This window comes from Oncorhynchus mykiss, unplaced genomic scaffold (assembly GCF_013265735.2).
Source record: "Oncorhynchus mykiss isolate Arlee unplaced genomic scaffold, USDA_OmykA_1.1 un_scaffold_271, whole genome shotgun sequence".
In the NCBI taxonomy this organism is placed as follows: domain Eukaryota; kingdom Metazoa; phylum Chordata; class Actinopteri; order Salmoniformes; family Salmonidae; genus Oncorhynchus; species Oncorhynchus mykiss.
The window spans coordinates 1-60,000 of NW_023493725.1; the positions used below are offsets into that span (position 1 = coordinate 1).

A 60,000-nucleotide genomic window follows, 5' to 3' on the forward strand; every position below is an offset into this window, starting at 1 on the left:
ATACACACTTTACACACACAATACACACACATACACACACAATACACACTATACACACACAATACACACATACACACACACACAATGTACACACACAATACACACTACACATACACACAACAGTACACACACACAATACACACATACTATACACACATACAGTACACACACACAATACACACATACCATACACACACACAATACACACACATACCATACACACATACAGTACACACACAATACACACATACCATACACACATACAGTAACACACAATACACACATACCATACACACATATACACACACACAATACACACATACCATACACACATATACACACACACAATACACACATACCATACACACATATACACACACACAATACACACATACCATACACACATACAGTAAACACACAATACACACATACCATACACACATACAGTAAAAACACAATACACACATACCATACACACATATACAACACACACAATACACACATACCATACACACATATACACACACACAATACACACACACAATACACACATACCATACACACATACAGTAAACACACAATACAACATAGAGTACACACACAATACACACATACCATACACACATACAGTACACACACAATACACACATACAGTACACACACAATACATAGGAGGGGAGTGTGTGTGTGAGTGTGTGGTGTGTTATGTGGTATCTTGACAGCAGGAGGGGAGTGTGTGTGTGTGTGTGTGTGTGTGTGTGTGTGTGTGTGTTACGTGGTATCTTGACAGTAGGAGGGGAGTGTCTTCCATCCACCAGGTCTGACTCTGCATCCTGAGCCTCTCCATGGATCACTGCAATACCCAGACGCAACCGCTCTGCAAACGACTGGGCCCTAAACACACACACACACACACACACACACACACACACACACAAAGTACACACAGAGTAAAGACACACTTTACAATCAGAACTTGTAAAAACACGTGACAACTACCATAAGATAAAAGCCTGACAGCACCACCCTAACCCAGACTGTAGTTAAAGAGGTACCACCCTAACCCAGACTGTAGTTAAAGAGGACCCACCCTAACCCAGACTGTAGTTAAAGAGGAACCACCCTAACCCAGACTGTAGTTAAAGAGGAACCACCCTAACCCAGACTGTAGTTAAAGAGGAACCACCCTAACCCAGACTGTAGTTAAAGAGGAACCACCCTAACCCAGACTGTAGTTAAAGAGGAACCACCCTAACCCAGACTGTAGTTAAAGAGGAACCACCCTAACCCAGACTGTAGTTAAAGAGGAACCACCCTAACCCAGACTGTAGTTAAAGAGGAACCACCCTAACCCAGACTGTAGTTAAAGAGGAACCACCCTAACCCAGACTGTAGTTAAAGAGGTACCACCCTAACCCAGACTGTAGTTAAAGAGGACCCACCCTAACCCAGACTGTAGTTAAAGAGGAACCACCCTAACCCAGACTGTAGTTAAAGAGACCCACCCTAACCCAGACTGTGGTTAAAGAGGACCCACCCTAACCCAGACTGTAGTTAAAGAGGAACCACCCTAACCCAGACTGTAGTTAAAGAGGAACCACCCTAACCCAGACTGTAGTTAAAGAGGAACCACCCTAACCCAGACTGTAGTTAAAGAGGAACCACCCTAACCCAGACTGTAGTTAAAGAGGAACCACCCTAACCCAGACTGTAGTTAAAGAGGAACCACCCTAACCAGACTGTAGTTAAAGAGGACCCACCCTAACCCAGACTGTAGTTAAAGAGGAACCACCCTAACCCAGACTGTAGTGAAAGAGGACCCACCGTAACCCAGACTGTAGTTAAAGAGGACCCACCCTAATCCAGACTGTAGTTAAAGAGGAACCACCCTAACCCAGACTGTAGATAAAGAGGAACCACCCTAACCCAGACTGTAGTTAAAGAGGACCCACCCTAACCCAGACTGTAGTTAAAGAGGAACCAGCTACAGAGTAGAGACAGTAGCAGCCTAACAGCACCACCCTAACCCTGACTGTAGTTAAAGAGGACCCACCCTGACCCAGACTGTAGTTAAAGAGGAACCACCCTGATCCAGACTGTAGTTAAAGAGGAACCACCCTAACCCAGACTGTAGATAAAGAGGACCCACCCTAACCCAGACTGTAGATAAAGAGGAACCACTCTAACCCAGACTGTAGTTAAAGAGGAACCACCCTAACCCAGACTGTAGTTAAAGAGGAACCACCCTAACCCAGACTGTAGTTAAAGGGGAACCACCCTAACCCAGACTGTAGTTAAAGAGGAACCAGCTACAGAGTAGAGACAGTAGCAGCCTAACAGCACCACCCTAACCCAGATTGTAGTTGAAGAGGACCCACCCTAACCCAGACTGTAGTTAAAGAGGAGCCACCCTAATCCAGACCGTAGTTGAATAGGAACCACCCTAACCCAGACTGTAGTGAAAGAGGAACCAGCTACAGAGTAGAGACAGTAGCAGCCTGACAGCACCACCCTAACCCAGACTGTAGTTAAAGAGGAACCACCCTGACCCAGACTGTAGTTAAAGAGGAACCACCCTAACACACTGTAGTTAAAGAGGAACCACCCTAACACTGACTGTAGTTAAAGAGGACCCACCCTAACCCAGACTGTAGTTAAAGAGGAACCACCCTAACCCAGACTGTAGTTAAAGAGGAACCACCCTAACCCAGACTGTAGTTAAAGAGGAACCACCCTAACCCAGACTGTAGTTAAAGAGGAACCTCCCTAACCCAGACTGTAGTTAAAGAGGAACCAGCTACAGAGTAGAGACAGTAGCAGCCTAACAGCACCACCCTAACCCAGACTGTAGTGAAAGAGGAACCTCCCTAACCCAGACTGTAGTTAAAGAGGAACACCAGCTACAGAGTAGAGACAGTAGCAGCCTAACAGCACCACCCTAACCCAGACTGTAGTTAAAGAGGAACCAGCTACAGAGTAGAGACAGTAGCAGCCTAACAGCACCACCCTATCCCAGACTGTAGTTAAAGAGGAACCACCCTAACCCAGACTGTAGTTAAAGAGGCACCAGCTACAGAATAGAGACAGTAGCAGCCTAAAAGCACCACCCTAACACAGACTGTAGTTAAAGAGGAACCACCCTCACCCAGACTGTAGTTAAAGAGGACCCACCCTAACCCAGACTGTAGTTAAAGAGGACCCACCCTTACCCAGACTGTAGTTAAAGAGGAACCTCCCTAACCCAGACTGTAGTTAAAGAGGAACCACCCTAACCCAGACAGTAGTTAAAGAGGAACCACCCTAACCCAGACTGTAGTTAAAGAGGACCCACCCTAACCCAGACTGTAGTTAAAGAGGACCCACCCTAACCCAGACTGTAGTTAAAGAGGAACCACCCGAAACAAGACTGTAGTTAAAGAGGAACCACCCTAACCCAGACTGTAGTTAAAGAGGAACCAGCTACAGAGTAGAGACAGTAGCAGCCTAACAGCACCACCCTAACCCAGACTGTAGTTAAAGAGGAACCACCCTAACCCAGACTGTAGTTAAAGAGGAACCACCCTAACCCAGAATGTAGTTAAAGAGGAGCCACCCTAACCCAGACTGTAGTTAAAGAGGAACCACCCTAACCCAGACTGTAGTTAAAGAGGACCCACCCTAACCCAGACTGTAGTTAAAGAGGAGCCACCCTAATCCAGACTGTAGTTAAAGAGGAACCACCCTAACCCAGACAGTAGTTAAAGAGGAACCAGCTACAGAGTAGAGACAGTAGCAGCCTGACAGCACCACCCTAACCCTGACTGTAGTTAAAGAGGAACCACCCTAACCCAGACTGTAGTTAAAGAGGAACCACCCTAACCAAGACTGTAGTTAAAGAGGAACCACCCTAACCCAGACTGTAGTTAAAGAGGAACCACCCTAACCCAGACTGTAGTTAAAGAGGAACCACCCTAACCCAGACTGTAGTTAAAGAGGAACCACCCTAACCCAGACTGTAGTTAAAGAGGAACCAGCTACAGAGTAGAGACAGTAGCAGCCTGACAGCACCACCCTAACCCAGACTGTAGTTAAAGAGGACCCACCTAACCCAGACTGTAGTTAAAGAGGAACCAGCTACAGAGTAGACACAGTAGCAGCCTAACAGCACCACCCTAACCCAGACTGTAGTTAAAGAGGAACCACCCTAACCCAGACTGTAGTTAAAGAGGAACCACCCTAAACCAGACTGTAGTTAAAGAGGAACCACCCTAAACCAGACTGTAGTTAAAGAGGAACCAGCTACAGAGTAGAGACAGTAGCAGCCTGACAGCACCACCCTAACCCTGACTGTAGTTAAAGAGGAACCACCCTAACCCAGACTGTAGTTAAAGAGGAACCAGCTACAGAGTAGAGACAGTAGCAGCCTAACAGCACCACCCTAACCCAGACTGTAGTTAAAGAGGAACCACCCTAACCCAGACTGTAGTTAAAGAGGAACCACCCTAACCAAGACTGTAGTTAAAGAGGAACCACCCTAACCCAGACTGTAGTTAAAGAGGACCCACCCTAACCCAGACTGTAGTTAAAGAGGAGCCACCCTAATCCAGACTGTAGTTAAAGAGGACCCACCCTAACCCAGACAGTAGTTAAAGAGGAACCAGCTACAGAGAAGAGACAGTAGCAGCCTGACAGCACCACCCTAACCCTGACTGTAGTTAAAGAGGAACCACCCTAACCCAGACTGTAGTTAAAGAGGAACCACCCTAACCAAGACTGTAGTTAAAGAGGAACCACCCTAACCCAGACTGTAGTTAAAGAGGAACCACCCTAACCCAGACTGTAGTTAAGAGGAACCACCCTAACCCAGACTGTAGTTAAAGAGGAACCACCCTAACCCAGACTGTAGTTAAAGAGGAACCAGCTACAGAGTAGAGACAGTAGCAGCCTGACAGCACCACCCTAACCCAGACTGTAGTTAAAGAGGACCCACCCTAACCCAGACTGTAGTTAAAGAGGAACCAGCTACAGAGTAGAGACAGTAGCAGCCTAACAGCACCACCCTAACCCAGACTGTAGTTAAAGAGGAACCACCCTAACCCAGACTGTAGTTAAAGAGGACCCACCCTAACCCACTGTGGATAAAGAGGAACCACCCTAACCCAGACTGAAGTTAAAGAGGAACCAGCTACAGAATAGAGACAGTAGCAGCCTAACAGCACCACCCTAACCCAGACTGTAGTAAAAGAGGAACCACCCTAACCCAGACTGTAGATAAAGAGGAACCAGCTACAGAATAGAGACAGTAGCAGCCTGACAGCACCACCCTAACCCAGACTGTAGTTAAAGAAGAACCACCCTAACCCAGACTGTAGTTAAAGAGGAACCACCCTAACCCAGACTGTAGATAAAGAGGAACCACCCTAACCCAGACTGAAGTTAAAAGGACCCACCCTAACCCAGACTGTGGATAAAGAGGAACCACCCTAACCCAGACTGAAGTTAAAGAGGAACCAGCTACAGAATAGAGACAGTAGCAGCCTAACAGCACCACCCTAACCCAGACTGTAGTAAAAGAGGAACCACCCTAACCCAGACTGTAGATAAAGAGGAACCAGCTACAGAATAGAGACAGTAGCAGCCTGACAGCACCACCCTAACCCAGACTGTAGTAAAAGAGGAACCACCCTAACCCAGACTGTAGTTAAAGAGGAACCAGCTACAGAGTAGAGACAGTAGCAGCCTAACAGCACCACTGTAACCCAGACTGTAGTTAAAGAGTAGGATGTGCACATTCTTGGTACCATTTGAAAGGAAACACTTTGTAGTTTGTGGACATGTGAAATGAATGTGGGAGAATATAACACATCAGATCTGGTACAAGATAATACAAAGACAGAAACAACCGTTCTTTTATATCTTTTTTTTCCGTCATCTTTGAAACACAAGAGAAAGGCCATAATGTATTATTCCAGCGCAGCTGCTATTTAGATTTTGGACACTAGATGGCAGCAGTGTGTGTGCAAAGTGTTAGACTAATCCAATGAACCATTGTATTTCGGTTCAAATTGTTGTATCAAGACTGCCCAAATGTAACTTTCAAAACAGTAACAGCTACATACAGTCAACTATACAATACAGACAGTGGGGGCGGCAGGGTAGCCTAGTGGTTAGAGCGTTGGACTAGTAACCGCAAGGTTGTGAGTTCAAACCCCCGAGCTGACAAGGTACAAATCTGTCGTTCTGCCCCTGAACAGGCAGTTAACCCACTGTTCCCAGGCCGTCATTGAAAATAAGAATTTGTTCTTAACTGACTTGCCTGGTTAAATAAAGGTAAAATAAAAAATAAAAAAAACAGCTACATACAGTCAACTATATAATACAGACAGTAACAGCTACAGTCAACTATATAATACAGACAGTAACAGCTACAGTCAACTATACAATACAGACAGTAACAGCTACAGTCAACTATACAATACAGACAGTAACAGCTACAGTCAACTATACAATACAGACAGTAACAGCTACAGTCAACTATACAATACAGACAGTAACAGCTACAGTCAACTATATAATACAGACAGTAACAGCTACAGTCAACTATACAATACAGACAGTAACAGCTACAGTCAACTATATAATACAGACAGTAACAGCTACAGTCAACTATACAATACAGACAGTAACAGCTACAGTCAACTATACAATACAGACAGTAACAGCTACAGTCAACTATACAATACAGACAGTAACAGCTACAGTCAACTATACAATACAGACAGTAACAGCTACAGTCAACTATATAATACAGACAGTAACAGCTACAGTCAACTATACAATACAGACAGTAACAGCTACAGTCAACTATACAATACAGACAGTAACAGCTACAGTCAACTATATAATACAGACAGTAACAGCTACAGTCAACTATACAATACAGACAGTAACAGCTACAGTCAACTATATAATACAGACAGTAACAGCTACAGTCAACTATACAATACAGACAGTAACAGCTACAGTCAACTATATAATACAGACAGTAACAGCTACAGTCAACTATACAATACAGACAGTAACAGCTACAGTCAACTATACAATACAGACAGTAACAGCTACAGTCAACTATACAATACAGACAGTAACAGCTACAGTCAACTATACAATACAGACAGTAACAGCTACAGTCAACTATACAATACAGACAGTAACAGCTACAGTCAACTATATAATACAGACAGTAACAGCTACAGTCAACTATATAATACAGACAGTAACAGCTACAGTCAACTATACAATACAGACAGTAACAGCTACAGTCAACTATACAATACAGACAGTAACAGCTACAGTCAACTATACTATACAGACAGTAACAGCTACAGTCAACTATACAATACAGACAGTAACAGCTACAGTCAACTATATAATACAGACAGTAACAGCTACAGTCAACTATACAATACAGACAGTAACAGCTACAGTCAACTATATAATACAGACAGTAACAGCTACAGTCAACTATACAATACAGACAGTAACAGCTACAGTCAACTATATAATACAGACAGTAACAGCTACAGTCAACTATACAATACAGACAGTAACAGCTACAGTCAACTATATAATACAGACAGTAACAGCTACAGTCAACTATACAATACAGACAGTAACAGCTACAGTCAACTATACAATACAGACAGTAACAGCTACAGTCAACTATACAATACAGACAGTAACAGCTACAGTCAACTATACAATACAGACAGTAACAGCTACAGTCAACTATATAATACAGACAGTAACAGCTACAGTCAACTATACAATACAGACAGTAACAGCTACAGTCAACTATACAATACAGACAGTAACAGCTACAGTCAACTATATAATACAGACAGTAACAGCTACAGTCAACTATACAATACAGACAGTAACAGCTACAGTCAACTATACAATACAGACAGTAACAGCTACAGTCAACTATACAATACAGACAGTAACAGCTACAGTCAACTATACAATACAGACAGTAACAGCTACAGTCAACTATACAATACAGACAGTAACAGCTACAGTCAACTATACAATACAGACAGTAACAGCTACAGTCAACTATACAATACAGACAGTAACAGCTACAGTCAACTATACAATACAGACAGTAACAGCTACAGTCAACTATACAATACAGACAGTAACAGCTACAGTCAACTATACAATACAGACAGTAACAGCTACAGTCAACTATACAATACAGACAGTAACAGCTACAGTCAACTATATAATACAGACAGTAACAGCTACAGTCAACTATATAATACAGACAGTAACAGCTACAGTCAACTATACAATACAGACAGTAACAGCTACAGTCAACTATACAATACAGACAGTAACAGCTACAGTCAACTATACTATACAGACAGTAACAGCTACAGTCAACTATACAATACAGACAGTAACAGCTACAGTCAACTATATAATACAGACAGTAACAGCTACAGTCAACTATACAATACAGACAGTAACAGCTACAGTCAACTATATAATACAGACAGTAACAGCTACAGTCAACTATACAATACAGACAGTAACAGCTACAGTCAACTATATAATACAGACAGTAACAGCTACAGTCAACTATACAATACAGACAGTAACAGCTACAGTCAACTATATAATACAGACAGTAACAGCTACAGTCAACTATACAATACAGACAGTAACAGCTACAGTCAACTATACAATACAGACAGTAACAGCTACAGTCAACTATACAATACAGACAGTAACAGCTACAGTCAACTATACAATACAGACAGTAACAGCTACAGTCAACTATATAATACAGACAGTAACAGCTACAGTCAACTATACAATACAGACAGTAACAGCTACAGTCAACTATACAATACAGACAGTAACAGCTACAGTCAACTATATAATACAGACAGTAACAGCTACAGTCAACTATACAATACAGACAGTAACAGCTACAGTCAACTATATAATACAGACAGTAACAGCTACAGTCAACTATACAATACAGACAGTAACAGCTACAGTCAACTATATAATACAGACAGTAACAGCTACAGTCAACTATACAATACAGACAGTAACAGCTACAGTCAACTATACAATACAGACAGTAACAGCTACAGTCAACTATACAATACAGACAGTAACAGCTACAGTCAACTATACAATACAGACAGTAACAGCTACAGTCAACTATACAATACAGACAGTAACAGCTACAGTCAACTATATAATACAGACAGTAACAGCTACAGTCAACTATATACAGACAGTAACAGCTACAGTCAACTATACAATACAGACAGTAACAGCTACAGTCAACTATACAATACAGACAGTAACAGCTACAGTCAACTATACTATACAGACAGTAACAGCTACAGTCAACTATACAATACAGACAGTAACAGCTACAGTCAACTATATAATACAGACAGTAACAGCTACAGTCAACTATACAATACAGACAGTAACAGCTACAGTCAACTATATAATACAGACAGTAACCAGCTACAGTCAACTATACAATACAGACAGTAACAGCTACAGTCCAACTATATGAATACAGACAGTAACAGCTACAGTCCAACTATACAATACAGACAGTCACAGCTACGTCAACTATATAATACAGACCGTAACAGCTACAGTCAACTATACAATACAGACAGTAACAGCTACAGTCAACTATACAATACAGACAGTAACAGCTACAGTCAACTATACAATACAGACAGTAACAGCTACAGTCAACTATACAATACAGACGTAACAGCTACAGTCAACTATATAATACAGACAGTAACAGCTACAGTCAACTATACAATACAGACAGTAACAGCTACAGTCAACTATACAATACAGACAGTAACAGCTACAGTCAACTATATAATACAGACAGTAACAGCTACAGTCAACTATACAATACAGACAGTAACAGGCTCAGTCAACTATACACTACGACAGTAACAGCTACAGTCAACTATACAATACAGACAGTAACAGCTACAGTCAACTATACAATACAGACAGTAACAGCTACAGTCAACTATACAATACAGACAGTAACAGCTACAGTCAACTATACAATACAGACAGTACAGCTACAGTCAACTATACAATACAGACAGTAACAGCTACAGTCAACTATACAATACAGACAGTAACAGCTACAGTCAACTATACAATACAGACAGTAACAGCTACAGTCAACTATACAATACAGACAGTAACAGCTACAGTCAACTATACAATACAGACAGTATACAGCTACAGTCAACTATACAATACAGACAGTACAGCTACAGTCAACTATACAATACAGACAGTAACAGCTACAGTCAACTATACAATACAGACAGTAACAGCTACAGTCAACTATACAATACAGACAGTAACAGCTACAGTCAACTATATAATACCGACAGTAACAGCTACAGGTCAACTATACAATACAGGACAGTAACAGCTACAGTCAACTATACAATACAGACAGTAACAGCTACAGTCAACTATACAATACAGACAGTAACAGCTACAGTCAACTATACAATACAGACAGTAACAGCTACAGTCAACTATCACAATACAGACAGTAACAGCTACAGTCAACTATACAATACAGACAGTAACAGCTACAGTCAACTATACAATACAGACAGTAACAGCTACAGTCAACTATACAATACAGACAGTACAGCTACAGTCAACTATACAATACAGACAGTAACAGCTACATTCAACTAGACAATACAGACAGTAACAGCTACAAGGTCAACTATACAACACAGACAGTAACAGCTACAGTCAACTCTTCAACACAGACAGTAGAGTACCTTTTGGCTGAGGCTGGAGATTTGGCCACTATCACTGCGTTTCTATAGTCAGGAATCTGTAGAAGAAAACGACATCTCCTATTACTGTAAATACTGCAGTAGGAGGGGCTTGTGGATAATGTAGTCCTACCCTCCTCCTGTATGTACTGCAGCTTGAGGGGGTTGTGTGGTAGTGTAGTCCTAACCTCCTCCTGTATGTACTGCAGTAGGAAGGGAGAAGCTCTCAGGTTGTCTACTGGGATGTTGAAGAAGCCCTGAATCTCCTTCTGATGAAGATCCATAGTGATGAGATGGGTCAGACCTACACACAGGCAGACAGACAAGAGAGAGAGAGAGAGAGAAAGAGAGAGAGAGACGGTCAGACCTACACACAGACAGACAGAGAGAGAGAGAGAGAGAGACGGTCAGACCTACACACAGACAGACAGACAGAGAGAGAGAGAGAGACGGTCAGACCTACACACAGACAGACAGACAGAGAGAGAGAGAGAGACGGTCAGACCTACAGACAGACAGACAGAGAGAGAGAGACGGTCAGACCTACACACAGACAGACAGACAGAGAGAGAGAGAGACGGTCAGACCTACACACACGCAGACAGACAGAGAGAGAGAGAGACGGTCAGACCTACACAAAGACAGACGGACGGACAGAAAGACGGACGACAGACAGACAGACAGACAGACAGACAGACACAAAGACGGACAGAGAGAAGGACAGACAGAAAGACGGACAGACAGAAGGACAGACAGAAAGACGGACAGACAGACAGACAGAAAGACGGACAGAGAGAAGGACAGACAGAAAGACAGACAGACAGACAGACAGACGGACAGAGAGACAGAGGGACAGACAGACGGACACATTCAGAACAAGGAGAGAGCACTATGTTCAGTATGAGGACCAGACTTTATGTCTCTGTGTCTTTCTGTGTATCTCTGTTTCTTTCTGTGCGTCTATGTGTCTTTCTCTGTGTCTCTGAGTCTTTCTGTGTGTCTCTGTGTCTCTGTGTGTATCTGTGATGTTTGTGTCTCTGTGTGTCTCTGTGTATCTGTGATGTATGTGTCTCTGTGTGTCTGCGGTGTGTGTCTCTCCGAGGTGTGTGTCCTCACCAGCTTTACACATCATGGAGGCCAGCAGCTTGGAGACGATAGACCCTCTCTTCCTCATCTTACACTGTTTACTGTAAGGGAAGTAGGGACCACCCCGGTGATACTCCTGGCACAGGAAGTCCTGCACGCATACACCATGATCAACAACTCCATGATGGTAGTGTTCACATCCCTGGAGACAGAGACAGAGAGAGATACACCATGATGGTAGTGATCACATCCCTCGAGACAGAGAGAGAGAGAGATACACCATGATGGTAGTGATCACATCCCTGGAGACAGAGAGAGATATACACCATGATGGTAGTGATCACATCCCTGGAGACAGAGAGAGAGAGATATACACCATGATGGTAGTGATCACATCCCTGGAGACAGAGAGAGATATACACCATGATGGTAGTGTTCACATCCCTGGAGAGAGAGAGAGAGAGAGACACCATGATGGTAGTAATCACATCCCTGGAGACAGAGAGAGATATACACCATGATGGTAGTGATCACATCCCTGGAGACAGAGAGAGAGAGATATACACCATGATGGTAGTGTTCACATCCCTAGAGACAGAGAGAGAGAGATATACACCATGATGGTAGTGATCACATCCCTGGAGACAGAGAGAGAGAGATATACACCATGATGGTAGTGTTCACATCCCTGGAGAGAGAGAGAGATAAACACCATGATGGTAGTGATCACATCCCTGGAGACAGAGAGAGATAGACACCATGATGGTAGTGATCACATCCCTGGACACAGAGAGAGAGATATACACCATGATGGAAGTGATCACATCCCTGGAGACAGAGAGAGAGAGAGATAGACACCATGATGGTAGTGTTCACATCCCTGGAGACAGAGAGAGATATACATCATGATCAACAACTCCATGATGGTAGTGTTCACATCCCTGGACACAGAGAGAGAGATATACACCATGATGGTAGTGATCACATCCCTGGAGACAGAGAGAGAGAGATAGACACCATGATGGTGGTGTTCACATCCCTGGAGACAGAGAGAGAGAGATATACACCATGATGGTAGTGATCACATCCCTGGAGACAGAGAGAGAGAGATATACACCATGATGGTAGTGATCACATCCCTGGAGACAGAGAGAGAGAGATAGACACCATGATGGTAGTGATCACATCCCTGGAGACAGAGAGAGATATACACCATGATGGTAGTGTCCACATCCCTGGAGACAGAGAGATAGAGAGAGAGAGATATACACCATGATGGTAGTGTTCACATCCCTGGAGACAGAGAGAGATATACACCATGATGGTAGTGATCACATCCCTGAGAGAGAGAGAGATAAACACCATGATGGTAGTGATCACATCCCTGGAGACAGAGAGAGATAGACACCATGATGGTAGTGATCACATCCCTGGACACAGAGAGAGAGATATACACCATGATGGAAGTGATCACATCCCTGGAGACAGAGAGAGAGAGATAGACACCATGATGGTAGTATTCACATCCCTGGAGACAGAGAGAGATATACATCATGATCAACAACTCCATGATGGTAGTCTTCACATCCCTGGGGACAGAGAGAGATATACACCATGATGGTAGTGTTCACATCCCTGGAGACAGAGAGAGAGAGAGATATACACCATGATGGTAGTGTTCATATCCCTGGAGACAGAGAGAGAGAGATATACACCATGATGGTAGTGATCACATCCCTGGAGACAGAGAGAGATATATACACCATGATGGTAGTGATCACATCCCTGGAGACAGAGAGAGATATACCATGATGGTAGTGTTCACATCCCTGGAGACAGAGAGAGAGAGAGATACACCATGATGGTAGTGATCACATCCCTGGAGACAGAGAGAGAGAGATAGACACCATGATGGTAGTGTTCACATCCCTGGAGACAGAGAGAGAGAGATATACACCATGATGGTAGTGATCACATCCCTGGAGACAGAGAGAGAGAGATATACACCATGATGGTAGTGATCACATCCCTGGAGACAGAGAGAGAGAGATAGACACCATGATGGTAGTGATCACATCCCTGGAGACAGAGAGAGATATACACCATGATGGTAGTGTCCACATCCCTGGAGACAGAGAGATAGAGAGAGAGAGATATACACCATGATGGTAGTGTTCACATCCCTGGAGACAGAGAGAGATATACACCATGATGGTAGTGATCACATCCCTGGAGAGAGAGAGAGAGAGACATATACAACATGATGGTAGTGATCACATCCCTGAAGACAGAGAGAGAGATATACCCCATGATGGTAGTGTTCACATCCCTGGAGACAGAGAGAGAGAGAGATACACCATGATGGTAGTGTTCACATCCCTGGAGACAGAGAGAGATATACACCATGATGGTAGTGATCACATCCCTGGAGACAGAGAGAGAGATACACCATGATGGTAGTGATCACATCCCTGGAGACAGAGAGAGAGAGATATACACCATGATGGTAGTGATCACATCCCTGGAGACAGAGAGAGAGAGAGATATACACCATGATGGTAGTGTTCACATCCCTGGAGACAGAGAGAGAGAGATAGACACCATGATGGTAGTGATCACATCCCTGGAGACAGAGAGAGAGAGATATACACCATGATGGTAGTGATCACATCCCTGGAGACAGAGAGAGAGAGATATACACCATGATGGTAGTGTTCACATCCCTGGAGACAGAGAGAGAGAGATATACCATGATGGCAGTGATCACATCACTGGAGACAGAGAGAGAAAGAGAGAGAGATACACCATGATGGTAGTGTTCACATCCCTGGAGACAGAGAGAGATATACACCATGATGGTAGTGATCACATCCCTGGAGACAGAGAGAGAGAGATAGACACCATGATGGTAGTGATCACATCCCTGGAGACAGAGAGAGAGAGATATACACCATGATGGTAGTGATCACATCCCTGGAGACAGAGAGAGATATACCATGATGGTAGTGTTCACATCCCTGGAGAGAGAGAGAGAGAGAGAGAGAGAGACACCATGATGGTAGTAATCACATCCCTGGAGACAGAGAGAGATATACCATGATGGTAGTAATCACATCCCTGGAGACAGAGAGAGATATACACCATGATGGTAGTGATCACATCCCTGGAGACAGAGAGAGATATACACCATGATGGTAGTAATCACATCCCTGGAGACAGAGAGAGATATACACCATGATGGTAGTGATCACATCCCTGGAGACAGAGAGAGAGAGATATACACCATGATGGTAGTAATCACATCCCTGGAGACAGAGAGAGAGAGATAGACACCATGATGGTAGTGTTCACATCCCTGGAGACAGAAAGAGATATACCATGATGGCAGTGATCACATCCCTGGAGACAGAGAGAGAGAGAGAGAGAGATACACCATGATGGTAGTGTTCACATCCCTGGAGAGAGAGAGAGAGAGATAGACACCATGATGGTAGTGATCACATCCCTGGAGACAGAGAGAGAGAGATAGACACCATGATGGTAGTGATCACATCCCTGGAGACAGAGAGAGAGAGATATACACCATGATGGTAGTGATCACATCCCTGGAGACAGAGAGAGAGAGATATACACCATGATGGTAGTGATCACATCCCTGGAGACAGAGAGAGAGAGATAGACACCATGATGGTAGTGATCACATCCCTGGAGACAGAGAGAGAGAGATATACACCATGATGGTAGTGATCACATCCCTGGAGACAGAGAGAGAGAGATATACACCATGATGGTAGTGATCACATCCCTGGAGACAGAGAGAGATATACACCATGATGGTAGTGATCACATCCCTGGAGACAGAGAGAGAGAGAGATAGACACCATGATGGTAGTGATCACATCCCTGGAGACAGAGAGAGAGAGATATACACCATGATGGTAGTGATCACATCCCTGGAGACAGAGAGAGATATACCATGATGGTAGTGTTCACATCCCTGGAGAGAGAGAGAGAGAGAGAGAGAGACACCATGATGGTAGTAATCACATCCCTGGAGACAGAGAGAGATATACCATGATGGTAGTAATCACATCCCTGGAGACAGAGAGAGATATACACCATGATGGTAGTGATCACATCCCTGGAGACAGAGAGAGATATACACCATGATGGTAGTAATCACATCCCTGGAGACAGAGAGAGATATACACCATGATGGTAGTGATCACATCCCTGGAGACAGAGAGAGATATACACCATGATGGTAGTAATCACATCCCTGGAGACAGAGAGAGAGATAGACACCATGATGGTAGTGTTCACATCCCTGGAGACAGAGAGAGATATACCATGATGGCAGTGATCACATCCCTGGAGACAGAGAGAGAGAGAGAGAGAGATACACCATGATGGTAGTGTTCACATCCCTGGAGAGAGAGAGAGAGAGATAGACACCATGATGGTAGTGATCACATCCCTGGAGACAGAGAGAGAGAGATAGACACCATGATGGTAGTGATCACATCCCTGGAGACAGAGAGAGAGAGATATACACCATGATGGTAGTGATCACATCCCTGGAGACAGAGAGAGAGAGATATACACCATGATGGTAGTGATCACATCCCTGGAGACAGAGAGAGAGAGATAGACACCATGATGGTAGTGATCACATCCCTGGAGACAGAGAGAGAGAGATATACACCATGATGGTAGTGATCACATCCCTGGAGACAGAGAGAGAGAGATATACACCATGATGGTAGTGATCACATCCCTGGAGACAGAGAGATATACACCATGATGGTAGTGATCACATCCCTGGAGACAGAGAGAGAGATATACACCATGATGGTAGTGATCACATCCCTGGAGACAGAGAGAGAGAGAGAGAGAGATACACCATGATGGTAGTGTTCACATCCCTGGAGACAGAGAGAGAGAGATAGACACCATGATGGTAGTGTTCACATCCCTGGAGACAGAGAGAGATATACCATGATGGCAGTGATCACATCCCTGGAGACAGAGAGAGAGAGATAGACACCATGATGGTAGTGATCACATCCCTGGAGACAGAGAGAGACAGATATACACCATGATGGTAGTGATCACATCCCTGGAGACAGAGAGAGATATACACCATGATGGCAGTGATCACATCCCTGGAGACAGAGAGAGAGATATACACCATGATGGTAGTGATCACATCCCTGGAGACAGAGAGAGATGTACACCATGATGGTAGTGATCACATCCCTGGAGACAGAGAGAGATATACACCATGATGGTAGTGATCACATCCCTGGAGACAGAGAGAGAGAGATATACACCATGATGGTAGTGATCACATCCCTGGAGACAGAGAGAGAGAGATATACACCATGATGGCAGTGATCACATCCCTGGAGACAGAGAGAGAGAGATATACACCATGATGGTAGTGATCACATCCCTGGAGACAGAGAGCGAGAGAGAGAGAGATACACCATGATGGTAGTGTTCACATCCCTGGAGACAGAGAGAGATATACACCATGATGGTAGTGATCACATCCCTGGAGACAGAGAGAGAGAGAGAGAGATATACACCATGATGGTAGTGATCACATCCCTGGAGAGGGATGTTTGATAGAAGGTTTGATAGAGAGGGCTCAGTTATAGCCAGTAGTGTGTTTGATAGAGAGGTTTGAGTGCTCTGTTATAGCCAGTAGTGTGGGTGTGTTTTGATAGAGAGGTTTGATAGAGAGGTTTGAGGGCTCTGTTGTATCCAGTAGTCTGGGTCTGTGTGATAGTGTGTTTGGTAGAGACGTTCGATGGCTCTGTTATATCCAGTAGTGTGGGTCTGTGTGATAGAGTGTTTGATAGAGAGGTTTGAGGGCTCTGTTGTATCCAGTAGTCTGGGTCTGTGTGATAGAGTGTTTGATAGAGAGGTTTGATAGAGAGGTTTGAGGGCTCTGTTGTATCCAGTAGTCTGGGTCTGTGTGATAGAGTGTTTGATAGAGAGGTTCGAGGGCTCTGTTACATCCTGTAGTCTGGGTCTGTGTTCGTACTTAGACACTGTCTGGATGATGAAGACATCTTTGCCTCGAACCGACTCCTGGATCTGCACACGCGTTTCTACACAAAGAGAGAGAGAGACAGAGAGAGAGGGTGAGAGGGGGAGGGAGAGAGAGAGAAAGAGAGAGAGAGAGAGAGAGAGAGAGAGAGAGAGAGAGAGAGAGAGAGAGAGAGAGAGAGAGAGAGAGACAGACAGACAGACAGACAGACAGACAGACAGGATTAAATTGTTAAATTACGAGCCTAGTTTGGGAAGTGAGAAGTGTCAAAGCCTTTGAGCCCAGCAATGGCAGGAGAGTCACACAGCCCCCCCCTCCCACCAAATGCAGAGGCCTTTGATGCCCCCTCCCTCTGTGCAGAGGTCATTGAAATACCCCTTATGAAATGACAAGGAGAAAGTACAAAAATAAGCTCCTTGTGGACAATCAAGAGACACGTTTTACTGACTGCTCCCGTTGGTAAGCAACTTACTCTTCCACACAGACCCCTGGTACAGTGCTATATTAACCAGACCATCCCCTGGTACAGTGCTATATTAACCAGACCATCCCCTGACACAGTGCTATATTAACCAGACCATCCCCTGGTACAGTGCTATATTAACCAGACCATCCCCTGGCACAGTGCTATATTAACCAGACCATCCCCTGGCACAGTACTATATTAACCAGACCATCCCCTGGTACAGTGCTATATTAACCAGACCATCCCCTGGTACAGTGCTATATTAACCAGACCATCCCCTGGTATGACACAGTGCTATATTAACCAGACCATTCCCTGGTACAGTGCTATATTAACCAGACCATCCCCTGGCATGGTACAGTGTTATATTAACCAGCCCATCCCCTGGTACAGTGTTATATTAACCAGACCATCCCCTGGTACAGTGCTATATTAACCAGACCATCCCCTGGTACAGTGCTATATTAACCAGACCATCCCCTGGTACAGTGTTATATTAACCAGACCATCCCCTGGTACAGTGCTATATTAACCAGACCATCCCCTGGTACAGTGCTATATTAACCAGACCATCCCCTGACACAGTGCTATATTAACCAGACCATCCCCTGGTACAGTGCTATATTAACCAGACCATCCCCTGGCACAGTGCTATATTAACCAGACCATCCCCTGGCACAGTACTATATTAACCAGACCATCCCCTGGTACAGTGCTATATTAACCAGACCATCCCCTGGTACAGTGCTATATTAACCAGACCATCCCCTGGTACAGTGCTATATTAACCAGACCATCCCCTGGTACAGTGCTATATTAACCAGACCATCCCCTGGTACAGTGCTATATTAACCAGACCATCCCCTGGTACAGTGCTATATTAACCAGACCATCCCCTGGCACAGTGCTATATTAACCAGACCATCCCCTGGCACAGTGCTATATTAACCAGACCATCCCCTGGTACAGTGCTATATTAACCAGACCATCCCCTGGTACAGTGCTATATTAACCAGACCATCCCCTGGTACAGTGCTATATTAACCAGACCATCCCCTGGTACAGTGCTATATTAACCAGACCATCCCCTGGTACAGTGTTATATTAACCAGACCATCCCCTGGTACAGTGCTATATTAACCAGACCATCCCCTGGTACAGTGCTATATTAACCAGACCATCCCCTGACACAGTGCTATATTAACCAGACCATCCCCTGACACAGTGCTATATTAACCAGACCAGGTCTTATTCCTGGTCGTAGTGCTGGTTGTATTCCTGGTCTTATTCCTGGTCGTAGTGCTGGTTGTATTCCTGTTTGTAGTGCTGGTCTCATTCCTGGTCGTAGTGCTGGTTGTAGTGCTGGTCTCATTCCTGGTCGTAGTGCTGGTTGTAGTGCTGGTCTTATTCCTGGTCGTAGTGCTGGTTATGCTGGTAAATTGACGTCTCTCTGAAATCCAACAGCTCTTCCCGGTTGTATGTGATAAAACTTCAATAAAACTTTTAAGGAGTAGAAGCAAAGCTGCCATCTCTATTGGTGCCATCTCTATTGGTGCCATCTCTATTGGTGCCATCTCTATCAGTACCATCTCTATCAGTACCATCTCTATCAGTACCATCTCTATCGGTGTCATCTCTATCAGTACCATCTCTATCAGTACCATCTCTATTGGTGCCATCTCTATTGGTGCCATCTCTATCAGTACAATCTCTATCAGTACCATCTCTATCAGTACCATCTCTATCGGTGTCATCTCTATCAGTACCATCTCTATCAGTACCATCTCTATTGGTGCCATCTCTATCAGTACCATCTCTATCAGTACCATCTCTATCAGTGCCATCTCTATCAGTACCATCTCTATTGGTGCCATCTCTATCAGTACCATCTCTATCAGTACCATCTCTATCAGTGCCATCTCTATCAGTACCATCTCTATTGGTGCCATCTCTATCAGCGCCATCTCTATTGGTGCCATCTCTATTGGTGCCATCTCTATCAGTACCATCTCTATCAGTGCCATCTCTATCAGTACCATCTCTATCAGTACCATCTCTATCAGTGCCATCTCTATCAGTACCATCTCTATCAGTACCATCTCTATCAGTACCATCTCTATCAGTGCCATCCTATCAGTGCCATCTCTATCAGTACCATCTCTATTGGTGCCATCTCTATCAGTACCATCTCTATCAGTGCCATCTCTATCAGTACCATCTCTATCAGTACCATCTCTATCAGTACCATCTCTATCAGTACCATCTCTATCAGTACCATCTCTATCAGTGCCATCTCTATCAGTACCATCTCTATCAGTACCATCTCTATCAGTACCATCTCTATCGGTGCCATCTCTATCGGTGCCATCTCTATCAGTGCCATCTCTATCAGTGCCATCTCTATCAGTACCATCTCTATTGGTGCAATCTCTATCAGTGCCATCTCTATTGGTGCCATCTCTATCAGTACCATCTCTATTGGTGCCATCTCTATCAGTGCCATCTCTATTGGTGCCATCTCTATCAGTACCATCTCTATTGGTGCCATCTCTATCGGTACCATCTCTATTGGTGCCATCTCTATCAGTACCATCTCTATCAGTACCATCTCTATTGGTGCCATCTCTATCAGTACCATCTCTATCAGTACCATCTCTATCAGTGCCATCTCTATCAGTACCATCTCTATCAGTACCATCTCTAACAGTACCATCTCTATCAGTACCATCTCTATCAGTGCCATCTCTATCAGTACCATCTCTATTGGTGCCATCTCTATCAGCGCCATCTCTATTGGTGCCATCTCTATTGGTGCCATCTCTATCAGTACCATCTCTATCAGTGCCATCTCTATCAGTACCATCTCTATCAGTACCATCTCTATCAGTGCCATCTCTATCAGTACCATCTCTATCAGTACCATCTCTATCAGTACCATCTCTATCAGTGCCATCCTATCAGTGCCATCTCTATCAGTACCATCTCTATTGGTGCCATCTCTATCAGTACCATCTCTATCAGTACCATCTCTATCAGTACCATCTCTATCAGTACCATCTCTATCAGTACCATCTCTATCAGTACCATCTCTATCAGTGCCATCTCTATCAGTACCATCTCTATCAGTACCATCTCTATCAGTACCATCTCTATCGGTGCCATCTCTATCGGTGCCATCTCTATCAGTGCCATCTCTATCAGTGCCATCTCTATCAGTACCATCTCTATTGGTGCAATCTCTATCAGTGCCATCTCTATTGGTGCCATCTCTATCAGTGCCATCTCTATTGGTGCCATCTCTATCAGTACCATCTCTATTGGTGCCATCTCTATCGGTACCATCTCTATTGGTGTCATCTCTATCAGTACCATCTCTATCAGTACCATCTCTATTGGTGCCATCTCTATCAGTGCCATCTCTATTGGTGCCATCTCTATCAGTACCATCTCTATTGGTGCCATCTCTATCAGTGCCATCTCTATTGGTGCCATCTCTATCAGTACCATCTCTATTGGTGCCATCTCTATTGGTGCCATCTCTATCAGTGCCATCTCTATTGGTGCCATCTCTATCAGTACCATCTCTATTGGTGCCATCTCTATCAGTGCCATCTCTATTGGTGCCATCTCTATTGGTGCCATCTCTATCAGTGCCATCTCTATTGGTGCCATCTCTATCAGTACCATCTCTATCAGTACCATCTCTATTGGTGCCATCTCTATCAGTGCCATCTCTATTGGTGCCATCTCTATCAGTACCATCTCTATTGGTGCCATCTCTATCAGTGCCATCTCTATTGGTGCCATCTCTATTGGTGCCATCTCTATCAGTGCCATCTCTATTGGTGCCATCTCTATCAGTACCATCTCTATCAGTACCATCTCTATTGGTGCCATCTCTATCAGTACCATCTCTATCAGTACCATCTCTATTGGTGCCATCTCTATCAGTGCCATCTCTATTGGTGCCATCTCTATCAGTACCATCTCTATTGGTGCCATCTCTATCAGTGCCATCTCTATTGGTGCCATCTCTATCGGTGCCATCTCTATTGGTGCCATCTCTATTGGTGCCATCTCTATCAGTGCCATCTCTATCAGTGCCATCTCTATTGGTGCCATCTCTATCAGTACCATCTCTATTGGTGCCATCTCTATCGGTGCCATCTCTATCAGTGCCATCTCTATCAGCGCCATCTCTATTGGTGCCATCTCTATTGGTGCCATCTCTATTGGTGCCATCTCTATCAGCGCCATCTCTATCGGTGCCATCTCTATCAGTGCCATCTCTATCGGTGCCATCTCTATCAGTGCCATCTCTATCAGTGCCATCTCTATCAGTGCCATCTCTATCAGTGCCATCTCTACCGCTGCCATCTCTATTGGTGCCATCTCTATCAGTGTCATCTCTATCAGTACCATCTCTATCGGTGCCATCTCTATCAGTGCCATCTCTATCAGTGCCATCTCTATCAGTGCCATCTCTATCAGTGCCATCTCTATCAGTACCATCTCTATCAGTGCCATTTCTATCAGTACCATCTCTATCGGTGCCATCTCTATCAGTACCATCTCTATCAGTGCCATCTCTATCAGTACCATCTCTATCGGTGCCATCTCTATCGGTGTCATCTCTATCGGTGTCATCTCTATCGGTGCCATCTCTATCAGTACCATCTCTATCAGTACCATCTCTATCAGTGCCATCTCTATCAGTACCATCTCTATCAGTGCCATCTCTATCAGTGCCATCTCTATCAGTACCATCTCTATCAGTGCCATCTCTATCGGTGCCATCTCTATCGGTACCATCTCTATCGGTGCCATCTCTATCGGTGTCATCTCTATCAGTGTCATCTCTATCGGTGTCATCTCTATCAGTGCCATCTCTATCAGTGCCATCTCTATCAGTACCATCTCTATCAGCGCCATCTCTACCAGTACCATCTCTATCAGTACCATCTCTATCAGTGTCATCTCTATCAGTACCATCTCTATCTGTACCATCTCTATCAGTGCCATCTCTATCAGTACCATCTCTATCACTACCATCTCTATCAGTACCATCTCTATCAGTGCCATCTCTATCGATGCCATCTCTATCGGTGCCATCTCTATTGGTGCCATCTCTATTGGTGCCATCTCTATCAGTGCCATCTCTATCAGTGCCATCTCTATTGGTGCCATCTCTATCAGTACCATCTCTATTGGTGCCATCTCTATCGGTGCCATCTCTATCAGTGCCATCTCTATCAGCGCCATCTCTATTGGTGCCATCTCTATCAGTGCCATCTCTATTGGTGCCATCTCTATCAGCGCCATCTCTATCGGTGCCATCTCTATCAGTGCCATCTCTATCGGTGCCATCTCTATCAGTGCCATCTCTATCAGTGCCATCTCAATCAGTGCCATCTCTATCAGTGCCATCTCTACCGCTGCCATCTCTATTGGTGCCATCTCTATCAGTGTCATCTCTATCAGTACCATCTCTATCAGTGCCATCTCTATTGGTGCCATCTCTATCAGTACCATCTCTATTGGTGCCATCTCTATCGGTGCCATCTCTATCAGTGCCATCTCTATCAGCGCCATCTCTATTGGTGCCATCTCTATTGGTGCCATCTCTATTGGTGCCATCTCTATCAGCGCCATCTCTATCGGTGCCATCTCTATCAGTGCCATCTCTATCGGTGCCATCTCTATCAGTGCCATCTCTATCAGTGCCATCTCAATCAGTGCCATCTCTATCGGTGCCATCTCTATCAGTGCCATCTCTATCGGTGCCATCTCTATCAGTGCCATCTCTATCAGTGCCATCTCTATCAGTGCCATCTCTATCAGTACCATCTCTATCAGTGCCATTTCTATCAGTACCATCTCTATCGGTGCCATCTCTATCAGTACCATCTCTATCAGTGCCATCTCTATCAGTACCATCTCTATCGGTGCCATCTCTATCGGTGTCATCTCTATCGGTGTCATCTCTATCGGTGCCATCTCTATCAGTACCATCTCTATCAGTACCATCTCTATCAGTGCCATCTCTATCAGTACCATCTCTATCAGTGCCATCTCTATCAGTGCCATCTCTATCAGTACCATCTCTATCAGTGCCATCTCTATCGGTGCCATCTCTATCGGTACCATCTCTATCAGTACCATCTCTATTGGTGCCATCTCTATCGGTGCCATCTCTATCAGTGCCATCTCTATCAGTACCATCTCTATCAGTACCATCTCTATCAGCGCCATCTCTACCAGTACCATCTCTATCAGTACCATCTCTATCAGTGTCATCTCTATCAGTACCATCTCTATCTGTACCATCTCTATCAGTGCCATCTCTATCAGTGCCATCTCTATTGGTGCCATCTCTATCAGTACCATCTCTATCAGTACCATCTCTATTGGTGCCATCTCTATCAGTACCATCTCTATCAGTACCATCTCTATTGGTGCCATCTCTATCAGTGCCATCTCTATTGGTGCCATCTCTATCAGTACCATCTCTATTGGTGCCATCTCTATCAGTGCCATCTCTATTGGTGCCATCTCTATCGGTGCCATCTCTATTGGTGCCATCTCTATTGGTGCCATCTCTATCAGTGCCATCTCTATCAGTGCCATCTCTATTGGTGCCATCTCTATCAGTACCATCTCTATTGGTGCCATCTCTATCGGTGCCATCTCTATCAGTGCCATCTCTATCAGCGCCATCTCTATTGGTGCCATCTCTATTGGTGCCATCTCTATTGGTGCCATCTCTATCAGCGCCATCTCTATCGGTGCCATCTCTATCAGTGCCATCTCTATCGGTGCCATCTCTATCAGTGCCATCTCTATCAGTGCCATCTCTATCAGTGCCATCTCTATCAGTGCCATCTCTACCGCTGCCATCTCTATTGGTGCCATCTCTATCAGTGTCATCTCTATCAGTACCATCTCTATCGGTGCCATCTCTATTGGTGCCATCTCTATCGGTGCCATCTCTATCAGTGCCATCTCTATCAGTGCCATCTCTATCAGTGCCATCTCTATCAGTACCATCTCTATCAGTGCCATTTCTATCAGTACCATCTCTATCGGTGCCATCTCTATCAGTACCATCTCTATCAGTGCCATCTCTATCAGTACCATCTCTATCGGTGCCATCTCTATCGGTGTCATCTCTATCGGTGTCATCTCTATCGGTGCCATCTCTATCGGTGTCATCTCTATCAGTGTCATCTCTATCGGTGTCATCTCTATCAGTGCCATCTCTATCAGTGCCATCTCTATCAGTACCATCTCTATCAGCGCCATCTCTACCAGTACCATATCTATCAGTACCATCTCTATCAGTGTCATCTCTATCAGTACCATCTCTATCTGTACCATCTCTATCAGTGCCATCTCTATCAGTACCATCTCTATCACTACCATCTCTATCAGTACCATCTCTATCAGTGCCATCTCTATCGATGCCATCTCTATCGGTGCCATCTCTATTGGTGCCATCTCTATTGGTGCCATCTCTATCAGTGCCATCTCTATCAGTGCCATCTCTATTGGTGCCATCTCTATCAGTACCATCTCTATTGGTGCCATCTCTATCGGTGCCATCTCTATCAGTGCCATCTCTATCAGCGCCATCTCTATTGGTGCCATCTCTATTGGTGCCATCTCTATTGGTGCCATCTCTATCAGCGCCATCTCTATCGGTGCCATCTCTATCAGTGCCATCTCTATCGGTGCCATCTCTATCAGTGCCATCTCTATCAGTGCCATCTCAATCAGTGCCATCTCTATCAGTGCCATCTCTACCGCTGCCATCTCTATTGGTGCCATCTCTATCAGTGTCATCTCTATCAGTACCATCTCTATCGGTGCCATCTCTATCAGTGCCATCTCTATCGGTGCCATCTCTATCAGTGCCATCTCTATCAGTGCCATCTCTATCAGTGCCATCTCTATCAGTACCATCTCTATCAGTGCCATTTCTATCAGTACCATCTCTATCGGTGCCATCTCTATCAGTACCATCTCTATCAGTGCCATCTCTATCAGTACCATCTCTATCGGTGCCATCTCTATCGGTGTCATCTCTATCGGTGTCATCTCTATCGGTGCCATCTCTATCAGTACCATTTCTATCAGTACCATCTCTATCAGTGCCATCTCTATCAGTACCATCTCTATCAGTGCCATCTCTATCAGTGCCATCTCTATCAGTACCATCTCTATCAGTGCCATCTCTATCGGTGCCATCTCTATCGGTACCATCTCTATCAGTACCATCTCTATTGGTGCCATCTCTATCGGTGCCATCTCTATCAGTGCCATCTCTATCAGTACCATCTCTATCAGTACCATCTCTATCAGCGCCATCTCTACCAGTACCATCTCTATCAGTACCATCTCTATCAGTGTCATCTCTATCAGTACCATCTCTATCTGTACCATCTCTATCAGTGCCATCTCTATCAGTACCATCTCTATCACTACCATCTCTATCAGTACCATCTCTATCAGTGCCATCTCTATCGATGCCATCTCTATCAGTGCCATCTCTATCGATGCCATCTCTATCGATGCCATCTCTATCGCTGCCATCTCTATCAGTACCATCTCTATCAGTACCATCTCTATCAGTGCCATCTCTATTAGTACCATCTCTATCAGTACCATCTCTATCAGTGCCAACTCTATCAGTACCATCTCTATCAGTACCATCTCTATCAGTGCCATCTCTATCGGTACCATCTCTATCGCTGCCATCTCTATCAGTACCATCTCTATCAGTGCCATCTCTATCAGTACCATCTCTATCAGTACCATCTCTATCAGTGCCATCTCCATCAGTACCATCTCTATCAGCACCATCTCTATCAGTACCATCTCTATCAGTACCATCTCTATCAGTGTCATCTCTATCAGTACCATCTCTATCAGTACCATCTCTATCAGTGCCATCTCTATCAGTACCATCTCTATCAGTACCATCTCTATCAGTGCCATCTCTATCAGTGCCATCTCTATCGATGCCATCTCTATCAGTGCCATCTCTATCGATGCCATCTCTATCGATGCCATCTCTATCGCTGCCATCTCTATCAGTACCATCTCTATCAGTACCATCTATATCAGTGCCATCTCTATCAGTACCATCTCTATCAGTACCATCTCTATCAGTGCCAACTATATCAGTACCATCTCTATCAGTACCATCCCTATCAGTGCCATCTCTATCGGTACCATCTCTATCGCTGCCATCTCTATCAGTACCATCTCTATCAGTGCCATCTCTATCGATGCCATCTCTATCAGTACCATCTCTATCAGTGCCATCTCTATCAGTACCATCTCTATCAGTACCATCTCTATCAGTGCCATCTCTATCAGCACCATCTCTATCAGTACCATCTCTATCAGTGTCATCTCTATCAGTACCATCTCTATCAGTACCATCTCTTTCGCTGCCATCTCTTTCGCTGCCATCTCTATCAGTACCATCTCTATCAGTACCATCTCTATCAGTGCCATCTCTATCAGTACCATCTCTATCAGTGCCATCTCTATCAGTGCCATCTCTATCAGTACCATCTCTATTGGTGCCATCTCTAGGTCAGACCAGATCTCTTCATTATATAACCTCACAGACGAGCAGCCCCCAGCGGAAAGTCAACCTCCCAACACAGAGTACTTCTCCCTCATTGAAATGAAGGATTAATTCACCCAGCTGGAGGTGAGGCAGGTGGAGCTGGAACAGCAGGTGATTACACTCCAGTCAGCACAGACCCAGACAACAGTCCAGCACAACAACACCCCCTCAACCAGACCCAGACAACAGTCCAGCTCAACAACACCCCCTCAACCAGACCCAGACAACAGTCCAGCTCAACAACACCCCCTCAACCAGACCCAGACAACAGTCCAGCTCAACAACACCCCCTTAACCAGACCTGGAGAGCTGGAGGTGGACAGAGACATATCTGGACTCTGGACAGTGGTGAGACAACTACAACAGGAGAAAGAGCAGGAGAACAACAGAGCACTAGAGGAGAGGATCAGACTGCTGGAGGAGAGGATCAGACTGCTGGAGGAGAGGGTGAGGGGGGATGGGTGAGAGGATCAGACTGCTGGAGGAGAGGGTGAGGGGGATGGAGGAGAGGATCAGACTGCTGGGGGAGAGGGTGAGGGGGATGGAGGAGAGGATCAGACTGCTGGGGGAGAGGGTGAGGGGGATGGAGGAGAGGGTGAGGGGGATGGAGGAGAGGATCAGACTGCTGGGGGAGAGGATCAGACTGCTGGAGGAGAGGATCAGACTGCTAGAGGAGAGGGTCAGACTGCTAGAGGAGAGGGTGAGGGGGGATGGAGGAGAGGGTAATGGCGTGTGACAGAGAGGTTTGAAGGTCAGAAGTCAGGGGTCAGAGTCTCACCTCTATTGTCTTCCTGGTACACCTGCACCTTCCCAAGCTCCACCCCCAGACGCCTGCACACGGGAGACATAGCCAATGAAAAGAGAGCACAGGGAGAGCTGACCAATGAAAAGCCAGAGTGTGTGTGTGTGTGTGTGTGTGTGTACTGACTCTCCTATCCTCTTGCTGATCTCCCTGGAGGAGGGGTGTGAGTTGGCGCTGAAGATGACCAGGCCTCCCTCTGTGTGGTTCATAACCGGGGGGGACCGGCCACTCTGCTCCCCAGCCTCAGACGGCCTATCCCTGGGCACCCACGCTGCACTCAGCCCTTCCTACGGAGGAACCATAATACATCATAATACATCATAATACATCATAATACATCATAATACATCATAATACATCATAACATAATACATCATAACACATCATAACATAATACATCATAACATAATACATCATAACATAATACATCATAATACATCATAACATAATACATCATAACATAATACATCATAACATAATACATCATAACATAATACATCATAACATAATACATCATAACATAATACATCATAATACATCATAACATAATACATCATAATACATCATAACATAATACATCATAACATAACACATCATAACATAATACATCATAACATAATACATCATAACATAATACATCATAATACATCATAACATAATACATCATAACATAATACATCATAACATAATACATCATAACATAACACATCATAACATAATACATCATAACATAACACATCATAACATAACACATCATAACATAATACATCATAACATAATACATCATAATACATCATAACATAATACATCATAATACATCATAACATAATACATCATAACATAACACATCATAACATAATACATCATAACATAACACAACATAACATAATACATCATAACATAATACATCATAACATAATACATCATAACATAATACATCATAATACATCATAACATAATACATCATAACATAATACATCATAACATAATACATCATAACATAACACATCATAACATAACACATCATAATACATCATAACACATCATAACATAATACATCATAACATAACACATCATAACATAACACATCATAATACATCATAACACATCATAACACATCATAACATAATACATCATAATACATCATAATACATCATAATACATCATAACATAATACATCATAACATAATACATCATAACATAATACATCATAATACATCATAACATAATACAACATAACATAATACATCATAACATAATACATCATAACATAATACATCATAACATAATACATCATAATACATCATAACATAATACATCATAATACATCATAACATAATACATCATAACATAATACATCATAACATAATACATCATAACATAACACATCATAACATAACACATCATAACATAATACATCATAACATAATACATCATAACATAATACATCATAACATAATACATCATAACATAATACATCATAACATAATACATCATAATACATCATAACATAATACATCATAATACATCATAACATAATACATCATAACATAATACATCATAACACATCATAACATATTACATCATAATACATCATAATACATCATAACACATCATAACACATCATAACATAATACATCATAATACATCATAATACATCATAACACATCATAACACATCATAACATAATACATCATAATACATCATAATACATCATAATACATCATAACATAACACATCATAACATAACACATCATAACATAATACATCATAACATGATACATCATAATACATCATAATACATCATAATACATCATAACATAACACATCATAACACATCATAACATAATACATCATAACATAATACATCATAACATAATACATCATAACATAACACATCATAACATAACACATCATAACACATCACAACACATCATAATACATCATAACATAATACATCATAACATAACACATCATAACACATCACAACACATCATAATACATCATAACATAATACATCATAACATAACACATCATAATACATCATAATACATCATAATACATCATAACATAACACATCATAACATAACACATCATAACATAATACATCATAACATAATACATCATAACATAACACATCATAACATAACACATCATTACACATCACAACACATCATAATACATCATAACATAATACATCATAACACATCACAACACATCATAACACATCATAACATAATACATCATAACATAACACATCATAACATAACACATCATAATACATCATAATACATCATAATACATCATAACATAACACATCATAACATAACACATCATAACATAATACATCATAACATAACACATCATAACATAACACATCATAACATAATACATCATAACATAACACATCATTACATAATACATCATAACATAACACATCATAACATAATACATCATAACATAACACATCATAACATAACACATCATAACATAATACATCATAACATAATACATCATAACATAATACATCATAACATAATACATCATAACATAATACATCATAATACATCATAACATAATACATCATAATACATCATAACATAATACATCATAACATAATACATCATAACATAATACATCATAACATAATACATCATAATACATCATAATACATCATAACACAACACATCATAATACATCATAACATAATACATCATAACATAACACATCATAACATAATACATCATAACATAATACATCATAACATAATACATCATAACATAATACATCATAATACATCATAACATAATACATCATAATACATCATAACATAATACATCATAACATAATACATCATAACATAATACATCATAACATAACACATCATAACATAATACATCATAACATAATACATCATAACATAATACATCATAACATAATACATCATAATACATCATAACATAATACATCATAACATAATACATCATAATACATCATAACATAATACATCATAACATAATACATCATAACATAATACATCATAACATAATACATCATAATACATCATAACATAACACATCATAACATAATACATCATAACATAATACATCATAACATAATACATCATAACATAATACATCATAACATAATACATCATAATACATCATAACATAACACATCATAACATAATACATCATAACATAATACATCATAACATAATACATCATAACATAATACATCATAATACATCATAACATAATACATCATAATAAATCATAACATAACACATCATAACATAATACATCATAACATAACACATCATAACATAACACATCATAACACAACACATCATAATACATCATAATACATCATAACATAACAAATCATAACATAATACATCATAATACATCATAACATAATACATCATAATACATCATAACATAATACATCATAACATAATACATCATTACATAATACATCATAATACATCATAATACATCATAATACATCATAATACATCATAACATAATACATCATAATACATCATAACATAATACATCATAACATAACACATCATAATACATCATAATACATCATAACATAATACATCATAACATAATACATCATAACATAATACATCATAACATAATACATCATAATACATCATAACATAATACATCATAATACATCATAATACATCATAACATAATACATCATAACATAATACATCATAATACATCATAACATAACACATCATAACATAATACATCATAACATAATACATCATAACATAACACATCATAACATAATACATCATAACATAATACATCATAATACATCATAACATAATACATCATAACATAATACATCATAATACATCATAACATAATACATCATAATACATCATAACATAACACATCATAACATAATACATCATAACATAACACATCATAACATAACACATCATAACACAACACATCATAATACATCATAATACATCATAACATAACACATCATAACATAATACATCATAATACATCATAACATAATACATCATAATACATCATAACATAATACATCATAACATAATACATCATAACATAATACATCATAATACATCATAATACATCATAATACATCATAATACATCATAATACATCATAACATAATACATCATAATACATCATAACATAATACATCATAACATAACACATCATAATACATCATAATACATCATAACATAATACATCATAACATAATACATCATAACATAATACATCATAACATAATACATCATAATACATCATAACATAATACATCATAATACATCATAATACATCATAACATAATACATCATAACATAATACATCATAATACATCATAACATAACACATCATAACATAATACATCATAACATAATACATCATAACATAACACATCATAACATAATACATCATAACATAATACATCATAACATAATACATCATAACATAACACATCATAACATAATACATCATAATACATCATAATACATAATACATCATAACATAACACATCATAACATAATACATCATAATACATCATAACATAATACATCATAACATAATACATCATAACATAATACATCATAACATAATACATCATAACATAATACATCATAACATAACACATCATAACATAACACATCATAATACATCATAACATAATACATCATAATACATCATAATACATCATAACATAATACATCATAACATAATACATCATAACATAATACATCATAACATAATACATCATAATACATCATAACATAATACATCATAATACATCATAATACATCATAACATAATACATCATAACACATCATAACATAATACATCATAACACATCATAACATAATACATCATAACATAATACATCATAACACATCATAACATAATACATCATAATACATCATAATACATAATACATCATAACATAACACATCATAACATAATACATCATAATACATAATAATACATCATAACATAATACATCATAACACATCATAACATAATACATCATAACATAATACATCATAACATAATACATCATAACACATCATAACATAATACATCATAATACATCATAATACATAATACATCATAACATAACACATCATAACATAATACATCATAATACATCATAATACATCATAACATAATACATCATAATACATCATAACATAATACATCATAACATAATACATCATAACATAATACATCATAATACATCATAATACATCATAACATAATACATCATAACATAATACATCATAACATAATACATCATAACATAATACATCATTACATAATACATCATAATACATCATAACATAATACATCATAACATAATACATCATAATACATCATAACACAATACATCATAACATAATACATCATAATACATCATAACATAATACATCATAATACATCATAATACATCATAACATAATACATCATAATACATCATAACATAATACATCATAACACAATACATCATAACATAATACATCATAATACATCATAACATAATACATCATAATACATCATAATACATCATAACATAATACATCATAACATAATACATCATAATACATCATAACATAATACATCATAACATAACACATCATAATACATCATAACATAACACATCATAACATAATACATCATAACATAATACATCATAACATAATACATCATAACATAATACATCATAATACATCATAACATAATACATCATAACATAACACATCATAATACATCATAACATAATACATCATAATACATCATAACATAATACATCATAATACATCATAATACATCATAACATAATACATCATAACATAATACATCATAACATAATACATCATAATACATCATAACATAATACATCATAACATAATACATCATAACATAATACATCATAACATAACACATCATAATACATCATAATACATCATAACATAATACATCATAATACATCATAACATAATACATCATAACATAATACATCATAACATAACACATCATAACATAATACATCATAATACATCATAACATAATACATCATAATACATCATAACATAATACATCATAATACATCATAATACATCATAACATAATACATCATAATACATCATAACATAATACATCATAACATAATACATCATAACATAATACATCATAACATAATACATCATAATACATCATAACATAATACATCATAACATAATACATCATAACATAATACATCATAATACATCATAACATAACACATCATAACATAATACATCATAACATAATACATCATAACATAATACATCATAACATAATACATCATAATACATCATAACATAATACATCATAATACATCATAACATAACACATCATAACATAATACATCATAACATAACACATCATAACATAACACATCATAACACAACACATCATAATACATCATAATACATCATAACATAACAAATCATAACATAATACATCATAATACATCATAACATAATACATCATAATACATCATAACATAATACATCATAACATAATACATCATTACATAATACATCATAATACATCATAATACATCATAATACATCATAATACATCATAACATAATACATCATAATACATCATAACATAATACATCATAACATAACACATCATAATACATCATAATACATCATAACATAATACATCATAACATAATACATCATAACATAATACATCATAACATAATACATCATAATACATCATAACATAATACATCATAATACATCATAATACATCATAACATAATACATCATAACATAATACATCATAATACATCATAACATAACACATCATAACATAATACATCATAACATAATACATCATAACATAACACATCATAACATAATACATCATAACATAATACATCATAATACATCATAACATAATACATCATAACATAATACATCATAATACATCATAACATAATACATCATAATACATCATAACATAACACATCATAACATAATACATCATAACATAACACATCATAACATAACACATCATAACACAACACATCATAATACATCATAATACATCATAACATAACACATCATAACATAATACATCATAATACATCATAACATAATACATCATAATACATCATAACATAATACATCATAACATAATACATCATAACATAATACATCATAATACATCATAATACATCATAATACATCATAATACATCATAATACATCATAACATAATACATCATAATACATCATAACATAATACATCATAACATAACACATCATAATACATCATAATACATCATAACATAATACATCATAACATAATACATCATAACATAATACATCATAACATAATACATCATAATACATCATAACATAATACATCATAATACATCATAATACATCATAACATAATACATCATAACATAATACATCATAATACATCATAACATAACACATCATAACATAATACATCATAACATAATACATCATAACATAACACATCATAACATAATACATCATAACATAATACATCATAACATAATACATCATAACATAACACATCATAACATAATACATCATAATACATCATAATACATAATACATCATAACATAACACATCATAACATAATACATCATAATACATCATAACATAATACATCATAACATAATACATCATAACATAATACATCATAACATAATACATCATAACATAATACATCATAACATAACACATCATAACATAACACATCATAATACATCATAACATAATACATCATAATACATCATAATACATCATAACATAATACATCATAACATAATACATCATAACATAATACATCATAACATAATACATCATAATACATCATAACATAATACATCATAATACATCATAATACATCATAACATAATACATCATAACACATCATAACATAATACATCATAACACATCATAACATAATACATCATAACATAATACATCATAACACATCATAACATAATACATCATAATACATCATAATACATAATACATCATAACATAACACATCATAACATAATACATCATAATACATCATAATACATCATAACATAATACATCATAACACATCATAACATAATACATCATAACATAATACATCATAACATAATACATCATAACACATCATAACATAATACATCATAATACATCATAATACATAATACATCATAACATAACACATCATAACATAATACATCATAATACATCATAATACATCATAACATAATACATCATAATACATCATAACATAATACATCATAACATAATACATCATAACATAATACATCATAATACATCATAATACATCATAACATAATACATCATAACATAATACATCATAACATAATACATCATAACATAATACATCATTACATAATACATCATAATACATCATAACATAATACATCATAACATAATACATCATAATACATCATAACACAATACATCATAACATAATACATCATAATACATCATAACATAATACATCATAATACATCATAATACATCATAACATAATACATCATAATACATCATAACATAATACATCATAACACAATACATCATAACATAATACATCATAATACATCATAACATAATACATCATAATACATCATAATACATCATAACATAATACATCATAACATAATACATCATAATACATCATAACATAATACATCATAACATAACACATCATAATACATCATAACATAACACATCATAACATAATACATCATAACATAATACATCATAACATAATACATCATAACATAATACATCATAATACATCATAACATAATACATCATAACATAACACATCATAATACATCATAACATAATACATCATAATACATCATAACATAATACATCATAATACATCATAATACATCATAACATAATACATCATAACATAATACATCATAACATAATACATCATAATACATCATAACATAATACATCATAACATAATACATCATAACATAATACATCATAACATAACACATCATAATACATCATAATACATCATAACATAATACATCATAATACATCATAACATAATACATCATAACATAATACATCATAACATAATACATCATAACATAACACATCATAACATAATACATCATAATACATCATAACATAATACATCATAATACATCATAACATAATACATCATAATACATCATAATACATCATAACATAATACATCATAACATAATACATCATAATACATCATAACATAATACATCATAACATAATACATCATAACATAATACATCATAACATAATACATCATAATACATCATAACATAATACATCATAACATAATACATCATAACATAATACATCATAACATAATACATCATAATACATCATAATACATCATAATACATCATAACATAATACATCATAACATAATACATCATAATACATCATAACATAATACATCATAACATAATACATCATAACATAATACATCATAACATAACACATCATAACATAACACATCATAACATATAACATCATAACATAATACATCATAACATAATACATCATAATACATCATAATACATCATAATACATCATAACATAACACATCATAACATAATACATCATAATACATCATAATACATCATAACATAATACATCATAACATAATACATCATAATACATCATAACATAACACATCATAACATAATACATCATAATACATCATAATACATCATAACATAACACATCATAACATAACACATCATAACATAATACATCATAATACATCATAACATAATACATCATAACATAATACATCATAACATAATACATCATAACATAATACATCATAATACATCATAATACATCATAATACATCATAACATAACACATCATAACATAATACATCATAATACATCATAATACATCATAACATAATACATCAGAACATAATACATCATAACATAACACATCATAACATAATACATCATAACATAATACATCATAATACATCATAACATAATACATCATAACATAATACATCATAACATAATACATCATAACATAATACATCATAACATAATACATCATAACATAATACATCATAACATAATACATCATAACATAATACATCATAACATAATACATCATAACATAATACATCATAACACATCATAATACATCATAACACATCATAATACATCATAACACATCATAATACATCATAACATAATACATCATAACATAATACATCATAACATAATACATCATAACATAATACATCATAACATAATACATCATAACATAATACATCATAACATAATACATCATAACATAATACATCATAACATAATACATCATAACATAATACATCATAACATAATACATCATAACATAATACATCATAACACATCATAATACATCATAACACATCATAATACATCATAACATAATACATCATAATACATCATAACATAATACATCATAACATAATACATCATAACATAATACATCATAATACATCATAATACATCATAATACATCATAACATAATACATCATAACATAATACATCATAACACATCATAACATAATACATCATAACATAATACATCATAACATAATACATCATAACATAACACATCATAACACAACACATCATAACATAATACATCATAACATAATACATCATAATACATCATAACATAATACATCATAATACATCATAATACATCATAATACATCATAATACATCATAATACATCATAATACATCATAACATAATACATCATAACATAATACATCATAACATAATACATCATAATACATCATAATACATCATAATACATCATAACATAATACATCATAACATAATACATCATAATACATCATAATACATCATAATACATCATAACATAATACATCATAATACATCATAACATAATACATCATAACATAACACATCATAACATAACACATCATAACATAATACATCATAACATAATACATCATAACATAATACATCATAATACATCATAACATAATACATCATAATACATCATAATACATCATAATACATCATAACATAATACATCATAATACATCATAACATAATACATCATAACATAATACATCATAATACATCATAACATAAAACATCATAATACATCATAATACATCATAATACATCATAACATAATACATCATAATACATCATAACATAATACATCATAACATAACACATCATAACATAACACATCATAACATAATACATCATAACACATCATAACATAACACATCATAACATAACACATCATAACATAATACATCATAACATAATACATCATAATACATCATAACATAATACATCATAATACATCATAACATAACACATCATAACATAACACATCATAACATAATACATCATAACATAATACATCATAATACATCATAACATAACACATCATAACATAATACATCATAATACATCATAACATAACACATCATAACATAATACATCATAACATAATACATCATAACATAATACATCATAACATAATACATCATAACATAATACATCATAATACATCATAATACATCATAACACATCATAATACATCATAACATAATACATCATAATACATCATAATACATCATAATACATCATAACATAATACATCATAATACATCATAATACATCATAATACATCATAACATAATACATCATAATACATCATAACATAATACATCATAACATAATACATCATAACATAATACATCATAACATAATACATCATAACATAATACATCATAATACATCATAACATAATACATCATAATACATCATAACATAATACATCATAACATAATACATCATAACATAATACATCATAACATAACACATCATAACATAATACATCATAATACATCATAACATAACACATCATAACATAATACATCATAACATAATACATCATAACATAATACATCATAACATAACACATCATAACATAATACATCATAACATAATACATCATAACATAATACATCATAACATAATACATCATAACATAATACATCATAACATAATACATCATAACATAATACATCATAACATAATACATCATAATACATCATAACATAATACATCATAACATAATACATCATAACATAATACATCATAACATAATACATCATAACATAATACATCATAATACATCATAACATAATACATCATAACATAACACATCATAACATAATACATCATAACATAATACATCATAACATAATACATCATAACATAATACATCATAACATAATACATCATAACATAATACATCATAATACATCATAGCATAATACATCATAACATAATACATCATAATACATCATAACATAATACATCATAACATAATACATCATAACATAATACATCATAACATAATACATCATAACATAATACATCATAATACATCATAACATAATACATCATAATACATCATAACATAATACATCATAACATAATACATCATAACATAATACATCATAACATAACACATCATATCATAATACATCATAACATAATACATCATAACATAATACATCATAACATAATACATCATAATACATCATAACATAATACATCATAATACATCATAACATAATACATCATAACATAATACATCATAACATAATACATCATAACATAACACATCATAACATAATACATCATAACATAATACATCATAACATAATACATCATAACATAACACATCATAACATAATACATCATAACACATCATATCATAATACATCATAACATAATACATCATAACATAATACATCATAACATAATACATCATAACATAATACATCATAACATAATACATCATAATACATCATAACACATCATAATACATCATAACATAATACATCATAATACATCATAATACATCATAATACATCATAACATAATACATCATAATACATCATAATACATCATAATACATCATAACATAATACATCATAATACATCATAACATAATACATCATAACATAACACATCATAACATAATACATCATAACATAATACATCATAACATAATACATCATAACATAATACATCATAACATAACACATCATAACATAATACATCATAACATAATACATCATAACATAATACATCATAATACATCATAACATAACACATCATAACATAATACATCATAACATAATACATCATAACATAATACATCATAATACATCATAGCATAATACATCATAACATAATACATCATAATACATCATAACATAATACATCATAACATAATACATCATAACATAATACATCATAACATAATACATCATAACATAATACATCATAATACATCATAACATAATACATCATAATACATCATAACATAATACATCATAACATAATACATCATAACATAATACATCATAACATAATACATCATAACATAATACATCATAATACATCATAACATAATACATCATAATACATCATAACATAATACATCATAACATAATACATCATAACATAATACATCATAACATAACACATCATATCATAATACATCATAACATAATACATCATAACATAATACATCATAACATAATACATCATAATACATCATAACATAATACATCATAATACATCATAACATAATACATCATAACATAATACATCATAACATAATACATCATAACATAACACATCATATCATAATACATCATAACATAATACATCATAACATAATACATCATAACATAATACATCATAACATAACACATCATAACATAATACATCATAACACATCATATCATAATACATCATAACATAATACATCATAACATAATACATCATAACATAATACATCATAACATAATACATCATAACATAATACATCATAACATAATACATCATAATACATCATAACACATCATAATACATCATAACATAATACATCATAATACATCATAATACATCATAATACATCATAACATAATACATCATAATACATCATAATACATCATAATACATCATAACATAATACATCATAATACATCATAACATAATACATCATAACATAATACATCATAACATAACACATCATAACATAATACATCATAACATAATACATCATAACATAATACATCATAACATAATACATCATAACATAACACATCATAACATAATACATCATAACATAATACATCATAACATAATACATCATAACATAATACATCATAATACATCATAATACATCATAATACATCATAACATAACACATCATAACATAATACATCATAACATAATACATCATAACATAATACATCATAATACATCATAATACATCATAATACATCATAATACATCATAACATAATACATCATAACATAACACATCATAACACAACACATCATAATACATCATAACATAATACATCATAACATAACACATCATAACATAATACATCATAACATAATACATCATAACATAATACATAAAACGTTATATTATGATATGATGTATTATGTGTTATGTTTATATATGATATGTTGTGTTATGGCGTGTTGTGTTATGATGCGTTATGATGTATTATTATGTGTTATGTTTATATATGATATGTTGTGTTATGGTGTGTTGTGTAATGATGCGTTGTGATGCGTTATGTTATGACAACACATCATACCATAAGATCAGAAAACAGAACATAAAATATGGTTCAGAATGAAAGCAATGAAGGACTCATCATCCACATAATAACGGCCTGTAAAACAGAGACACGTTATAAACGGTATTCAGCATTCCAGCTTTCCTCTCCTGACTCCCGGATGCGCTCAGCGCGCCGTCTGCTGATGAGCGGACGGACGCACAGATTTTGATTTGCGCTCAGTCTCGGTAAACACAACAAAATACAACGTTTAAAAACCACACAAAAAAAAACACAACATTGAAACGTCACAGACGGACCTGCTGTACTCACCAGTTTGTTTTTTGTAGTGTAACCGCGTTCAATGATGTTGAATGATTTCGCAGTTTGTAAACGTCTCAACCTGTTCCTCCAAGCCCGGTCTACTGAGTATGATGGACAAGGCGTCTCGGCCAATCACAGACCAGGAATCCCGACGATTAAAAAATGTCACCCAAACCCTCGTGTTGATCGTAGAGGGAAGACGTCATCACGTCTACATTGAATTTGAATCTGATTCTGAATAGTTATTACATCCCCCAAAAAACTATTTTGCCAGGTGTTTGGTCGGGTTTGTTTAGGTTACACACAGGCTTGAGAAGACTAGCTACCAAGTTCATCAGATGTGTGGTGCTGGGGGGGTTATAATGCGCAAAAATACACATTGTGGAAGAAAAAATAGATAGCAGAGATAGTACGTCCCGCACACACATACTATCTCTACACCTTTAACGTAGTCAACGTGTCGCTACGATAACTTTTTTTTAAAAACCTTTTAATTTTTTTTTTTTAAAAGGTTACAAACAGCCTTATCCCTCAGCACGGCAGAGATCATGACAGAGAGCATGCTCCTAGGTCGACCACTAGAGGTCACTGCTGTCTCTGTTTTTACCAGACAGACCCATTCTGCCAAGGCAGCAGCTACTCTTCCTGGGGTTTATTATGGATCCCCATTAGTTCCTGCCAAGGCAGCAGCTACTCTTCCTGGGGTTTATTATGGATCCCCATTAGTTCCTGCCAAGGCAGCAGCTACTCTTCCTGGGGTTTATTATGGATCCCCATTAGTTCCTGCCAAGGCAGCAGCTACTCTTCCTGGGGTTTATTATGGATCCCCATTTAGTTCCTGCCAAGGCAGCAGCTACTCTTCCTGGGGTTTATTATGGATCCCCATTAGTTCCTGTCAAGGCAGCAGCTACTCTTCCTGGGGTTTATTATGGATCCCCATTAGTTCCTGTCAAGGCAGCAGCTACTCTTCCTGGGGTTTATTATGGATCCCCATTAGTTCCTGTCAAGGCAGCAGCTACTCTTCCTGGGGTTTATTATGGATCCCCATTAGTTCCTGCCAAGGCAGCAGCTACTCTTCCTGGGGTTTATTATGGATCCCCATTAGTTCCTGCCAAGGCAGCAGCTACTCTTCCTGGGGTTTATTATGGATCCCCATTAGTTCCTGCCAAGGCAGCAGCTACTCTTCCTGGGGTTTATTATAGATCCCCATTAGTTCCTGCCAAGGCAGCAGCTACTCTTCCTGGGGTTTATTATGGATCCCCATTAGTTCCTGCCAAGGCAACAGCTACTCTTCCTGGGGTTTATTATGGATCCCCATTAGTTCCTGCCAAGGCAGCAGCTACTCTTCCTGGGGTTTATTATAGATCCCCATTAGTTCCTGCCAAGGCAGCAGCTACTCTTCCTGGGGTCCAGCAAAATGAAGGCAGTTTATACAACAGGACAGGAGACAGACAGAGGGACAGGGCTGAACACTATCTACCCTACACAACAGTATGCTTTATGATGCTATATTCTATATAATTAAGCAATAATGCACGAGAAGGTGTGGTATACGGCCAATATACCACGGCTAAGGGCTGTTCTTACGCACGACGCAACACGGAGTGCCTGGATACAGCCCCTTAACCGTGGTATATTGGTCCATATACTACAAACCCCCGAGGTGCCTTATTGCCATTATAATCTGGTTACCAACGTAATTAGAGCAGTAGAAATACATGTTATGTCATACCCGTGGTATACGGTCTGATATTAACACGGCTGTCAGCCAATCAGCATTCAGTGTTCAAACCACCCAGTTTATAATGTGCTATTAAATCATTGGGGGATTGGAGTGAAATCAGTGACCTCTTGTCCAACTAGGACCGTCTCTGTTTGTTGTGTCGCCATCCTGCTAACGTTGTCTTACTCATCATGGCACAAGCTGTGCTGTGTGTACGAGTGTGGGGTGTGTGTGTGTGTGTGTGTGTGTGTGTGTGTGTGTGTGTGTGTGTGTGTGTGTGTGTGTGTGTGTGTGTGTGTGTGTGTGTGTGTGTGTGTGTCACTTATGTGTTGTATACAGACACTGAGAGTGTAATCTAGCAGCAGACTGGACCTTCCTACCCACTAATCTAACAGCAGGTCAGATATCAGTCTGGAGAGACTGGACCTTCCTACCCACTAGTCTAACAACAGGTCAGATATCAGTCTGGAGAGACTGGACCTTCCTACCCACTAATCTAACAGCAGGTCAGATGTCAGTCTGGAGAGACTGGACCTTCCTACCCACTAGTCGAACAACAGGTCAGATATCAGTCTGGAGAGACTGGACCTTCCTACCCACTAATCTAACAGCAGGTCAGATGTCAGTCTGGAGAGACTGGACCTTCCTACCCACTAATCTAACAGCAGGTCAGATATCAGTCTGGAGAGACTGGACCTTCCTACCCACTAATCTAACAGCAGGTCAGATGTCAGTCTGGAGAGACTGGACCTTCCTACCCACTAGTCTAACAACAGGTCAGATATCAGTCTGGAGAGACTGGACCTTCCTACCCACTAGTCTAACAACAGGTCAGATATCAGTCTGGAGAGACTGGACCTTCCTACCCACTAGTCTAACAACAGGTCAGATGTTCCCGAAAACAGAAAAGCAGTCCAGTTGTTAACGGAATATCCTGTGAAACTTAAACATTGTATGAATGTCACTACAGACCCTGGTTCGATTCCAGGCTGTATCACAACCGGCCGTGATTTGGAGTCCTATAGGACAGCTCACAATTGGCCCAGCGTCGTCCGGGGTTCGGCCCGGTGTAGGCCGTCATTGTAAATAAGAATTTGTTCTTAACTGACATGCCTAGGTAACTAAAGGTTTAAAAAAAAAAATGTAAATGATTGATCGCTAGAGACAAATGTGAAACCAGTCATATTTCAGCAAACTGAGAAGCGTGTCAACATGATGGGTATCGCGGCCTCTTTTCCACAGAGAAGTATAAATAAGCTGTGTCGTTATTCAGAATTGTAATTGCAGGCCGACGGCTTCATCTTCTGCGTGGCTGAAGTCTCTGTCACAGTTTCACTGCAGAATCAGACTTTCATCCACTTTCTCCGAAACGTTCAATTTTGAAGTTATGCCAAACGTCACATTTTGAAGTGTTTTTGACACCCTGGGTTGACTCCTGATGCTCTGGAATCATACCATTTCTCCAAACGTCACATTTTGAAGTTAAGGGTTAAGTTAATGAACTCATTATGAAGGGTTAGGGTTTGGGATAGGGTTTAACCATTAAGTTAAGGAACTCATTCTGAATGGTTAAGGTTTGGGATAGGGTTTAAACATGAAGTTAAGGAACTCATTCTGAATGGTTAAGGTTTGAGATAGGGTTTAAACATTAAGTTAAGGAATTCATTCTGAATGTTTAAGGTTTGGGATAGGGTTTAAACATGAAGTTAAGGAACTCATTCTGAATGGTTAAGGTTTGGGATAGGGTTTAAACATGAAGTTAAGGAACTCATTCTGAATGTTTAAGGTTTGAGATAGGGTTTAAACATTAAGTTAAGGAATTAATTCTGAATGTTTAAGGTTTGGGATAGGGTTTAAACATTAAGTTAAGGAATTCATTCTGAATGTTTAAGGTTTGAGATAAGGTTTAAACATTAAGTTAAGGAATTAATTCTGAATGTTTAAGGTTTGGGATAGGGTTTAAACATTAAGGAACTCATTCTGAATGGTTAAGGTTTGGGATAGGGTTTAAACGTTAAGGAACTCATTCTGAATGGTTAAGGTTTGGGATAGGGTTTAAACGTTAAGGAACTCATTCTGAATGGTTAAGGTTTGGGATAGGGTTTAAACATTAAGGAACTCATTCTGAATGGTTAAGGTTTGGGATAGGGTTTAAACATTAAGGAACTCATTCTGAATGGTTAAGGTTTGGGATAGGGTTTAAACATTAAGGAACTCATTCTGAATGGTTAAGTTAAGGGATCAAATCAAATTCAAATAAATCGTATTGGTCACAAACACATGGTTAGCAGATGTTAACCGAAGTAGCCTGTCCACACGATCGCAAAACAGGTGAAGTATGTCACGTGCTGCACACGTCGCTAGTTTCAGCAGGAATATCAGGCAGCGAGACAAAGAGCGCGCGGCTCTCAACTGGTTGGTCCGTGATGGAGCAGCTCACAGAACTTAAACGACATCGGTAACCGCTAGGAAACGGAAAGACGTTTCCACCGATGACATCTACCAGTAAAATACTAATTTAAGGCAACAATGTAAACCAGGGGTATTGAAGAAGTTTACGTCTGAAGTCTTTGGTTGAATCTTTGCAATGTCGCGAATTCAGTCATCATACAGCTGTTTAAAATAACATTTTACAGGCTTTACCCCCTAAAAAAAACCCTTACCAATTAAATGTTGACTGCGAAGTAGGTCTACCTATCAGAATGATTGTTTTGCTATCTCTGCATTCACATGTAGCCTACATTGTAAAAAAAAAAGGTTTCTTGCTTGGTGCCAAATTTAATTAAAGGGTAACTACACCCTCTACAAAAAAAAAATTGATTTTTTTTTTTTTTTCCCAGACCTCAAAAATGGCCTCTTGATGTGGTTTCTTTTGGACTTGCAACATAATTTTGTTGTAATTTTTCAATTAAAAAAAAAACTGTGTTTTGAGGGTGAAAGCCTAAAACTATAGGAAAACTGATTAAAAAATATATATAATAATATACAAAATAATATATATATATATATATATATATAAAAACAGAAATATTCACACAGGGCACCTTTCCTTCAGGATATTCTGGATTTTCTTTGGAAGTGTTTGAGTAACTCACTTCTCCACACATCACTACACCCCTATGTAGCAGTTTAAACCTGGAGCCTGGCACAAGCCTGGCACAAGCCTGGCACAAGCCTGGCGCAAGCCTGGCACAAGCCTGGCACAAGCCTGGCACAAGCCTTGCACAAGCCTGGCACAAGCCTGGCACAACGGTTAACTACAGTAACATTCAGTACATTTTCAGAACCTCTAGACGTTTTTTCACACATCTTGTTACGTTACAGTCTTATTCTAAAATGGATTCAATAGTTTTTTTTCCCCCCCTCATCAATCTACACAAAATACCCCGTAATGACATCACAGTACCCCATAAGGACATCACAAAACCCCATAACAACATCACAATACCCCATAATGACATCACAATACCCCATAATGACATCACAATACCCCATAACAACATCACAATACCCCATAATGACATCACAATACCCCATAATGACATCACAATACCCCATAATGACATCACAATACCCCATAATGACATCACAGTACCCCATAATGACACCACAATACCCCATAATGACACCACAATTCCCCATAATGACATCACAATACCCCATAATGACATCACAATACCCCATAATGACATCACAATACCCCATAATGACATCACAGTACCCCATAATGACATCACAAAACCCCATAACAACATCACAGTACCCCATAACGACATCACAATACCCCATAACGACATCACAACACCCCATAATGACATCACAATACCCCATAACGACATCACAATACCCCATAATGACATCACAATACCCCATAATGACATCACAATACCCCATAATGACATCACAATACCCCATAACGACAAAGCAAAAAACAGGTTAATAGAAATGATGAGAAATGTATTAAAAAAAAAAAAATAATCTGAAATATCACATTTACACCTTTATCAGAGTGGTGTATTCAGCCAAGTGGTAGAACAACTTAGGTGTTATAACACCCCACTGCCTGGCTGTGTGTGTGTGTGTGTGTGTGTGTGTGTGTGTGTGTGTGTGTGCACCCTCTGGAGAGCCCTGTGGTTGTGGGCGGTGCAGTTGCCGTACCAGGAGGTGATACAGCCCAACAGGATGCTCTCAATTGTGCATCCGTAAAAGTTTTGTGAGGGTTTTAGGGGCCAAGCCTGAGGTTAAAGAGGCGCTGCTGCGCCTTCTTCACCACACTGTCTGTCCACGATCAGCGTTGTTTCCTACATTCACCACCTCCGAGGGCCCTCACCTCCTCCCTGTAGGCCGTCTCGTCGTTGTCCCTCTGGCAGGGCCCTCACCTCCTCCCTGTAGGCCGTCTCGTCGTTGTCCCTCTGGCAGGGCCCTCACCTCCTCCCTGTAGGCCGTCTCCTCGTTGTCCCTCTGCCAGGGCCCTCACCTCCTCCCTGTAGGCCGTCTCATCGTTGTCCCTCTGCCAGGGCCCTCACCTCCTCCCTGTAGGCCGTCTCATCGTTGTCCCTCTGCCAGGGCCCTCACCTCCTCCCTGTAGGCCGTCTCGTCGTTGTCCCTCTGCCAGGGCCCTCACCTCCTCCCTGTAGGCCGTCTCGTCGTTGTCCCTCTGTCAGGGCCCTCACCTCCTCCCTGTAGGCTGTCTCCTCGTTGTCCCTCTGCCAGGGCCCTCACCTCCTCCCTGTAGGCCGTCTCGTCGTTGTTGGTGATCATGTCCACTACTGTAGTGTCATCTGCAAACTTGATGATTGAGTTGGAGGCGTGCATGGCCATGCAGTCGTGGGTGAACAGGGAGTATAGGAGAGGGCTGAGCACACACCCTTGTGGGCCCCCTGTGTTGAGGATCAGCGAAGTGGAGATGTTGTCTCCTACCTTCACCACCTAGGGGGCGTCCAGTCAGGAAATCCAGGACCCAGTTGCACAGGGAGGGGTTCAGTCCCAGGGCCTCCAGCTTAATGATGAGTTTGGAGGGTACTAAGGTGTTGAATGCTGAGCTGTAGTCAATGAAAAGCATTCTTACATAGGTATTCCTCTCGTCCAGATGGGATAGGGCAGTGTGCAGTGTGGTTGAGATTGCATTGTCTGTGGATCTATTGGGGCGGAAAGCAAATTGAAGTGGGTCTTGGGTGGAGGTGATATGATCCTTGACTAGTCTCTCAAAGCACTTCATGATGACAGAAGTGAGTGCTACGGGGGCGATAGTCATTTAGTTCAGTTATCTTGGGGACAGGAACAATGGTGGCCATCTTAAAGCATGTGGGGACAGCAGACTGGGATAGGGGAGAGATTAAATATGTCCGTAAACACACTCCAGCCAGCTGGTCTGAGCTCTGAGGACGCGGCTAGGGATGACGTCTGGGCCGGCAGCTTAGAAAGGGTTGAATGTCTTACTGACGTCGGAGAACGAGAGCCCACAGCCCGTGGGAGCGTCTGTGTTTTCCTCAAAGCGAAGAAGGTGTTTAGCTTGACGTCGGTGGCCCTGTGTTATCCTCAAAGCTGGCGATAGAAGGTGTTTATTTTGACGTCGTTGGCCCTGTGTTATCCTCAAAGCGGGCGATAGAAGGTGTTTATTTTGACGTCGGTGGCCCTGTGTTATCCTCAAAGTGGGCGATAGAAGGTGTTTAGCTTGACGTCGGTGGCCCTGCGTTATCCTCAAAGCGGGCGATAGAAGGTGTTTAGCTTGACGTCGGTGGCCCTGCGTTATCCTCAAAGCGGGCGATAGAAGGTGTTTAGCTTGACGTCGGTGGCCCTGTGTTATCCTCAAAGCGGGCGATAGAAGGTGTTTAGCTTGACGTCGGTGGCCCTGTGTTATCCTCAAAGCGGGCGATAGAAGGTGTTTATTTTGACGTCGGTGGCCCTGTGTTATCCTCAAAGCGGGCGATAGAAGGTGTTTAGCTTGACGTCGGTGGCCCTGTGTTATCCTCAAAGTGAAGAAGGTGTTTAGCTTGACGTCGGTGGCCGAGACGTGGCTGGTTTTGTAAATCCGTGAGACGTCTGTAAACCCTGACAAATACGTTGGGTTGTCTCTGTTACTGACATTTTGCCTGTTTCCTGACAATAACTGTACTGTGTGTGTGCCTGCCTGCCTGCCTGCCTGCCTGCCTGCCTGCCTGCCTGCCTGCCTGTGTGGGCAGTATGCTTGAATCTTCATTCTGCCTACACAAAGACAGAGAGATCTCTAGAACTGAGGACAGAAGCAGACTAAACCATGCAGATAGTTTCTGTAGAAGGGTTAAATTACCAGGTGTGTTTCCTTTTTTCCTTGTGGTTCCTTTACACACCGCCCTTACACACACACGCACGCACACACGCACGAACACACACACACACACACACACACACAGAGGCACATCAAGCCACATGTTGACCCTGAGTGAGCAATGTGCTGTATGTGTGTGCGTGCGTGTGTGCGTGCGTGCGTGTGTGTGTGTGTGTGTGTGTGTGTGTGTGTGTGTGTGTGTGTGTGTGTGTGTGGCTAGTTTCTGAATCAGAACTGATGCTAAATATGTTTTCCCTTTAGTCCTGAAGATGATATGATAACATGACCCTTCTGTCTCTGTCTCTGTCTCTCTCTGTCTCTGTCTCTGTCTCTGTCTCTCTCTCTCTCTCCTCACCCTCACTCCCTATTTCTCTCTCCCCACACACAGAGACCTCTGCCTGCAAGCTGCAGACCCAGAGAGATGGGATTGGGCGGTCGTGGCTTCTGACACGCCCCCTGGATGAAGCAGCAGGAAACGTTTAGGAGCGCGAGCTGGGCCAGCTGCTGTAGGGAAGCGCGGGCACGGGGAACATTTACCCAAAAGAGAGAGTGAGAGAGAGAGATGGCACAACGAGTGCAACAGGATTGTGTTTACGAACGAGCAGCACGAGACGAGCACATCCTCGGGACGATAACAGCTCGCGCGTTCACGATACTAGACGCGCACCAATAATTTCGCGCGTATCATTCTCATCGCTCATTTTATTATCATCACGATTTATTTATTTATTTAACGATTTCAGCGCGAAATATTCTCTGCTTTCCCATCCGCTGGCTTCCATCTGTTAATGATGTTTTTTTTTGAAGCAGAGGAGAGGAAGAGAGAGGGATGTTATAATCAGACCGCTGCAGTGTCTGGCCAGTGGAGGAGATAAGAGGCAACCACGGAAACGGAACCGATCTGGACAGGAGACGCACACCGGGAACATACACCCTCCGGGATTTATATTCTATTCTTCTTGATCGGCGCGTTGATTCTGGAATATCAGGAAACTAAACGCTCCACCCTTCCCTCCCTCCGTCCCTCTCTCCTTATCGGGAAAGCCTCGACATCGGTGCCTTCAATCCTCCCCGTATTCCGCTGGAGACTCCACAGCTGTAGCGGAGGACGCTGTTTACGGTCTGGCCGAGAGGTTTGGGCGCTCCGTCACCCCGGGGTGTGGCAGGCAGAGTGACCGCTGAGTGGAGGATGGTTTGGGTGTGAAGATGGGGAAGGACCAGGAACTACTGCAGGCAGTAAAGACGGAGGACCTGCTCACCGTTCAGAAGCTGCTGCAGAGGCCCGGGAAAGCAAGTAGGGACCCGACACACACACACACACACACCTTACCGACAACACACACACACACACACACACACACACACACACACACACACACACACACACACACACACACACACACACACACACACACACACTGGTACGCATGCATGACGCACACACACACGCACGGACACGGAAACAGGGGGAATCACTCTACTGTGCATCATGATTTCACAGTCGGCTGGCGGGGGGCGGGGGTGGGTTGCAGTGTGTGTGTAGCAGAGTGTTTGATCAATGATGGCCTTTTCGCGGGGAGCCCCCTGTCCCAGCGCACTGCAGCAGAGAGAAGGAGAGAGAAGGAGGAGAGAAAGGAGAGAGGAGAGAAGGAGGAGAGAGGGAGGAGAGAGAGAGGAGAGAAGCAAGGAGAGAGAGAGGGATGAGAGATAGGGAGGAGAGAAGGAGGAGAGAGAGAGGGAGGAGAAAGGGAGGAGAGAGAGAGAGTGTGAGGAGAGAAGGAGGAGAGAGAGAGAGGAGAGAGAGAGAGGAGAGAAGGAGAGGAGAGAGAGAGGAGAGAAGGAGGAGAGAGAGAGGGAGGTGAGAGGGAGGAGAGAGGGAGAGAGATAGAGGGAGGAGAGAAGGAGGAGAGAGAGGAGAGAAGGAGGAGAGAAGGAGGAGAGAAGGAGAGAGAGAAGGAGGAAAGAGGGAAGAGAGAGAGAGAGAGGGAGGAGAGAAGTAGGAGAGGAGGGGAGAGAGAAACAGAGAGAGAGAGAGAGAGAGAGAGAGAGAGAGAGAGAGAGAGAGAAGGAGGAGAGAGGGGGGGGGTTTGGTCTGAATGATTTCTGATCAAGTCGTGCCTTTTACAGACAGACTGACGGACACACACACAATGAAGCGGCTGGCCTTCTGATTGTCAAGGTTCAGCGTCATTTAGTCAGTCACCCCTGTTGCACAAAGACTGTTTACACACACACACACACACACACACACACACACACACACACACACACACACACACACACACACACACACACACACACACACACACACACACACACCTTGTGCGCTTAGACTAAAGACGTTTCTGTTCTCCATGTAACCTAACACGGGTGGAAAACACAGTAAAGCTATCTGTTCTAGTCTATTCTGTTCTACTCTAACCTGTTCTGTTCTATTCTGTTCTACTCTATTCTATTCTACTCTAATCTGTTCTACTCTAACCTGTTCTGTTCTACTCTAACCTGTTCTGTTCTACTCTACTCTATTCTGTTCTACTCTATTCTGTTCTACTCTAACCTGTTCTGTTCTACTCTACTCTATTCTGTTCTACTCTAACCTGTTCTGTTCTACACTAACCTGTTCTGTTCTACTCTAATCTATTCTGTTCTACTCTAACCTGTTCTGTTCTACTCTACTCTATTCTATTCTACTCTAATCTGTTCTGTTCTACTCTAATCTATTCTGTTCTACTCTATTCTATTCTACTCTACTCTGTTCTGTTCTACTCTATTCTGTTCTACTCTATTCTATTCTATTATGTTCTACTCTATTCTGTTCAGCTATATTCTATTATATTCTGTTCTACTCTAATCTGTTCTGTTCTACTCTAATCTGTTCTGTTCTACTCTATTCTGTTCTATTCTATTCTATTATATTCTGTTCTACTCTAATCTGTTCTGTTCTACTGTATTATGTTCTGTTCTACTCTATTCTGTTCTATTCTATTATATTCTGTTCTATTCTATTATATTCTGTTCTACTCTAATCTGTTCTGTTCTACTCTAATCTGTTCTGTTCTACTCTATTCTGTTCTAATATTATATTCTGTTCTACTCTAATCTGTTCTCTTTCTACTCTAATCTATTCTGTTCTATTCTATTCTATTCTGTTCTACTCTAACCTGTTCTGTTCTACTCTAATCTATTCTGTTCTACTCTATTCTGTTCTATTCTATTATATTCTGTTCTATTCTATTATATTCTGTTCTACTCTAACCTGTTCTGTTCTACTCTAACCTGTTCTGTTCTACTCGAATCTGTTCTGCTCTACTCTATTCTGTTCAACTCTATTCTATTATATTATGTTCTACTCTATTCTGTTCTATTTTATTATATTCTGTTCTACTCTAATCTGTTCTGTTCTGTTCTACTCTAATCTGTTCTGTTCTACTCTAATCTGTTCTGTTCTACTCTATTCTACTCTCTTCTGTTCTACTCTAATCTGTTATATTCTATTATATTCTGTTCTACTCTAATCTGTTCTGTTCTACTCTATTCTACTCTCTTCTGTTCTACTCTAATCTGTTATATTCTATTATATTCTGTTCTACTCTAATCTGTTCTGTTCTACTCTATTCTACTCTCTTCTGTTCTACTCTAATCTGTTATATTCTATTATATTCTGTTCTATTCTAATCTGTTCTGTTCTACTCTAATTTGTTTTACTCTATTCTATTCTGTTCTACTCAATTCTGTTCTGTTCTACTCTATTCTATTCTAATCTGTTCTGTTCTACTCTACTCTGTTCTACTCTATTCTGTTCTATTCTATTCTATTCTGTTCTACTCTAATCTGTTCTGTTCTACTCTAATCTATTCTGCTCTATTCTAATCTATTCTAATCTGTTCTGTTCTACTCAATTCTGTTATGTTCTATTCTATTCTAATCTATTCTACTCTAATCTATTCTGCTCTATTCTATTCTATTCTAATCTGTTCTGTTCTGTTCTACTCTATTCTATTCTCTTCTACTCAAATCTGTTCTGATCTACTCTATTCTGTTCTACTCTATTCTGTTCTAATGATATTGCTGTAACAGAGAATTGTGGTAGTATCAATCAATCAATCAATCAATCAATCAATCAATCTATCAATCAAATGTATTTAGAAAGGCAAGTGGTGATATAGACCAGCGATATTGATAATATAGACCAGTGATATTGATAATATAGACCAGTGATATTGATGATATAGACTAGTGATATTGATAATATAGACCAGTGATATTGATGATATAGACCAGTGAAATTGATAATATAGACCAGTGATATTGATGATATAGACCAGTGATATTGATGATATAGACCAGTGATATTGATGATATAGACCAGTGATATATAGTCCAGTGATATTGATAATATAGACCAGTGATATTGATAATATAGACCAGTGATATTGATGATATAGACCAGTGATATTGATGGTATAGACCAGTGATATCGATGATATAGACCAGTGATATTGATGATATAGACCAGTGATATATAGTCCAGTGATATTGATAATATAGACCAGTGATATTGATGATATAGACCAGTGATATTGATGATATAGACCAGTGATATTGATGGTATAGACCAGTGATATTGATAATATAGACCAGTGATATTGATAATATAGACCAGTGATATTGATGATATAGACCAGTGATATTGATGATATAGACCAGTGATATTGATGATATAGACCAGTGATATTGATGATATAGACCAGTGATATTGATGGTATAGACCAGTGATATTGATGATATAGACCAGTGATATTGATAATATAGACCAGTGATATTGATGATATAGACCAGTGATATTGATGATATAGACCAGTGATATATAGACCAGTGATATTGATGATATAGACCAGTGATATTGATAATATAGACCAGTGATATTGATGATATAGACCAGTGATATTGATGATATAGACCAGTGATATATGGACCAGTGATATTGATGATATAGACCAGTGATATATAGACCAGTGATATTGATGATATAGACCAGTGATATTGATGATATAGACCAGTGATATTGATGATATAGACCAGTGATATTGATGATATAGACCAGTGATATATAGTCCAGCGATATTGATAATATAGACCAGTGATATTGATGATATAGACCAGTGATATTGATAATATAGACCAGTGATATTGATAATATAGACCAGTGATATATAGACCAGTGATATATAGACCAGTGATATTGATAATATAGACCAGTGATATTGATGATATAGACTAGTGATATTGATAATATAGACCAGTGATATTGATGATATAGACCAGTGATATTGATGATATAGACCAGTGATATTGATGATATAGACCAGTGATATTGATGATATAGACCAGTGATATTGATAATATAGACCAGTGATATTGATGATATAGACCAGTGATATTGATAATATAGACCAGTGATATATAGACCAGTGATATTGATGATATAGACCAGTGATATTGATGATATAGACCAGTGATATTGATAATATAGACCAGTGATATTGATGATATAGACCAGTGATATTGATAATATAGACCAGTGATATTGATGATATAGACCAGTGATATTGATGATATAGACCAGTGATATATAGACCAGTGATATTGATGATATAGACCAGTGATATTGATAATATAGACCAGTGATATTGATGATATAGACCAGTGATATTGATGATATAGACCAGTGATATTGATAATATAGACCAGTGATATATAGACCAGTGATATTGATGATATAGACCAGTGATATTGATAATATAGACCAGTGATATTGATAATATAGACCAGTGATATATAGACCAGTGATATTGATGATATAGGCCAGTGATATTGATGATATAGACCAGTGATATTGATGATATAGACCAGTGATATATAGACCAGTGATATTGATGATATAGACCAGTGATATTGATAATATAGACCAGTGATATTGATGATATAGACCAGTGATATTGATAATATAGACCAGTGATATTGATGGTATAGACCAGTGATATTGATGATATAGACCAGTGATATTGATAATATAGACCAGTGATATTGATGATATAGACCAGTGATATTGATGATATAGACCAGTGATATATAGACCAGTGATATTGATGATATAGACCAGTGATATTGATGATATAGACCAGTGATATTGATGATATAGACCAGTGATATTGATGATATAGACCAGTGATATATAGTCCAGCGATATTGATAATATAGACCAGTGATATTGATGATATAGACCAGTGATATTGATAATATAGACCAGTGATATTGATAATATAGACCAGTGATATATAGACCAGTGATATATAGACCAGTGATATTGATAATATAGACCAGTGATATTGATGATATAGACTAGTGATATTGATAATATAGACCAGTGATATTGATGATATAGACCAGTGATATTGATAATATAGACCAGTGATATTGATGATATAGACCAGTGATATTGATGATATAGACCAGTGATATATAGACCAGTGATATATAGACCAGTGATATTGATAATATAGACCAGTGATATTGATGATATAGACCAGTGATATTGATGGTATAGACCAGTGATATTGATGATATAGACCAGTGATATTGATAATATAGACCAGTGATATTGATGATATAGACCAGTGATATTGATGATATAGACCAGTGATATATAGACCAGTGATATTGATGATATAGACCAGTGATATTGATAATATAGACCAGTGATATTGATGATATAGACCAGTGATATTGATGATATAGACCAGTGATATATGGACCAGTGATATTGATGATATAGACCAGTGATATATAGACCAGTGATATTGATGATATAGACCAGTGATATTGATGATATAGACCAGTGATATTGATGATATAGACCAGTGATATTGATGATATAGACCAGTGATATATAGTCCAGCGATATTGATAATATAGACCAGTGATATTGATGATATAGACCAGTGATATTGATAATATAGACCAGTGATATTGATAATATAGACCAGTGATATATAGACCAGTGATATATAGACCAGTGATATTGATAATATAGACCAGTGATATTGATGATATAGACTAGTGATATTGATAATATAGACCAGTGATATTGATGATATAGACCAGTGATATTGATGATATAGACCAGTGATATTGATGATATAGACCAGTGATATTGATGATATAGACCAGTGATATTGATAATATAGACCAGTGATATTGATGATATAGACCAGTGATATTGATAATATAGACCAGTGATATATAGACCAGTGATATTGATGATATAGACCAGTGATATTGATGATATAGACCAGTGATATTGATAATATAGACCAGTGATATTGATGATATAGACCAGTGATATTGATAATATAGACCAGTGATATTGATGATATAGACCAGTGATATTGATGATATAGACCAGTGATATATAGACCAGTGATATTGATGATATAGACCAGTGATATTGATAATATAGACCAGTGATATTGATGATATAGACCAGTGATATTGATGATATAGACCAGTGATATTGATAATATAGACCAGTGATATATAGACCAGTGATATTGATGATATAGACCAGTGATATTGATAATATAGACCAGTGATATTGATAATATAGACCAGTGATATATAGACCAGTGATATTGATGATATAGGCCAGTGATATTGATGATATAGACCAGTGATATTGATGATATAGACCAGTGATATATAGACCAGTGATATTGATGATATAGACCAGTGATATTGATAATATAGACCAGTGATATTGATGATATAGACCAGTGATATTGATAATATAGACCAGTGATATTGATGGTATAGACCAGTGATATTGATGATATAGACCAGTGATATTGATAATATAGACCAGTGATATTGATGATATAGACCAGTGATATTGATGATATAGA

At 38.3% G+C, this 60,000-nt stretch overlaps 1 protein-coding gene and 1 pseudogene across 6 annotated transcripts in view; one reads left to right on the forward strand and one right to left on the reverse strand.

Annotated features, from left to right (window-relative positions):
* Nucleotides 1-720: 720 nt before the first annotated feature.
* On the reverse strand, nt 721-44,264 carry LOC110516749 (annotated as a pseudogene).
* Nucleotides 44,265-52,433: 8,169 nt separating this feature from the next.
* LOC110514870 (caskin-1) overlaps nt 52,434-60,000 on the forward strand; it is a 142,042-nt gene continuing 134,475 nt past the window's right edge. Inside the window, exon 1 of one of the 6 annotated variants that reach the window (XM_036973587.1) lies at nt 52,434-53,333. In XM_036973587.1, the coding sequence (XP_036829482.1) occupies nt 53,246-53,333 (88 nt within the window). In that variant the 5' untranslated portion in view covers nt 52,434-53,245. The remainder of the gene's footprint in view (nt 53,334-60,000) is intronic. The other 5 variants (XM_036973586.1, XM_036973589.1, XM_036973588.1 and 2 more) reach the window with 5 other exon arrangements.